General features: G+C 43.8%; 3 protein-coding genes across 3 annotated transcripts; 2 read left to right on the top strand and 1 right to left on the bottom strand.

The window, feature by feature from the left end:
- Window positions 1-2,332: 2,332 nt before the first annotated feature.
- LOC115193423 (complement C1q-like protein 2) lies at window positions 2,333-3,368 on the bottom strand. Its single transcript, XM_029752120.1, has one exon. The coding sequence runs from the start codon at window positions 3,293-3,295 to the stop codon at window positions 2,468-2,470; it is 828 nt and encodes a 275-aa protein (XP_029607980.1). The 5' UTR covers window positions 3,296-3,368; the 3' UTR covers window positions 2,333-2,467.
- An 18,008-nt stretch (window positions 3,369-21,376) lies between these two features.
- Window positions 21,377-55,573, top strand: chrnb1l (cholinergic receptor, nicotinic, beta 1 (muscle) like). The gene is made up of 12 exons (XM_029754859.1): window positions 21,377-21,486; window positions 34,246-34,262; window positions 37,088-37,221; window positions 38,553-38,597; window positions 39,128-39,237; window positions 44,965-45,073; window positions 45,227-45,374; window positions 45,548-45,736; window positions 46,183-46,406; window positions 46,607-46,782; window positions 54,675-54,813; window positions 55,151-55,573. The coding sequence occupies exons 1-12, from the start codon at window positions 21,377-21,379 to the stop codon at window positions 55,298-55,300; spliced, it is 1,551 nt and encodes a 516-aa protein (XP_029610719.1). The 3' UTR covers window positions 55,301-55,573.
- An 11,348-nt stretch (window positions 55,574-66,921) lies between these two features.
- On the top strand, window positions 66,922-71,879 carry LOC115194352 (claudin-7-A-like). Its single transcript, XM_029753983.1, has 4 exons — window positions 66,922-67,548; window positions 68,843-69,007; window positions 70,148-70,232; window positions 70,979-71,879. Exons 1-4 carry the CDS (start codon window positions 67,326-67,328, stop codon window positions 71,151-71,153), a joined length of 648 nt encoding a protein of 215 aa, XP_029609843.1. The 5' UTR covers window positions 66,922-67,325; the 3' UTR covers window positions 71,154-71,879.
- The last annotated feature ends 210 nt before the right edge of the window (window positions 71,880-72,089 follow it).

Here is a 72,089-nt window from a genome sequence, read left to right as displayed (position 1 = left end):
ATATGAGTTCTGTTATAGTCACAGACACCATTCAAACAGTTTTAGAAACTTTAGAGTGTTTTCTATCCAAATCTACTAATGATATGCATATTTTCGTTTCTGGGGAAGAGTAGTAACCAGTTTAAATCGGGTACGTTTTTTATCCGGCCGTGCAAATACTGCCCCCTAGCCCCAACAGGTTTTAACTGACTTGCCTAGTAGCAACACCAGCACAGCTAAAGCCCCCCTCATTCTGAAACAGCAGGCATTTTCAAAGTATTTAGTCTATGAGGCTAAGTCCCCCACTTTATATACACATCAGAGGTGGCTGGTGGGAAGAGATATCGGAGGACAGGCTCATTGCAATGGCTGGAATGCAATGGTATCAAACAAATTTCAGGCATTTCAATGAGTCTGTCCTCTAATATCTCCTCCAACCAGTCAAAACCTGATACGCATTGGTTGCGGATGACTCATACATGGAAACTTTAACAGGCGTCCTCAGTACATTTAGAGAGCATAGCCAAGGACTGTGTTTGATGTAACAGAACACAAGTCAAGATTACTCCATGTCACGTCATTCACTGGCACAGTGGACTAATACATAGGAAATTGAACAGATGTCCCCAGTTGAGCATTTACACAATATAGCCAAGTCCCTGTGTAATGTAACAGAACCCAGGTAAAGATTACCACATGTCACGCCATTAACATTTCAGGTTGTTTAAAGCCATGGGAAAGTCAGTGGGAACTGCTACAATAGATTAGGATAATAGATTAGGGCAATTCTTATTTTCTCTCTTTTGCATGTGATGCATTATTGCTCCGTCCCAGGAACAGAAATGGTTGGTTTTCAGACCAATGGTCAACTCCCATGATGTGTCTTGCCCCACGTTTGAAACCCTGATGATTCATATTATTACAAATTTTGTTATTATATCGTTTTTTCCCTCATCAATCTACACACAATACCTCATAATGACAAAGCAAAAGCGTTTCTATTTTTTTATTTCGCAAATGTATTAAAAATAAAAAACTGAAATATCACATTTACATACACTGCCGTTCAAAGGTTTGGGGTCACTTAGAAATGTCCTTGTTTTTGAAAGAAAGCCATTTTTTGTCGATTAAAATAACATCAAATTGATCAGAAATACAGTGTAGACATTGTTAATGGTGTAAATGACTATTGTAGCTGAAAACGGCAGATTTGTAATGGAACATCTACATAGGCGTACAGAGGCCCAGTGTCAGCAACCATCACTCCTGTGTTTGGCATGTTGTGTTAGCTAATCCAAGTTTATCATGTTAATTGATCATTAGAAAACCCTTTTGCAATTATGTTAGCACAGCTGAAAACTGTTGTTCTGATTAAAGAAGCAGTACAACTGGCCTTCTTTAGACTAGTGGAGTATCTGGAACATCAGCATTTGTGGGTTCGATTACAGGCTCAAAATGGCCAGAAACAAAGAACTTTCTTCTGAAAGTCCTCAACTGGCAGCTTCATTAAATAGTACCCGCAAAACACCAGTCTCAATGTCAACAGTGAAGAGGCGGCTCCGGGATGCTGGCATTCTAGACAGAGTTGCAAAGAAAAAGCCATATCTCAGACTGGCCAATAAAAAGAAAGGATTAAGATGGGGAAAAGAACACAGACACTGGACAGAGGAACTCTGCCTATAAGGCCAGCATCCCGGAGTCGCCTCTTCACAGTTGACAGTATTGGGTACTCATCATTGCATTCATGAGAGAAGATTCAAGACTTTGTTAAACATGTTCAGTCAATGAATGGTGGGTACGAAGACCAAAACATTTCAACATTTTGAGAGGATACCTCCTCCACTGTTTCTCCAACCAAAGGTGTTACTGTTACCATTTCACATCAATAATGTCCTGGATGTAAATTTGCCCGGGGCATCAGTGTTTCAATGGTGGGTCAAGACAAATAATGAAAACCAACCGCTTCTGTTCCCGAAACAGAGCACCAATTCATCACACCCAAAAGTGAGAAAATGTGCAACTATTGAAAATAAGGTTGCATGATGATACATAAAGGTTCATCTTAAAAGCATTTGTAAGTGCATTTATAAATGGTTAAAAAATGGAGGTAAATATTGGCTCTCTATTTGGGAAACTGACCAGTTATTGCACTATTTTGACCAATGCGATATAACACTTTATTAATGGTTAATAATACATGTACAAATAATTAAATAGTCGTTAATAACGTAATTATAACCCCTTTGCAAATGGAACCTTTTTGTAAAGTTTTACCCTTTAAGTTTGGAGGATTATGAGTGGTGCACACTTCATGTCTGTTTATTTGAAGGAGAGAGAGAGAGAAACAGAGAGATATAGAGAGCGATTTAACAAGCCTTTATTGTACAATTCAGGAATCCACAGAGTTTAAATTCAATGTGACAGCCACAGAATCAAGAGAAAGACTACATTTCATCTGATTGCATGTCAGCTTTTCGTGCTGTTCCTCTCACATAGGGAAGAGCAGAAAGACACTGAAGATACTGTGTTTATCGTGATCATCATAGAGCCTAAAGCCTGCATCAAGTTCCATATTGATCACATCCCTTTCCTCCAGCTCTAGAATCACTGCATTGGATACATACTGATAATCTGCTAAATTCTTCTGACCTGCCCACATTATATGGTACTTGCCATTTTTTTTCATGGATACACCCACCCTTTTTGAGATGCGGTTGTCCATACCAGTGAATCTGATGTAGTAGACACCTCTCACTGGTGCTGTGAAGGCCCCTGTAACTGGGCTGTAGGCATTACCAATGTTAGTGATGACATTGTTGTACACTAGTGTGACAACAGTATTGAAAGGTCCCACTGGACGGCCTAAAGCAGCAGAGAAGGCTACCTTTGGTCTGTCTGTGTTCTCTCTCTTCAGCTCATCCACCTCCTGCTCAATGGAACTCAGTCTGGCCTCCAGTTTGAACAGCTCTGCATCTTGGTCTTGGTTCTTCGCCTCGACGCGTGCCAGTCGAGTCCACAACTTTGCATTCTCTCTCTTCAGCTCCTCCACCTTCCCCTTCCTGGCATTCAGTCCCTCCCCCATGGTGGACAGCTCTGCTGCTTGTGACACGTTCTCTCTCTTCAGTTCTTCAACTGTGTTCTTGTGGAACTCCACTCTCGGTTCCACCATCATGTCTCTCAGAGCTCTCAGCTCAGCCCAGTTATCAGGTTGGGTGGTCTCTGTAGTGTCATTCTCTCTGACCTCTCCACTCTCTTGCTGAGCCCATGTTCCAGACAGACAGAACAGCAACACCAGCACAGCTACAGCCCCCCTCATTCTGAAACAGCAGGCCTTTTCAGAGTATTTAGTCAATGAAGCTCAGTCCCCCACTTTATATACACATCAGAGGTGGCTGGTGGGAGGATATTTATTGGAGGACAGGCTCATTATAATGGCTGGAATGGAATTAATAGACTGGACTCAAACACATGGAAACCATTTGTTTGATGTGTTTGATTCCTGTCCATTTATTCAATGTCAAGCATTTCAATGAGCCTATCCTATGATATCTCCTCCCACCAGCCACAACTGATAAACATTGGCCTTGGTGGACTAATACATAGGCACTTTAACAGGTGTCCTCAGCACATTTAGAGAACATAGCCAAGGACAGGTAAACATTAATGAAATCTGGGGTTGTTTAAGGCTACAGTACTTCTTCCTCCTCCTCCTTTTATTCCTTCTCCTCCTCCTTCTCCTCCTCTTCTTCCTTCTCCTCCTGCTCCTCACCCTTCTCCTCCTCTTCTTCCTTCTTCTCCTGCTCCACCTCCTTCTTCTTCTCCTGCTCCTCCTCCTCCTTCTCCTGCTCCTCCTCCTTCTCCTCCTCTTCTTCCTTCTTCTCCTGCTACTCTCTCCTTTTTCTTCTTCACCTGCTTCACCTCGTCCTGCTCCTCCTCCTCCTCCTCCTCCTCCTGCTCCTCCTCCTTGTGTGTGTGTCTGGGGCCTGTGCGTGCCTGCATGCTTTCGTACGTACACGTGTGTGTGTGCTCGTCAATATGTGTGTACTGGCTGGCCCTGCTTGTGTGAGATACTTCTTGCTCCAGTAAGAGGGTGGCAGCTCTTGACTAAAAACGCCTCTTGCCAGTCTAACAAACCAGGGATCCAATCGTCACACACACCTCCTTAGCCGTGTTTTTGGAGAGCCCACGTCAATCGTTTGAGCACACACGCACACGGATAGACACACGGAAACACAAACGCTTCCTTAGCCGTGTCTTTTGAGAGCCCACGCCAATCGTCTGAAAATCAACAAATGTTCCTTTTTCCATCAGAGCGTAGGAGAAAACACTTCCTCTCTTCTAGGCTTATCTGAGTCCCATTATCTCCAAACAGAGACACATAGACGCTCCCGGCCGCTCCGCTATCCCAATAGCTTTTCTACTGGCACCTGATTGAATTTTCCTTCCTGAGACGACTACTTTTGAGAATGAGAGGGCTAATGCACTGAGACTCAGTCATGCAAAAAATATACTTTTGTATGAAGTATCCACTTGTGCACACAGTACACGCACAGAACGAGAGATGAAGATTGATACGTTAGGCTTTACTGCAATCTCAGTGACAGTGTGACCAGCAAACGGTGTGGGCCCAATTCGAGCTATAATATTGGCCCCACATAGGCTGCCAAAATTGGACCGATGCGCCTTTGCATATTGGCTCCATGTTGGCCCCAAGGGCAGCCCTCACTTCCCTTGAAATAAGCCCACCGTTTTGGATTGGCGGCCCGTTACATTGTATCAGAAAGACAACAAAGTTGTTTCTATCATATACTGTGTATATACACTGAGTGTACAAAACATTAAGAACACCTGCTCTTTCTATGGTATAGACTGACCAAGTGAATCCAGGTGAAAGCTATGATCTCCCTTATTGATCTCCCTTATGTTCCATTGTGAAAACATGTTACTATTGATGTTCCCAAATAGATTTCACTTGGTTTCCCAAATTAAGCACTGGGTAGCTGCAGGAACCGGGTTGGAGAGCCCATGGTATAAAGAGTTTGGGCGGAATATCACCTGTGGTGCAGTGAAATCACCGGAGTAGCCTACCCAACATGAGTGAATAACATATAAGTGGGAAAGTGTTCTCCATTCACTATTCCAGTGCATATGGATGACATGTATTTTTCCCCCTGCCCCCATTCCTGCCCATTTGATAATGGGCCATTCTAAATCAAAACTAATTTTACATATTAGTAAAGACAAGATTAAATTGAGAATAGTCTGATGGGTGAAAATATGATCACTTGATGAGAGAACAGCTGTACAGCCTGAGGCAAGGAACAGAGCGCAAGATTTCTATTGCGACTTTCTCAAATCATCAATAGCAGCCCAAATATATTTTGCTTTCTAATGCATTCTAAGGTTTGTATCATTGCCAAAGTTGCCAAATAACTCTAAATCTAGCATATAGGACCTGTTTCAAATGATCACTTTTATGCTCAACATAGGCACTTCATATGCGAGCACGAGCTCCTGAATGGGAAAAATATCCATTCTATTCTTTTAACTATAAAATCATATAATATAAATAATGGCATTGGACTGATAAGCATATCTTGTCTGCTAAATTAATAAGCTCACAGCCTGTGGCATGGCGCATAGCCAGATAACATACAGTAGGTCAACTCATATTGTCACGGTTGTCGTAAGGATTTGACCAAAACGCAGCTGGAATATGTATACTCATCTTCTTTTTATTTTGAAGAAGGAGAAACAAATAAATACATATACAAAAAAGAACAGTCCTGTCAGGTGCACAAACACTAAACAAGGAACAACTACCAACAAAATCCCACAGAAAAACACCCCTCTTAAATAGGACCTTCAATTAGAAGCAACTAGGAGCAGCTGCTTCCAATTGAAGGTCAACCCCATAAACTAAACATAGAACAAGACATACTAGATAAACATAGAAATATACTAACATAGAACATAGCCCAACAAACCCCGAAACACTCTAAACAAACACCCCTCTCAAAACAGAACATAGCCCAACAAACCCCGAAACACTCTAAACAAACACCCCTCTTAAAACAGAACATAGCCCAACAAACCCCGAAACACTCTAAACAAACACCCCTCTTAAAACAGAACATAGCCCAACAAACCCCGAAACACTCTAAACAAACACACCCCTGCCACGTCCTGACCAAACTACAAAAACAAATAACCCCTTTACTGGTCAGGACGTGACACATATTCTGTTCTTCTGAAATACATTTTCTTCATATCATGTTTCTTTAGACCTGCCTAAAATAAATAATAGATTTATTGTGATGGTTTATATTAAATTGATTTATTAGACTTGTTTAAATGTAGATGTTCCAAAGGCACACATCAGAGGCTTGTATGAGTGGAGCCTGGAGATGCTAAACATGTTAATTAATGGTCAATTACCATGAGACGGGCAGTCTTTTGCATGACAATAACCAGCTGACAAGATGTCATGACCGCCACAGCCCTAGCGCAGGCGCACCGGTGTGTGTCAAGAACTGCAACGCGGCTGTGTTTTTCATGATCAACAGTTTGTGTCAAGCTGCCGAGTTTTTCAGCACCACCCAAAAGACATCCAGCCAACTTGACACAACTGTGGGAAGCATTGGAGTCAACATGGGCCAGCGTCCCTGTGGTATGCTTCCGACACTTTGTAGAGTCCATGCCCCGATGAATTGAGGCTGGTCTGAGGGCAAAAGGGGGTGCAACTCAACAGTAGGAAGGTGTTCCTAATGCTTTGTACACTAAGCATATATTTCTCTCAAGACTGCAGGTAACAAATGTAGCTGAGTTCAAACTAACATGCCTTCAGTGTTTCTAGTGGCATTCCTCCCTCTCACCCTTGTATCATGCATGCCTCCTGCCAAAGATATCTCATGCAGTGTGACTTAGGAATTCAAATGGTGAAGTTATCAGCTAGCTATGAGTTGATATGAGAATTGGGCCATTTTGACCCAATCACCTAAGATAGGTGTGCAGTCAATATAATATACTGTAGGCATAAGCTTAAAAGGGGTTTGTTACTTTGCAATCTTTGGGAAAGATTAGTATTGGTGAGTCTAACAAGAAATCTCAAACCTGACCCTAACCTGTGTCCTGTGTAATTGCTCTGTTTCAAGCCATTTGTGGGTTTCAGTACCGTAATGTTTGCACCTTCCTACCACCAGGGTGCAGGGTACTGTATTTACCAGTGAGAACCAAGAGGGGCCTAGCTTTGTTCCTGCTCCAGAAGACTACTGAGTGGGAAGGACTGCATTCTGGTCTACTAGGCCCTCTGCACCTCCATCTCCCCTGAAGTACTAGCACCATGTCCTATTCCCAATTCAGTAGTTGCCTTCAGGTTTGTCCTACATGACTGGGAAATGCCCAGAAGTAATGAATACGCCAGGGACGTATTCATTACGGAAACAGTTTACCATTTAAGAACCAAACAGAAGCATACAGAAAAAAACAAGTTTCTATTGGAAAATTCAGTTGGGTCCCTCCCTGTTTCGTTCCGCTTGCTTCCGTTTAACAAATGTTTTGCAACACAATCGGTGTAATGAATACGCCCCTGGTTTGCATCCCAATATTGTGTTCATTGTTTCACAGCCCATTAAGTAATGGGTTGAAATTACAGAGAGAGCCCAGGGCAGCTGAGTCAAAGTAGAAACCAGATTTGGGGTAAGTAACTTCTGATCTGATGTTCAAGGGTTCTTGTCAGTTGTAAGAAATAATAGCGGATACATTACGTGAAAATAGACAAAAAATAAATGACAAAATAATGACCAAATAGCAAAGTTGGGTCGGTGCTTGAAAAACGTCTGCCATCCAGTACGGCACCATCTTTGGCAGTACAGACATACTTTTGTAAGGACCCAGGTGAGGAGGGACACAATTTTGTTGGCCGTCAGGTTATGTAGCATCAGTGATACACTCCATGACCAAAAGTATCTGGACACCTGTTCGTTGAAATCTCTTTCCAAAATCATGGGCATTAATATGAGGTTGATCCCCCTTTTGTTGCTATAACAGTCTCCACTCTTCTGGGAAGGCTTTCCACTAGATGTTGGAACATTGCTGCAGGGACTTGCTTCCGTTAAGCCACAAGAGCATTAGTGAGGATGGGCACTGATGTTTGGCGATTAGCCCTGGCTTGCTGTCTGCATTCCAATTCATCCCAAAGGTGTTCAATTGGGTTGAGGTCAGGGCTCTGTGCAGGCCAGTCATGTTCTTCCACACTGATCTCGACAAACCATTTCTGTATGGACCTCACCTTGTGCACCGGGGCATTGTCATGCTGAAACAGGAAAAGGCCTTCCCCAAACTGTTGCCACAAAGCTGAAAGCCCAGAATCGTCTAGAATGTCATTGTATGCTTTAGCGTTAAGATTTTCCTTCACTAAAACTAAGGGGCCTAGCCCGAACCATGAAAAACAGCCCAGAGACCATTATTTCTCCTCCACCTAACTTTACAGTTGGCACTATGCGTTTGGGCAGGTAATGTTCTGCTGGCTTCTGCCAAACCCAGATTAGTCAGTCAGACTGTCAGATGGCGGAGAGCTTTTCACCATTCCAGCCGTCGCTTGGCGTTGCGCATCATGAACTTAGGCTTGTGTGCAGCTGCTCAGCCATGGAAACCCATTTCATGAAGTTCCCGACGAACAGTTCTTGTGCCAAAGTTGCTTCCATAGGCAGTTTGGAACTCGGTTGTGAGTGTTGCTACCGAGGACAGACAATTTTTTCAGCACTCGGCGGTCCCGTTTTGTGAGCTTGTGTGGCCTACTACGTCGCGGCTGAGCCGTTGTTTCCACTTCACAATAACAGCACTTACAGTTGACCGGGGCAGCTCTAGCAGGGCAGAAATTTGAAAAACTGACTTGTTGGAAAGGTGGCATGTTGAAAGTCACTGAGCTCTTCGGTTAGGCCATTCTACTGCAAATGTTTTTCTGTGGAGATTGCATGACTGTGTGCTCGATTTTATACATCAGTCGGGTGTGGCTGAAATAGCTGAATCCACTAATTTGAAGGGTTGTCCACATACTTTTGTATATATTGATTCCTTTCTAATGACTATGCTATCTAACTAGCTATGGCTCCTTACAGAATCAAGTTATCTAGCTAGCTAGCTTAAAAATTGCTTGCAAAATACCTTTACTTCATCGATAGCTAGTATCAGACTACAACAGAGTTACAAACTCTTAATAACAATGACTTGGACAATAGCTTCCAAGAACCTATTACAACAGAGAAAAAAGCTTGCTACCTAGCCAGAAAAGAAAGACATTTAAACATGACAGCTAACAGCCAGGCTTCTTTGGTGGTCATTGCGCAATCAGTCAGTGGTAACCTGGTAACGCACGTCATGATTGACAGGTGGTTGCGCCCAACAACACAGCCAATGTGAGCTGTCACTAACCAACCAACGTAGAGTATGCTGGTCTATGAAAACCTAATTTGATAGGTTAGAAGAAACAGGTCCCTCCTCCCAAAGCTCCTTCTCACCATCTCTCTCCTTTCTTGCAAATCGCACATCTACAAAAAATGTTGGCGCAGTAGGGCGCTAAAGCACTGCCAAAAGTCTGAACGAGCGAAATTGACATGTACAGATGCAAGTTTGCGAAAGCAATTACAACTACAAATTATTCTTTCATGTTCATAATTCATCAGTCACACCCTTGCAAATTGTGTTTAAAACTATTCTACACGCTCAAATCATTGTCAAAGATTTAACTTCAGAATTCCATTGATGTCTCTGTGATGGGTGAGAAGAGCGACTATTGGGTGTACCGATTCTTCCCATCATGGATTTAACAATGGTGGAAACCACATCCAGCAAATGCTTGCACCAATTAAATCAAATTTCAATTTCATTTTATATTTTTTTAATTATATTTTAACTTTTTTAAAACCTTTTCAATTTCAAATTTCTCATTTTCTCATTTTGATTGTGATGGTAAAGATGAAAATGACAAATTGAACCCCTAACCACATATCTCAGATTTTTTCGTGGTGAAAATAGTGACCTCATAGGCACCATTTTCACAACAAAATGCACTCTTTTGACCATTTTCTTATCTGAGCCTTAGGGTCAGTTTATACCTGGGCGACTCGGAAGAGTTAAGTACCGTTGCTTTTATGTGAATACATTTTGGAGCATGTCGGGAGTGAGTTGGTCGAAATTCTCTCGGAGAGTCTGATCTTCTCGTCGGTTCGACCTCCTATGACAATAGCAAATCACAAGCCAATCACCACAGAGCCCAAGGGTGTTCCCAAATCATAGCACATCTCAGTATGGATTGAGCCCAGTGCAAACAATGAATGTATCATCTCATCAGCTGGTAACTTTTTTCCTGCTTTGACAGGTAACTTTGCTGCAACATAGCCTGCATAGCCTATAAACACAATGAGACTGATGGAACACATCAAAACGTTTAGCTTAAAATGTTGACAAACTATTATTTTTTCACATTTTATGGCAATACGCGCAAATGTTATTGTTATTTTGTTTATGAAAAGAGAGATCCAAAGATGCAATAACTAGCATGAGTTGCTAATATGTATGAAATGTATGCATTCACTACTGTAAGTCGCTCTGGATAAGAGCGTCTGCGAAATGACTAAAATGTAAAATGTAAAATGTAATATGACATAGGATTGTGCCTTTGACTGCTGAAAGAAAGTTTATTTGAAAACCAAGAGAACAGAAGAGAAATGCTTGTTTCAAATGGCATATGAGCAAGTGTTTATAAAATAATTCCCTCAACATTTCCATAGCATTTCCATAGCTATAGGTTACTTTGAAGCAAGGTAAGACATGGCTCATTATAATAAGTAAAACGTCCAGGTTACAAACATGTGCACAAGAGGTACTGTCCTTTCTCTCTGCTCTTGTGACCATTTGCTCTGAATGAGTAGCCTATGTTGACAGAATCAAGTGTTAACAAGCATTAAGCCCAATCAAAGCTCTAAAGTTTTAAATTGTTCTGTGACTTTTTTCCCCGCACTATCAGGACCACATTGGACTGATGTGAATTGCTTGTTGGGCCATGTGGTGGAGGCTTTACAATGAGTTGGTTCTGGCAGTGCTGGAACCGAATCTGACGGCTGTTTGCTGTGTATAATTTGAGCTTTAACCACAGTCTCTCTGAATCTGTTGGTGAAGACTCACTTCTGGCAACATGTTTTGTCCCCTAGTATCCCCTAAGGTGAATTCTGTCATAAATTACTGAAGATCAGCCACCCAGGGATTGATACTATGAGGACTAAATGGATAGCTTAATGTTTTAACCCTCTTCAAAGCCATTTACACACACAGTCTAACTCACACAATCAATAACGAGGAGAGACAAGGTCAATCACCAACTAGGATATTAACTTTATTAAAAACTTAACGATAAGGGAGCTGGTCACACCACCCACAAAGTGAATGGAGTGAGAGCCCACTGAGTGGAGTGAGCCTCTGAGTCATATAATATCTCAAGATAGGTGCAACCTCAGAGATGACATACAATGATTCATGACACTAACCCCACACATCCTGTGCCAGCACTTGGCCTCCAGTACAAAGAACTTGTTGTTTTGTTCAGTACTAAGAACATAAAAGGACATCTTTTGTTACTTAGTTATTGTTCATATTAGATACACATTCACCTATGGAAACAATGTTCCCTTCTGACCTCCTTTGCCCTTTTCTCTTTCTGATATTCTACACAGCAACAGGGACATGTGATAGACAAGCCTGGCTTCTCCCATCTCTGGGCCAAAGGTGACTCAGGCCCATATGAGGGAGGAAGTGCAGCCACCAACACCAGTCTGAAGAGAGACATATCAACAGTAATTAAAACATGTAAGCATATTCTGCAAATGAGACACCTTAACTGTGGCAATGTTACTGAGCTAATTCTGATTTCCCCCCCACAACAGTCACGCAAGCAATCGCACACAGAGAAACCCAGGCACCTACATCTTTATTAACCTCCACACTAGATCATCTCATGGAGGATTGGACGTATGAGGCCATGAGAGAGAAAAGGGAGGAGAGAAAATCATTGTTAAAATAAGAGCAAATAAGCCTCTGACACATTAGGCCTGGTTTGCATGTGTCGATGGTGGCTGGGCGACACAGGTGAGGGGAGTGAGTATTAGAGCAATTCGATGAGACAGCAGTATCCCCGCTCCTCGGCGTTCTTAATTGGCTTTAGTGCGTGTTTTGGCGCCGTCTGTGGCCGGTCTTAGTTTAATTAGTCTCCCTGATTACTCATCTACATCTCCCTGGAAAAGTGATACTATGAGAGGGGGGCCAAGAGGAGGAGGCGGGGAGCGAGGGAGGAGAGAGGAGCAATGGATAAGTGGTCAGGAGGTTAGAGAGGAAGTTTGGCGTCGTGAATGTGTGAAGAGGTGTGTTTATCCTCCAATCAGATTTGGAGTTTGGAGGGCCGTGTTCTTCCGCCACCCCTCAGTATTTGGCTGACATCCTCACACACACACACACACACACACACACACACACACACACACACACACACACACACACACACACACACACACACACACACACATACACACACACACACACACACACACACACACACACACGCAGCTTTGTTTTTAGGACTTTTTGAAAAGTAAAAATGTATTCCCATTAAAAATCCTATTTTCCCTAACCCTGAACCTAACCCTAACACTAACCTTAACCCCAAACCCGTAACCCTAAGTCCTAAACCCTAACCTTAACCTTAACCCCAAACCCTGAACCTAACCCTTAAGCCTAAAATAGCAATTTAACAAATTCAGGACTTGTTCTTGTTTTCCTACCTTGTCAGGACATTCTGGTCCTGATAAGGTAGGACAACATGTACACACACACAAACCCCACATGAGAAAATACTACTGTTTAGAATACTACACTACTTACTATAGAATGATGTAGTAAACTGTAGTATACTGTAGAATACTATACTACACATTGCAGTATCCCTCAATCATGTGTAGTATTATCATAGAATTGTGTAGTATACTTTAGAAAACCACAGTAAATACTACAGTAACGTCTGCAAAAACACTACAGTGCGCAAATACACCACAGTAATTACTATAGTATATACTACAGTATTTAATGTGCATATACCCTGCCCATTTCCCTCCCCATATTGAAATTTGTGCCACCCCTAAGTGAGAAACCTACATGCCAAGTATAGACCATATATTGTGATCTCTACAGGTTACTACTATCTGTTCAGACTGCAGTTCTACCTACCTACCTACCTACCTACCTACCTACTTACTTACTTACTTACCTACAGTTTAAGTCGGAAGTTTACATACATCTAAGCCAAATACATTTAAACTCAGTTTTTCACAATTCCTGACATTTAATGCTAGTAAAAATTCCCTGTCTTAGGTCAGTTAGGATCACCACTTTATTTTAACAATGTGAAATATCAGAATAATAGTAGAGAGAATGATTTATTTCATCTTTTATATCTTTCATCACATTCCCAGTGGGTCAGAAGTTTACATACACTCAATTAGCATTTGGTAGCATTGCCTTTAAATTGTTTAACTTGGGTCAAACGTTTCGGGTAGTCTTCCACAAGCTTCCCACAATAAGTTGGGTGAATTTTGGCCCATTCCTCCTGACAGAGCTGGTGTAACTGAGTCAGGTTTGTAGGCCTCCTTGCTCGCACACGCTTTTTCAGATCTGCCCACAAATGTTCTATGGGATTGAGATCAGGGCTTTGTGATGGCCACTCCAATACCTTGACTTTGTTGTCCTTAAGCCGTTTTGCCACAACTTTGGAAGTATGCTTGGGGTCATTGTCCATTTGGAAGACCCATTTGCGACCAAGCTTTAACTTCCTGACTGATGTCTTGAGCTGTTGCTTCAATACATCCACATAATTTCCTGCCTCATGATGCCATCTATTTTGTGAAGTGCACCAGTCCCTCCTGCAGCAAAGCACCCCCAAAACATGATGCTGCCACCTCCGTGCTTCACAGTTGGGATGGTGTTCTTCGGCTTGCAAGCATCCCCCTTTTTCCTCCAAACATAACGATGGTCATTATAGCCAAGCAGTTATTTTTTTGTTTCATCAGACCAGAGGACATTTCTCCAAACAATACGATCTTTGTCCCCATGTGCAGTTGCAAACCGTAGTCTGTTTTTTATGTGGTTTTGGAGCAGAGATTTCTTCCTTGCTGAGCGGCCTTTCAGGCTATGTCGACATAGGACTCGTTTTACTGTGGATATAGATACTTTTGTACCTGTTTTCTCCAGCATCTTCACAAGGTTTTTGCTGTTGTTCTGGGATTGATTTGCACTTTTCGCACCAAGGTACGTTCATCTCTAGGAGATAGAACATGTCTCCTTCCTGAGCAGTATGATGGCTGCGTGGTCCCATGGTGTTTATACTTGCGTACTATTGTTTGTACAGATGAATGTGGTACCTTCAGGTGTTTGGAAATTGCTCCCAAGGATGAACCAGACTTGTGAAGGTCTACAATTTTTTTTCTGAGGTCTTGGCTGATTTCTTTAGATTTTCCCATGATGTCAAGCAAAGAGGCACTGAGTTTGAAGGTAGGCCTTGAAATACATCCACAGGTACACCTCCAATTGACTCAAATGATGTCAATTAGCCTATCAAATGCTTCTAAAGCCATGACATAATTTTCTGGAATTTTCCAAGCTGTTTAAAGGCACCGTCAACTTAGTGTATGTAAACTTCTGACCCACTGGAATTGTGATACAGTGAATTATAAGTGAAATAATCTGTCTGTAAACAATTGTTGGAAAAATTACTTGTGTCATGCACAAAGTAGATGTCCTAACCGACTTGCCAAAACTATAGTTTGTTAACAAGAAATTTGTGGAGTGGTTGAAAAACGAGTTTTAATGACTCCAACCTAAGTGTATGTAAACGTCCGACTTCAACTGTACCTACCTACCTACAGGTCATGGGAAATTGCTCTTTGAGTATTTTGTCCAGTTGGTATCCTCAAAGAGAAAGCCCCCACTGGTATGTCAAAGATAATAAAACAAAAACACTATAGTAAATACTACAACCAGCAAAAACACTACAGTAATTACTATAGTATATACTACAGTTTTTTACTACAGTATTTATCTGTAAATACTACAGTATACTACAGTCATGTCGGCAAAAACAGTGCAGTGAATACTACAGTAAAGTCTGCAAGAATGCTATAATATTTATACCATATTATAAACTCTGTGGTTCGAGCCCTGAATGCTGATTGGTTGACAGACGTGGTATATCAGACCGTATACCACATGTCTTTTTACTGCTCTAATTACGTTGGTAACCAGTTCATAATAGCAAAAAATACACCTCGGGGGTTTGTGATATATGGCCAATATACCACGGCTACGGGCTGTGTCCAGGCACTCTGTGTTGCGTCGTGCATAAGAACAGCCCTTCTCCGTGGTATATTGGTCATATACCACACCCCACGTGCCTTATTGCTCAAGTATACTATAGTATTTTTTCATGTGGGACACCCACACACACCCAATGCACCCTCCTCCTACCAACACACACATTCTCTAGTCCCTCCCCATTATTTCAGTCTATTATCATACCCCTAAAGCAGGTAGTTCATCCCAGAACCATGCCTCAGCATCCCTCTCTCTCCGTGTAAAACAGCACTGATGTTATTTACTGACCCTCTACTGGAAGGAGAGGAGCTGTTGTTTGCTGCAGAGGTCAGGGGCGCTTCACTCGCCCCGCATGCCCCGAAGACATGAACACACACACACACATACATACATAAACTCTCTCACACACACATGCACACACACACACCCCGCTACATAAGCCAGGTTCTGCCCGGAATACCAAGTAGAGAGACTACAGAGAGGGATAGAAGACCTGCCTGCTTACCTTTGTGATGCTGTATGACCACACTGTAGCCAGGCTGAAGACACAGTACCATGCTTACCCCTGGTGGTAGCTATTGAGAACTGCAACACTAACAGGTTCCAGTCTCCATAGGCCTACAGCAAGAGAGGTGTGTTTCCGAAAGAATAGATGTTAGGAAGTGCTTAATTTGTAAATCGGGAGGTGCCGGAAGAAAAAGTAAGCGCGGGGAGGGGGGTGACCTGGGGGGCTCTGAGGCTTGAAAAATATAACTTTATAATAAAGCATTGGATGCATATCATAGCATTTGCATAGTGGAATAGAGCAGTAGAGTAGAGGCACATGCAGATCCCAGCTAGCACAGTGGATCTGGGCAGATTCCGGTTGAGAGTCGGGGGACTCGGCTGAGAGTCAGACTCGGCCGACGTGATGTGGCCCGAGTCTGGCCCACCTTCGGCAGTATTACATATGGCTAGGATTCGGGGATTGAGCTCGGGCCAGTTCCGGTGTGAGTTATCTGGCCCAAATGTATTACTAGGGGCTCGGGCCAGTTCCGGTGTGAGTTATCTGGCCCAAATGTATTACTTGGGACTCGGGCCGAATGAGGCTACTCTCTGGCAGATGATTACACAGGTTTCTTTACATAATTAACATTTCATTGTTTATTTATTTTTACAAATATTTTCTCATTGTTTCTGTGATCAAAAAATAAAATTAACATTTCAATTCAATTATTTAAGAGTCTTTCCTGTTTAAGTAGTATTTTAGTATTTTGATACTTAAAAAACTTTGTGGATGGGGCCTCCTGAGTGGCACAGTGGCCTATGACACTGCATTTCAGTGCAAGCTGCATTGCTACAGACACTGGTTCGATACCCTTCTGTGTCGCAGCCAGCATACATTTATTTAAATTTGCATCGGGCCACTTCTGGGGGATTCTTGTTAGATGCCGGCAAAGTCGGCTGAGTTCCGGTTGACGGAAACAGCCCAATGTACTTGAGCTGATTCTGGGCAGTCATTCATTTTGATTCCGGGCCGAGTCCAACACCCGATTCCTGGCCGATTCAATCAGTTCCGCCCCCCCGGAAGAGGGCCTCTTCTGGGCCGATTCCTCATTGCTAGCTTGGAAGATTTTGGGGAATTTTCACAAGGGGAATTTCTTGGTATCCATGTGGTCAGATTTTTTTTGTTGCCTTTTCCAAAGGCATTTCATGCAATTCTACATCCTTTGCATGACTAGAGACTTTTGCAGAATCTCTTTTAGTACCGTACAAATGATGAAATTACAGGCTACATACAGTGGGGGAAAAAGTATTTGATCCCCTGCTGATTTTGGACGTTTGCCCACTTACAAAGAAATGATCAGTCTATAATTTTAATCGTAGGTTTATTTGAACAGTGAGACAGAATAACAACAAAAAAATCCAGAAAAACGCATGTCAAAAATGTTATAAAATGATTTGCATTTTAATGAGGGAAATAAGTATTTGACCCCTCCGCAAAACATGACTTAGTACATGGTGGCAAAACCCTTGTTGGCAATCACAGAGGTCAGACGTTTCTTGTAGTTGGCCACCAGGTTTGCACACATCTCAGGAGGGATTTTGTCCCACTCCTCTTTGTAGATCTTCTCCAAGTCATTAAGGTTTCAAGGCTGATGTTTGGCAACTCGAACCTTCAGCTCCCTCCACAGATTTTCTTTGGTATTAAGGTCTGGAGACTGGCTAGGCCACTCCAGGACCTTAATGTGCTTCTTCTTGAGCCACTCCTTTGTTGCCTTGGCCGTGTGTTTTGGGTCATTGTCATGCTGGAATACCTATCCACGACCCATTTTCAATGCCCTGGCTGAGGGAAGGAGGTTCTCACCCAAGATTTGACAGTACATGGCCCCTGTCAAATGATGCGGTGAAGTTGTCCTGTCCCCTTAGCAGAAAAACACCCCCAAAGCATAATGTTTCCATCTCCATGTTTGACGGTGGAGATGGTGTTCTTGGGGTCATAGGCAGCATTCCTCCTCCTCCAAACACGCCGAGTTGAGTTGATGCCAAAGAGCTCCATTTTGGTCTCATCTGACCACAACACTTTCACCCAGTTGTCCTCTGAATCATTCAGATGTTCATTGGCAAACTTCAGACGGGCATGTATATGTATATGTATTCTTGAGTAGGGGGACCTTGCGGGCGCTGCAGGATTTCAGTCCTTCACGGCGTAGTGTGTTACCAATTGTTTTCTTGGTGACTATGGTCCCAGCTGCCTTGAGATCATTTACAAGATCTTCCCGTGTAGTTCTGGGCTGATTCCTCACCGTTCTCATGATCATTGCAACCCCACGAGGTGAGATCTTGCATGGAGCCCCAGGCCGAGGGATATTGACAGTTCTTTTGTGTTTCTTCCATTTGCAAATAATCGCACCAAATGTTGTCACCTTCTCACCAAGCTGCTTGGCGATGGTCTTGTAGCCCATTCCAGCCTTGTGTAGGTCTACAATCTTGTCCCTGACATCCTTGGAGAGCTCTTTGGTCTTGGCCATGGTGGAGGGTTTGGAATCTGATTGATTGATTGCTTCTGTGGACAGGTGTCTTTTATACAGGTAACAAGCTGAGATTAGGAGCACTCCCTTTAAGAGTGTGCTCCTAATCGCAGCTCGTTACCTGTATAAAAGACACCTGGGAGCCAGAAGTCTTTCTGATTGAGAGGGGGTCAAATACTTATTTCCCTCATTAAAATGCAAATCAATTTATAACATTTTTGACATGAGTTTTTCTCTATATTTTTGTTGTTATTCTGTCTCTCACTGTTCAAATAAACCTACCATTAAAATTATAGACTGATCCTTTCTTTATCAGTGGGCAAACGTACAAAATCAGCAGGGGATCAAATACTTTTTTCCCCCACTGTAGCACTGACAAACTGCTAATCTGAGATCAATAAAAACAACTTCTTCTTGAATCACTCAGTAGCATAGGCCTAGGTGTGTGGAGACTTATATTGTACAATATGATGAGCAACTTCTTGTCCTAAAATGGTTTCCAGTTTCACTGACTCACCCAATGATGCGCAGCTCACTCACTGGCGATGATCGATGCACTCCTGCCAAAAGGATATCTCTTGACTTGTTATGCTTTGTGAAACAATGCTGATTGCCCAATAGGCCTATTTGGAAGTTTATAAAATATTTTGGTAGCCTACAGACAGATTAGTCTTCTCTTTTCAACAGGAGTCATTTGCTTTCCAACCTGTATTTTCCTGCGATTGTATTTGAAATATTGCGAAAGGCCTGTTTTGGCTGCATGCTTTTTGTTCACTGACAGAATGGCTGTTTGTTTCAGACTGTAGGCTATGCCTTGTAATTGGGCTACACAGAATCCATAGCTAGACAATTTTTTTCAAATAAGATATTGATCCTCTGTGGCTAAATTATAGGCTTACTCCTGGTGAATTATTACATTTATTTATGAACAGAAATAAGTAATTCTTAAACTTTGTCAAATGCATTTCTATTTATCAGGAGTGCTACAGCACCTCCAGCCCCCTTCCTGTGGCAATGATTTTACAAGGAAATAAAATATGAAGTGCACCACTAGAGAAATGAGTGTTGCAGGCTCATGTCTATCAGAGCGGAGAAAGGGAGAAAGATCATAGAATCTCATTCTAGTTCCGTGAGAGATACAGGCATGGTTCTCTCTTTCACCACAGCAATGGCCATCTAGTCCTTTCAGATACTGAACAAAAACATAAACACAACATGTAAAGTGTTGGTTCCATGTTTCATGAGCTGAAATAGAAGATCCCAGAAATGTTCCATACAGACAAAAAGCTTATTTCTCTACAATGTTGAGCATAAATTTGTTTACATCCCTGTTAGTGAACATTTCTCCTTTCCAAAGATAATCCATCCACCTGACAGATGTAGCATATCAAGAAGCTGTTTAAACAGCATGATCATTACACAGGTGCACCTTATACTGGAGACAATAAAAGACCACTCTAAAATGTGCAGTTTTGTCACACAACACAATGCCACAGGGAGTGAGGGAGCGTGCAATTGGCCTGAACACTGCAAGAATGTCCACCAGAGCTGTTGCCAGAGAATTTTATGTTAATATCTCAACGTCGTTTTAGAGAATTTGGCAGTACGTCCCAAGACCAGGACCTCCACATCCGGTTTCAACTATACCGGGCAGATGGCAGTCATGTGGGAGAGCGGTTTGCTGATGCCAGCATTGTGAACAGAGTGCCCCATGGTGGGGTTATGGTATGGGCAGGCAGGCATAAGCTACGGACAACGAACACAATTGCATTTTATTGATGGCAATTTGAATGCACAGAGATACCGTTACGAGATCCTGAGGCCCATTGTCCTGCCATTCATCCACCGCAATCACCTCATGTTTCAGTATTATAATGCACAGCCCCATGTCGTAAGGATCTGTACACAATTCCTGGAGTCTAAAAATGTCTCGCATAATCACCAAACATGTCACCCATTGAGCTTTTTTGGGGATGCTCTGGATCGATGAGTACGACAGCATGTTCCAGTTCCTGCCAATGTCCAGCAACTTTGCACAGCCAATGAAGAGGACTGGGACAACATTCAACAGGCCACAATCAACAGCCTGATCGACTCTATGCGAAGGAGATGTGTTATGCTGCATGAGGCAAATAGTGGTTACACCAGATAATGACTGGTTTTCTGATCCACACCCCTACCTTTTTTAAGGTGTCTGTGACCAACAGATGCATATCTGTATTCCCAATCCTGTTAAATCCATAGATTAGGGCCTAATTTATTTATTTAAATCCAAGATGGCGTAGCAGCAAGACGTGTTTGTTTTTGTCCCATGTAAATATTTGTTTTTGTTTTTCTGCTCTTTTGCACACCAGTATTCTACTTGCACATCCTCATCTATACATCTATCACTCCAGTGTTAATTGCTAAATTGTAATTACTTTGCCACTATGGCCTATTTATTGCCTTACCTCCTTACTTCATTTGCACACACTGTATACAGATTTTCTATTGTGTTATTGATTGTACATTTGTTTATCCCATGTGTAACTCTGTGTTGTTGTTTTTGTCGCACTGCTTTGCTTTATCTTGGCCAGGTCGCAGTTGTAAACTGGCCTACCTTGTTAAATAAAGGTGAAATATTGACTGATTTCCTTATATGAACTGTAACTCAGTAAAATCTTTGAAATTGTTGCATGTTGTGTTTATATTTTTGATCAGTACCATAGGTGTTAGCATTTTATTCAGGAAGTGGGCATTAGTGTGTTTAACCCCTTCCCTCCCTTTCCTGTGTATGTCTATAGGTACCAGTCAGAGGGCATGTGTACTGACCTGAGGAAGTTCATTGACAGGCCCAGCCACTACCTCACTCTGCCTCCAGAGCTCAAGACTGCCATCGCCTACATTGCTGAGCAGCTACAGGCTGAAAAGGACTTTGCTGCTGTGAGTATATGACACAAATGAGACCAATGGGCTGGGCTGGGTAGTACGTAGCCATGGTAGTCGATCACATGTTCCCGTGGATCTTCGTGGTCTTCACCATTGTGGGAACCCTGGGTATCTTCGCCGACGCCAGCTTCAACCATACCCCCAGCGACCCCTTCAAGTACTCCTAACGTGGGACTGACACACACACACATGCACACACATATTACACATTTACCAGTAAATCTATATATTTACTGTAACACATACATGAAAACACACACTCAAAAGACACCCAACTTACTTCATCAAATCCACTGAAGCTTACCTTGACAGTTGCCTCCAGCCTCCAAAGCACAGACATGTGTAGCTAGATCCTCATCCACACACTTTTCCTACCTCCAGCGATGCCTTGGATAACAGCTTCTGTACAGTATATGAGTAGCTACATGTATGTACTGTGAATGTGTCTCTTTTCTGTATCTGCTGTGCTGAAGTGTGACATTCCCAGGTTTTCCAGGACATCCCGGTTGGAAGACTCCTGGAATCAGGATGAAAGCAGGAATTCCGGCAATCATCCAACCGACAGAATCTCTTGAAAACCTGAGAATTTTGGGAAGGTTTACTGGAATTTGGCAACCCTAGACAAGACTGTAGTTGTAGTGTTACTACTGTATGTATTTATTGACATGTATTTGTTTGGTGTGAGAAGATAAAGACCATGAACATCACATAATATAAATTAAGTGCATGCATTTCATTACCAGTGTGAGAATTTGTGTTTAGAAAGCTATCGCGTGCTACCGATATATATGTACCTCAGGTAATCTGTTGTGTATTTTAGTCTGTGAGGGCTATTCTTGTATTCAGGAGTGGAATAGCATGTCCATACACACAAACACACACAAACACACGCACACTCTTTTCACCAGCTGTACCAACAACCTGAGGAATTTCCATTACTGTAGAAACCTGTGCCACACACAAACACACACACACATAGACACAAATACACACACACAAGCCTCCCTCCATCATTCTCTCTCTCCCTTTCTTTCTCGCTCTCTCACTATCTCACATACACACACCTGTCCGTTAAGCTTGTTGTGCTTTCATTTTTTAAATAAAGATCTAAGAACTAAATTCAAAGGCTCCATCTGTTGTCAGAATGTGATCCGTGTGCCGTGCGTAATAATAGAGAACACACACATAGGCCTCGTCACCTGCTGGACCAGCTCTATAAATAACATCGCACACTGGACACTGATCATCTGGGACCACTGCACACTACTGTACAGGCCTGGGCTTCCCTAAGGTGTGTGTGTGTGTGTGTGTGTGTGTGTGTGTGTGTGTGTGTGTGTGTGTGTGTGTGTGTGTGTGTGTGTGTGTGTGTGTGTCTGTGTGTGTGTGTGTGTGTGTGTGTCTGTGTGTGTGTGTGTGTGTGTGTGTCTGTGTGTGTGTGTGTCTGTGTGTGTGTGTGTGTGTGTGTGTGTGTGTGTGTGTTCTTCCAGTGTCTGTCTGCCAGCTGAAAATCATTGCCAGTGTGTGCTCTTCCAGTGTCTGCCTGCCAGCTGAAAGTCATTGCCAGTTTGTGTTCTTCCAGTCTCTGCCTGCCAGTTGTAAATCATTGCCAGTGTGTGTTCTTCCAGTGTCTGCCTGCCAGCTGAAAATCATTGCCAGTGTGTGTGTGCGTGCATGTAGGCTACCTTCCCCTCCCCCTCCGAAGCATGGCTGCAGCCGACTGACGTTATTACTCACATGATTTTTTATTAGAGAAGGATGGATTCACTTTTATATGCTAGTTAGGGATACTATAGTTATCACATTTCACATTGTATTTATTAACTACTATCTGCACTGCATGATTGGTTAAGTAATTTAATGTGGGCTATATGTAAAAACAAATGTATTTCAGAGAGGAAGGATATAAACCGGTTGGAACCGGTCAATAACTTTATTTTGCTGGTCGGAACAATGGAACGGAACGCAAAGAAATGGTTTTGTTCAGAACGAAACAATTGGAAAATTATTCTGGTTCTAACCCCTGCCTAAAACAGATTCTGGACATCAGAACAGTGATCACTAACCTCGATTTACATTTCTACTTCAACGAGTCGGTTCCTCTGGACGTTCTGCTTACTCCGGCCAGGCTCTAATCCCTAGGACTCGAAAGAGGATGCGGCGGTGAAAGAAAGGCAGGTGAGACGGTATCCTGATGAGACTACATCGGCGTGAAAATAGACAGCCATTAACCTTTATTCTATTGCAGTCACTGGAGAACAAACCGGATTAGCTCCGTTCGAGACTGTCCTACCAATTGGACCTGAAAAACTGTAATATTTCATGTTGCTCAGAGTCATAGCTGAACGAGGACATGGATAATATATTGTACATCCCTCTGCTTTTTCTATGCATCGTGAAGACCGGACGGCAGACTTGGGTAAGACGAAGGGAGGAGGGGTGTGTCTCTATGTTAACAACAGCTGGTCCACAATCTCTAATGTTATTTTAAGGAAGTCTCAAGTATGCATTCCGCATACAAGGCCCTCCTTCACCCTCCCTTTGACAAATCAGACGATAACTCTATCCTCCTGCTTCCTGCTTACAAGCAAAAACTCAAACAGGAAGTACCACTAACGCGCTCAATACAGAAGTGGTCCAATGAAGTGGATGCTAAGCTAGCACAGCTAGTACAGACTGGAATATGTTCTGGGATCCATCCGATAACATAGAGGAGTTTAAGACATCAGTCACCGGTTTCAAGTGTATGTACAATGCCGTCCCCACAGTGCATTCAGAAAGTATTCAAACTTCTTGAATTTTTCCACATTTTGTTACGTTATAGCCTTATTCTAAAATTGACTCAATAGTTTTTTTTCTTCATCAATCTACACACAATACCCTCTAATGACAAAGCAAAAACAGGTTTTTAGATTTTTTTGCAAATGTATTGATAGTACAAGACTGAAATATCACATTTACATAAGTATTCAGACCCTTTACTCAGTACTTTGTTGAAGCACCTTTGGCAGCAATTAGAGCCTCAATTCTTCTTGGGTATGACTCTACAAGCTTGACACACCTGTATTTGGGGAGTTTCTCCCATTCTTCTCTGCAGATTTTCTCAAGCTCTGTCAGGTTGAATCGGAAGCGTTGCTGCACAGCTACAGCACCAGTCAACAGTTTGGACACACTTACTCATTAAAGGATTTTTCTTTACTTTTACAATTTTCTACATCGTAGAATAATAGTTAAGACATCAAAACTATGAAATAACACATATGGAATCATGTAATAACCAAAAAAGTGTTAAACAAATATCTGAGATTCTTCAAAGTAGCCACCCTTTGCCTTGATGACAGCTTTGCACACTCTTGGCATTCTCTCAACCAGCTTGATGACGAATGCTTTTCCAACAGTTTTGAAGGAGTTCCCACATATGCTGAGCACTTGTTGGCTGCTTTTCCTTTACTCTGCGGTCCAACTCATCCCAAACCATCTCATTTGGGTTGAGGTCGGGTGATTGTGGTGGGCAGGTCATCTGATGCAGCACTCCATCACTCTCCTTCTTGGTCAAATAGCCCTTACACAGCCTGGAGGTGTGTTTTGTGTCATTGGCCTGTAGAAAACAAATAGATAGTCCCACTAAGCGCAAACCAGAAGGGATGGCGTATCACTGCAGAATGCTGTGGTAGCCATGCTGGTTAAGTGTGCCTTGAATTCTAAATACATTTCCACCGGTCTAATGTCCATTGCTCGTGTTTCTTTGCCCAAGGAAGTCTCTTCTTCTTATTGGTGTCCTTTAGTAGTGGTTTCTTTGCAGCAATTCAACCATGAAAGCCTGATTCACAGAGTCTCCTATAAACAGTTGATTTTGAGATGTGTCTGTTACTAGAACTCTAATGGCTGGTAACTCTAATGAACTTATCCTCTGCAGCAGAGGTAACTCTGGGTCTTTCTTTCCTGTGGCGGTCCTCATGAGAGCCAGTTTCATCATAGCGATTTATGGTTTTGCGACTGCACTTGATTATTTCGGACTTTCGTGTCGCACCTGCTTGGTTGAAATACGATTTTCATGTGTTTGTATGGTGGGGTGCTGTCCTCAGTTAATCGCATGGTTTGCTTTCACCGTAAAGCCTTTTTGAAATCTGACACGGTGGCTGGGTTAACAAGAAGTTAAGCTTTATTTTGGTGTATTGCACTAGCGATTTTATGAAAGTTAAATATTTCTAATAATTTAATTTGAATTTCACGCTCTGCAATTTCACCGGATGTTGTCGCTAGCAGAACATCTAGCCGTAACAGGTTAACCCAATCGAGATGGTTTGGGATGAGTTGGACCGCGGAGTGTAGGAAAAGCAGCCAACAAGTGCTCAGCATATGTGGGAACTCCTTCAAAACTGTTGGAAAAGCATTCGTCATGAAGCTGGTTGAGAGAATGCCAAGAGTGTGCAAAGCTGTCATCAAGGCAAAGGGTGGCTACTTTGAAGAATCTAAAATATAACATATATTTTGATTTGTTTAACACTTTTTTGGTTACTACATTATTACATATGTGTTATTTCATAGTTTTGATATCTTCACTATTATTCTACATTGTAGAAAATATTAAAAATAAAGAAAACCCTTGAATGAGTAGGTGTGTCCAAACTTTTGACTGGTACTGTTCTTACAGGAATTTGTCATTTTTTCAAACAAGCATCTTTATTTAATATCAATTAATTATTGCAATAATGAAGCCGTCAACCCCAAACCCCACACAACCCCAGCTTATCCTTAACAGACAATTTAAAGTTCTTATATAGCTGACACTAAAAATGCTTAGTCATGGCTGGTTCCACCCCTCCCATGCAAATCGGGGGACACCACAAGCCATTCTAGGTTCATCCTGGGGGACTCCAGTGCTAGCCTCCCTACACTGGCTTCCTGTTAAGGCAAGGGCTGATTTCAAGGTTTTACTGCTAACCTACAAAGCATTACATGGGCTTGCTCCTACCTATCTTTCCGATTTGGTCTTGCCGTACATACCTACACGTACGCTACGGTCACAAGATGCAGGCCTCCTAATTGTCCCTAGAATTTCTAAGCAAACGGCTGGAGGTAGGGCTTTCTCCTATAGAGCTCCGTTTTTATGGAATGGTCTGCCTACCCATGTGAGAGATGCAGACTCAGTCTCAACCTTTAAGTCTTTACTGAAGACTTATCTCTTCAGTAGGTCCTATGATTAAGTATAGTCTGGCCCAGGAGTGTGAAGGTGAACGAAAAGGCTGGAGCAACGAACCGCCCTTGCTGTCTCTGCCTTGCCGGTTCCCCTCTTTCCACTGGGATTCTCTACCTCTAACCCTATTACAGGGGCTGAGTCACTGGCTTACTGGTGTTCTTCCATGCCGTCCATGGGAGGGGTGCATCACTTGAGTGGGTTGAGTCACTGACGTGGTCTTCCTGTCTGGGTTGGCGCCCCCCCCCCCCCTTGGGTTGTGCCATGGCGGAGATCTTTGTGGGCTATACTCGGCCTTGTCTTAGGACGGTAAGTTGGTGGTTGTAGACATCCCTCTAGTGGTGTGGGGGCTGTGCTTTGGCAAAGTGGGTGGGGTTATATCCTGCCTGTTTGGCCCTGTCCGGGGGTATCATCGGATGGGGCCACAGTGTCTTCTGATCCCTCCTGTCTCAGCCTCCAGTATTTATGCTGCAGTAGTTTATGTGTCGGGGGGCTAGGGTCAGTCTGTTACATCTGGAGTATTTCTCTTGTCTTATCCGGTGTCCTGTGTGAATTTATATATGCTCTCTCTAATTCTCTCTTTCTCTCTTTCTTTCTTTCTCTCGGAGGACCTGAGCCCTAGGACCATGCCTCAGGACTACCTGGCATGATGACTCCTTGCTGTCCCCAGTCCACCTGGCCATGCTGCTGCTCCAGTTTTAACTGTTCTGCCTGCGGCTATGGAACCCTGACCTGTTCAACCGGACGTGCTTGTTGCACCCTCGACAACTACTATGATTATTATTATTTGACCATGCTGGTCATTTATGAACATTTTAACATCTTGACCATGTTCTGTTATAATATCCACCCGGCACAGCCAGAAGAGGACTGGCCACCCCTCATAGCCTGGTTCCTCTCTAGGTTTCTTCCTAGGTTTTTTGCCTTTCTAGGGAGTTTTTCCTAGGGAGTTTTTCCTAGCCACCGTGCTTCTTTCACATGCATTGCTTGCTCTTTGGGGTTTTAGGCTGGGTTTCTGTACAGCACTTTGAGATTTCAGCTGATGTGCGAAGGGCTATATAAATAAATTTGATTTGATTTGATTTGATCTGCACCCGGTGTTGTTTTAACCCCACACCGACTTAGTTTCCCAGATGCCAGGATGATTTTGAGTCAATGAGGGATTATGTTCTACTCTTCCAGGCTGTCTCTATCTCGGTTACACCCACCACATCTTGTCTATGGAATGCAGTCTTTAGATTTTATCACCAAGTCAACTGTCAGCTCAAGCCCCAGAGGCCCAACTCTTCCCACAGACACATGAGAGAGTACTCATCAAACCTTATTTGGCACATAAACAGTATTATAACATTGGGGTCTCACACACTGACACCCCAACACTCATACACACACACAAACACACACTACATACGCCCACACACACACATAACACGCGCACACATGCATACTGATGCCACTCAGACACACTCACACAGAGACACACACACTTTCACACTCACCATATTTAGAGAAAGTACTGTATATGAATGAGAATCATTGGAGAAACCACCCCAGCATACACAAGTAAAGGAGTGGACGTGAGCACTGTCTTCTTTATGTCCTGCAATAGGCAGTTTGTTTACGTTTTCAGTTCCTCATTCACCTCTGTGGTCAATGTCACCTGACTGAACTAGGTGAAATGTGTCATTGTCAACACACACAGCTGGGTATCCATCCATACAGGGATGAAACGGCACCCTATTCCGTATGGGCTCTAGTCAAAATAGGGTGCCATTTTGGGAATCACTCAGGGTGTCCGACGCAGTGGCATTATGGGACAGTGGGACACTGACTGACTGACTGACTGCTTGAGACACACACACACCCACTTTGTTTATATTGACAGTAGTGCAGTAGTATGAATGTACTACTGTTTATATTGACAGTAGTACAGTAGTATAAATGTATGGATAAACCACTTCTCAAATCTTTTTGGCTCTATAACAAAGAACAAACAGCAAAAACATTTACATGATCAAATACAAATCTTAGAATCAACTATTAAAGACTACCGGAACCCATTGGATTCTCCAATTACATTGAATGAACTACAGGACAAAATACAAACCCTCCAACCCAAAAAGGCCTGTGGGGTTGATGGTATCCTAAATGAAATGATAAAATATACAGACCACAAATTCCAATTGGTTGTACTTAAACTCTTTAACATCATTCTCAGCTCTGGCATCTTCCCCAATATTTGGAACCAAGGACTGATCAACCCAATCCACAAAAGTGGAGACAAATTTGACCCCAATAACTACCGGGAGATATGCGTCAGCAGCAATGTCATGTCCTGACCAGTAAAGGGGTTATTTGTTCTTATTAGTTTGGTCAGGATGTGGCAGGGGGTATTTGTTTTATGTGGTTCAGGGTGTGTTTGAGTATGTGTTCATGTAGAGGGGTATTTGATTTATTAGTCTGGGGTTTTTTGGTTAGTTATATGTTGTTAGTTCTATGTCTGTGCTAGGGTATTGTATTTCTATGTTTAGATATGGGGATTGGGGCCTTCAATTGGAGGCAGCTGTCTATCGTTGCCTCTGATTGAAGGTCCTATATTTAGGAGTGTGTTTGTTTTGGGAATTGTGGGAGATTGTTTCTTGTTTTGCTGTATGCCTGACGAGACTGTCTAGTTCGTTTGTTTTTTGTATATGTTGTTTGTGTTTTTCCTTCTTCACAAATAAAAAGAAGATGAGTATACATTTTCCCGCTGCGTTTTGGTCTACACCCTACGACACTTGTGACAGAACCTCCCACCTCCAACGGACCAAGCCGCAGAGAAAGGAGCAGCAGGTGGACTATCGGGAGTTTTGGACATGGGAGGAAATTCTGGACGGGGCTGGACCATGGCACCAGGCTGGGGAATACCATCGCCCACCGGAGGAGATAGAGGCAGCCAAGGCAGAGCGGCGCCAGTATGAGGCTATATATGCGCCGATAAGGAAGCAGGAGAGGCAGAGGTCACACGGGTAGTTTGGCTAGGGCAGGCAGTAGACCTGAGCCAACTATCCGTGATTATTATGGGGAACAGAGGATCAGAGGAGCACCATACTATGCGGAAGTGCGCACGATCTCGCCTATGTGCATGAACAGTCCGGTGAAAATGATTCCAGCCCCTTGCAAGTGCCATGCTCAAGTGAGCACTCAGGCCGTAGGGGTTGTATGCTCCAGACCGCCAGTAATGCTTCACGGCCCAGTGTATCCTGTTCTCGCTCCTCGCACTAGCCCTGAGGTGCGTGTCTCCAATCTGATACCTCCAGTACCAGCACCACGCACCAGGCTTCCAATGCATCAGCCCAGTCCAGTACGTCCTGTTCCCGCTCCTCGCACTAGCCTTGAGGTGCGTGTCTCCAGTCTGATACCTCCAGTACCAGCACCACGCACCAGGCTTCCAGTGCGTCAGCCCAGTCCAGTACATCGTTTTCCTGCTCCTCGCACTAGCCTTGAGGTGCGTGTCTCCAGTCTGATACCTCCAGTACCAGCACCACGCACCAGGCTTCCAGTGCATCAGCCCAGTCCAGTACATCCTGTTCCCGCTCCTCGCACTAGCCTTGAGGTGCGTGTCTCCAGTCTGATACCTCCAGTACCAGCCCCACGCATCAGGCTTCCAGTGCGTCAGCCCAGTCCCGAGCTTCCGACGACAGTACCTCGTCCAGAGTGTCCGGCAACAGTGCCTCGTCCAGAACTTCCGGCAACAGAGCCTCATCGAGAACTTCCGGCAACAGTGCCTCGTCCAGAGTGTCCGGCAACAGTGCCTCGTCCAGAGTGTCCGGCAACAGTGCCTCGTCCAGAGTGTCCGCCAACAGTGCCTCGTCCAGAGTGTCCAGCAACAGTGCCTCGTCCAGAACTTCCGGTCACAGTGCCTCGTCCAGAACTTCCGGCAACAGTGCCTCGTCCAGAACTTCCGGCAACAGTGCCTTGTCCAGAACTTCCGGCCACAGTGCCTCGTCCAGAGTGTCTGGTAACAGTGCCTCGTCCAGAGTGTCCGGTAACAGTGCCTCGTCCAGAGTGTCCGGTAACAGTGCCTCGTCCAGAGTGTCCGGTAACAGTGCCTCGTCCAGAGTGTTCGGCAACAGTGCCTCATCCAGACTGTCCGGAACCAAGAGAGAAGGCCCACTGTCCGGAACCAAGAGAGACGGCCCACTGTCCGGAACCAAGAGAGACGGCCCACTGTCCGGAACCAAGAGAGACGGCCCACTGTCCGGAGTTCCCAGAGTCGTCCTACAGTCCGGAGCTCCCAGAGTCGTCCTACAGTCCGGAGCTCCCAGAGTCGTCCTACAGTCCGGAGCTCCCAGAGTCATCCTACAGTCCGGAGCTCCCAGAGTCGCCCTACAGTCCGGAGCTTCCAGAGTCCAGTCCAGGGTCTAGAGCGAATGTCCTCAGGCAGAGGTATTCAGTGGGGGTGGATTGGTCAGGTAGGGGACTAAGGCCTGAGCCTGAGCCACCTCCACTGTAGGAGGGTTGGAGAGGGGGGGGTGTAGCACGGCAGCCATCGGTGACGGCAGCCACCCTCCCTTCCCTCCCTTTAGTAAGGGGTTTATTTTTGTAGGGTTTTTTTGTCAGTTGCATCTGGGGTATGCACCTTTGGGGGGGGGGGTACTGTCACGTCCTGACCAGTAAAGGGGTTATTTGTTCTTATTAGTTTGGTCAGGATGTGGCAGGGGGTATTTGTTTTATGTGGTGTGTTTGAGTATGTGTTCATGTAGAGGGGTATTTGATTTATTAGTCCAGGGTTTTTTGGTTAGTTCTATGTTGTTAGTTCTATGTCTGTGCTAGGGTATTGTATTTCTATGTTTAGGTATGGGGATTGGGGCCTTCAATTTGAGGCAGCTGTCTATCGTTGCCTCTGATTGAAGGTCCTATATTTAGGAGTGTGTTTGTTTTGGGAATTGTGAGAGATTGTTTCTTGTTTTGCTGTATGCCTGATGAGACTGCCTAGTTCGTTTGTTTTTGTATACGTTGTTTGTGTTTTTCCTTCTTCACAAATAAAAAGAAGATGAGTGTACATTTTCCCGCTGCGTTTTGGTCTACACCCTATGACACTTGTGACAAGCAACCTTGGGAGAATCCTCTGCGTTATCATTAACAGCAGACTTGTACATTTCCTCAGCGAAAACAATGTCCTGAGCAAATGTCAAATTGGCTTTTTACCAAATTACCATACGACAGACCTCGTATTCACCCTTCACACCCTAATTGACAAACAAACTAACTAAAACAAAGGCAAAGTCTCCTCATGCTTTCCTGATCATTTTTTATTTGTATTTTTTTACTGTGTTTGGCATGAGGATGATGGAAAGTGGTGTTGGGGGAAAAACATACAACATTAAAAAATACATGTACACAAACAAGTGTGCGGTTAAAATTGGCAAAAAATACACACATTTCTTTCCACAGGGCCGGGGGTGAGACAAGGATGCACCTTAAGCCCCACCCTCTTCAACATATATATATCAATTAATTGGCAAGGGCGCTAGAAGAGTCTGCAGCACCCGGCCTCACCCTACTAGAATCCGAAGTCAAATGTCCACTGTTTGCTGATGACCTGGTGCTTCTGTCCCCAACCAAGGATGGCCAACAGCAGCACCTAGATCTTCTGCACAGATTCTGTCAGACCTGGGCTCTGACAGAGAATTTCAGTAAGACAAAAATAATGGTGTTCCAAAAAAGGTCCAGTTGCCAGGACCACAAAATACAAATTCCATTTAGACACCATTGCCATAGAGCACACAAAAAACAATACATACCTCGGCCTAAACAGCGCCACAAGTAACTTCCACAAAGCTGTGAACGATCTGCGAGACAAGGCAAGAAGGGCCTTCTATGCCATCAATAAGAACATAAAATTCAACATACCAATTGGGATCTGGCTAAAAAATACTTGAATCAGTTATACAACCTATTGCCCTTTATGGTTGTGAGGTCTGCGGTCCACTCACCAACCAAGAATTGACAAACTGGGACAAACATCAAATTAAGACTCTGCATGCAGAATTCTGCAAAAATATCCTCAGTGTACAACGTAAAACACCAAATAATTACCTGCTAATTAACAAAATCCAGAAAAGAGCCATTCAATTGTACAACCACCTAAAAGGAAGCGATTCCCAAAACTTTCATAACAAAACCATCACCTACAAAAAAATGCACCTGGGGAAGTATCCCCTACGCATGCTGGTCCTGGGGCTCTGTTCACAAACACAAACAAACCGCACAGATCCCCAGGACAGCAACACAATTAGACACAACCAAATCACGAGAAAACAAAATTACTTGACACATTGGAAAGAATTTACAAAAAAACAGAGCAAACTAGAATGCTAGTTGGCCCTTAACAGACAGCACACAGTGGTAGAATACCTGACCACTGTGACTGACCCAAAGACAGGCTTTGTGCACATTGCCCAATAAATGAGGTGGAAACTGAACCTCCTGATAAATGTATGACAAATCCAGTTTTTATAAACTCCCATATCTATTGGGTGAAATACCACAGTGTGCAATCACAGCAGCAAGATGTGTGACCTGTTGCCACAAGAAAAGGGCAACGAGTGAAGAACAAACACCATAAATACAACCTATATTTATGTTTATTTATTTTCCCTTTTGTACTTTAACTATTTGCACATCATTACAACACATTACAACATATATAGACATAATATGACATTTGAAATATCTTAATTTTTGGGGCAATTTTGTGAGTGTAATGTTGACTGTACATTTTTTATTAGCTATTACACTTGCTTTGGCTATGTAAACATGTGTTTCTCAAGCCAATAATGCCCCTTAAATTGAAATTAAATTGAGCAGGACAGGGATGGAGGAAGAGAGTGAATGAGAGAGGGGGGGGGCATGAGGGGGGGTGGCAGAAAGAGAGTAGGGGTGAAAGCGAGAATAAAGAAAAAGGGAGGAAGCCATCATAAAAAATGGTGGACCAGGTATTTTCCCTGACTGTTAGACCTGACCAGGAGAAACTCTGCGCTCTACTAGTTATAGACCAAGGCCCATAGTTTCTCCTGGTCAGTTAATGTCATCCAGTCCCTATTTAATTATGACATATCTAGCCCTTGAGACGGCCTTCTAGCCGGATTACCTGTGTTGATAGTGATGTGATGTTTGAGTGTGTTGACCAGGTGTTGGACTCTAGACAGGGCTGGCTGTGGTGTTTTATGGTTGGTTTATGTCTAAGCTGGAGTTCCCCCCCAGTCTTTCCAATGCTCCACATACACTGGGCAGAGCTTGGAATGCCATTCCACCAAAGGACAGAGACACAGAGAGAGAAAGAGTGAGAGAGGGCAACATACAGTCTAACTAAAAAGACACAGATGGCCAGACAGAGATAAATTGATGGAGTGAAATAGAGAGAGACATTAGAGGGTAGCACGCAATTTGGCGACCTGGCAGGAAGTCAAAACAGGGAAATAGCAGCATGTACAATGAGGTTTCCACCAAAAGCACAGTGTGACCTGATGTGGGGGTCATGACAATAGGTATATTTTTGGGAATAACAAAGGGGATCATCTGAACGTCACCCCTTTGTTCTCCCCAAAAATATACCTATTGTCATGACCAAACCCCCCCACCCCCCCACCCACCCCCCGGCCAAAACCTAACTAACAGGTGTCTGACTACGGAGGCTTTCATAGTCCATAACAAATTCCTTCCTCCTGTCACTCCCAGCACCACCGGCCAATCAGGTGAGAGCGTCCCCAGGCAGACGACTCCCACCCAAAAAGAGAAGAGAGAGAGAGAGAGAGAGAGAGAGAGAGAGAGAAAAAAACTGTTCACTCGCACAACAGGCTCCGCCTGTAAGGTTGGCATAGCTAAACGGTGGTGTAGCGGCTGTGTTGGCCTGTTTAATGCTCTGGACCTGGATGTGTGTGTGGGGGTGTGTGTGGGGGTGTGTGTTAACGATTAGCGACTTGGTTGGACTATCCAGGTTCCTGCTAAAGGTGGTTAGAGTGCCCACCCATTGGGAGAGTGGGTACGGTTGGTGGGTAAGGTTGGTACGCCCCTGCAGTACAGTTTGGTTGGTTTGTTAGTTGCCAGGTGAAGGGGCAAGACGGTGTGGGCCCTTGTGGTCTGAGGTGTTTTGAGGATGACTATGAGGATGAAGATGGGAGAGAGGATGGACCTTTTCCTGTGGGTGGTGTCTGCTTGCCTCTGCCTCACTCTCACTGGTAAGGAAAGTTTGTGTGTGTGTCAGTGGAGGCTGCTGAGGGGAGGACGGCCCATAATAATGGCTGTGTGTGTATGTGTGTGTGTGCGTGTGTGTGTGTGTGTGTGTGTGTGTGTGTGTGTGTGTGTGTGTGTGTGTGTGTGTGTGTGTGTGTGTGTGTGTGTGTGTGTGTGTGTGTGTGTGTGCAATGCATGGCATGGGCACATATTTGTTTGCATCTGAGGTTGTGTTGAGGTTGTGTGTTAAGCGACTGAAGAAACCCATGCCATGTGTAAATGATAAATGACATCTCTTTAAAAAGACTGGTAAAAATGTCATTACAGTTTGTCATTGTCATGACTTTATTAGCAACCTAATAACAGTACCACTCTAGCCTCTGTGCACTTTGGTTTTGAGTGACAGACAGAATAAAAAAAACATACACCCAACCAAGAGCCGTGCCTTTGACTTTGACCTCGCCACCCAGTGGGGGTGTCGCTAGCAAACATCCCCCCATGCTAGCTGATGACCTCTAGGCCATTGACTCCCCTCTCAAACATCCCCCCATGCTAGCTGATGATCTCTAGGCCATTGTCTCCCCTCCCAAACATCCCCCCATGCTAGCTGGTGACCTCTAGGCCATTGACTCCCCTCTCAAACATCCCCCCATGCTAGCTGATGACCTCTAGGCCATTGTCTCCCCTCCCAAACATCCCCCCATGCTAGCTGGTGACCTCTAGGCCATTGACTCCCCTCTCAAACATCCCCCCATGCTAGCTGATGACCTCTAGGCCATTGTCTCCCCTCCCAAACATCCCCCCATGCTAGCTGATGACCTCTAGGCCATTGTCTCCCCTCCCAAACATCCCCCCATGCTAGCTGGTATCCTCTAGGCCAATGTCTCACCTCTCAAACATCCCCCCATGCTAGCTGATGATCTCTAGGCCATTGTCTCCCCTCCCAAACATCCCCCCATGCTAGCTGGTATCCTCTAGGCCAATGTCTCACCTCTCAAACATCCCCCCATGCTAGCTGATGATCTCTAGGCCATTGTCTCCCCTCCCAAACATCCCCCCATGCTAGCTGATGACCTCTAGGCCATTGTCTCCCCTCCCAAACATCCCCCCATGCTAGCTGGTATCCTCTAGGCCAATGTCTCACCTCTCAAACATCCCCCCATGCTAGCTGGTGACCTCTAGGCCATTGTCTCCCCTGGGTGCCTACTGTGGTGGTGTAGTGTCATTGTATGTGTCCCCCCTCTCTCTCTCTCTCTGGAGAGGGAAACCAGGCAGGAGAGGTATGAAGGGATCAGGGATTTTGTGATTTCCTCCAAAGAGAGAGAGGGAGAAGTGGGAGGAGAGAAGGGGGGAAGAGAGAGAGGGAGGGAGGGAAAGGGAGCTAGAGAAAGTGAAAGAGAGAGGGAAGGAGAAGGAGAAGGAAAGGGAGATAAAGAGAGAAGGAAATGGAGTGATGGAAAGTCAAAGAGGGAGAGCGAGACATGGGGAGAGAGAGAGAGAGAGAGAGAGAGAGAGAGAGGCAGCCAGACTGTGATAGAGTGACCGTGATAGAGGATAGGGAATGAGGGAGTTAATGACCTGTCGAAAAGAGAGAGAAGGGTCGAGAGATATAAAGAGACAGAGGGGCAATTGAAATAGAGAGATAGACATATGGAAAGAGAGTTTGAGAGGGATGTACATAGTTTGGTAGATTTGTAGAATATTACTGTTCAATCAAAGCAAAAATATAAGTCAGGGCCCATATTTATTGAGCATCTTAGAGTACGAGCGCTGATGAATACGATTACATGGACAGGAAGGAGCCGATCCTAGATGTTTTCTAAGAAGCTTGATAATTACAGCCCCAGAAGTCCACATTGAAAGAATGAAAGATCAAAGTAAAGTGTTCCTTCATCAGAGATCAAATGGAACGTTTAACGAAGCTCTTTAACACTCCATTGTGTGATCATTCTGTTTAGAATCTATTTTGATCTCATATTTTGCCACTGTTCCAGATATTTCTTTGAACTTGTGGTGCAATAGTGGATATCGATTGCAGTACAGATCACCTTTGCTACCCATTTTACACCACCTGCTCCTTGTTGTATCAGCCCCTCAGCCTCTCTCTCTCTCCTCTTTTTCCCTCTTGTTCCCTTCGCATTCCATATCTTTCTCTCTGTCCCTCTCTCGCTCTCTCTCTATTTCCATCTCTCTCTTGCTCTCTCGTTCTCGGTATCTCTCATCTTTTGCTCTCTCTCCCTCTCTCCCTCTCTCTATTTTTCTCTCCCTCTCTCTCTCTCTCTCTCCACCTCTCTCCCTCCCCCTCCTCCCTCAATCTCTCTCTCCATCTTTCTCTATCTCTCTCCAGGTGCGTCAGAGACAGAGAGGCTACTTCACCAGAAGATCTTCCAGAACTACAACCTGAAGGTCCGGCCAGCTAAACAATGGGAGGAGAAAGTCCAGGTTCGAGTCGGGATGACCCTCTCCCAGCTTGTCAGCCTGGTACGACACACACACGCACACGGAACACACATATAAACATACACACACACGCACACGATAACACAAATAAACATGCAGACACACACACATAATCACTCAAACAATTCATACATAGACACAAAGAAACAAATACAAACTTGCTCTTGAGGGCACACACACACAGACACACTTGGCACTACCAACTATTCTGCCAGCCAGCCCTCTCTCAGGAACATAGAGCCTCCAATCATGCATAGCCAATTATGCTTTCCTAGGACAGGATTGAGTATAGCGGGCTGCCATGCGCAACAAGACTCACCCCCAGCTTAATGTCTCTATCTCTCTGGGCAGAATAAATCTCAGCCCCAGCTTAATGTCTCTGTCTCTCTGGGCAGAATGAAACTCACCCCCAGCTTAATGTCTCTGTCTCTCTGGGCAGAATGAAACTCTCCCCCAGCTTAATGTCTCTATCTCTCTGGGCAGAATGAAACTCACCCCCAGCTTAATGTCTCTGTCTCTCTGGGCAGAATGAAACTCACCCCCAGCTTAATGTCTCTGTCTCTCTGGGCAGAATGAAACTCACCCCCAGCTTAATGTCTCTGTCTCTCTGGGCAGAATGAAACTCACCCCCAGCTTAATGTCTCTGTCTCTCTGGGCAGAATGAAACTCACCCCCAGCTTAATGTCTCTATCTCTCTGGGCAGAATGAAACTCACCCCCAGCTTAATGTCTCTGTCTCTCTGGGCAAAATGAAACTCACCCCCAGCTTAATGTCTCTATTTCTCTGGGCAGAATGAAACTCACCCCCAGCTTAATGTCTCTGTCTCTGGGCAGAATGAAACTCACCCCCAGCTTAATGTCTCTATTTCTCTGGGCAGAATGAAACTCACCCCCAGCTTAATGTCTCTGTCTCTGGCAGAATGAGACTCACCCCCAGCGTAATGTCTCTAACTCTCTGGGCAGAATGAAACTCACCCTCACCTTAATGTCTCTGTCTCTGGGCAGAATGAGACTCACCCCCAGCGTAATGTCTCTAACTCTCTGGGCAGAATGAAACTCTCCCCCAGCTTAATGTCTCGATCTCTCTGGGCAGAATGAAACTCACCCCCAGCTTAATGTCTCTGTCTCTGGGCAGAATGAGACTCACCCCCAGCGTAATGTCTCTAACTCTCTGGGCAGAATGAAACTCTCCCCCAGCTTAATGTCTCGATCTCTCTGGGCAGAATGAAACTCACCCCCAGCTTAATGTCTCTGTCTCTGGGCAGAATGAGACTCACCCCCAGCGTAATGTCTCTAACTCTCTGGGCAGAATGAAACTCTCCCCCAGCTTAATGTCTCGATCTCTCTGGGCAGAATGAGAAGAACGAGGAGATGACAACCAATGTGTTCATGAATATGGTGAGCGTCAAGCATTTATCTTCATCATCTCTCCGCTAATCCTCCCTCGTTGCCTCCCTCTCTTCTCATCTCCACGTTCCACCTCTCTTTCAAAAATGGGACTTGTCACTTTTTATAATGGTAAATTATTTCTTTCTTTATCCCTCACACATGCAGCCTTGCTCTTTTGCTCTCTCACTCTGTCTCTCTCTTTCTTTCTTTTCATTTTTCGCCCGTCTCTTCTTCCCTCGCTCCCTCGGTCTGCGGTGCTAATTGGTATTGGAGCGGGCCTGAGTGTGTGTGACAGTGCAGTGTGTGTGTCAATGAGACTGCCGCGGCCACGTTATAAATGACAGCAACACCAGACAAAAGCAATAATGATTTCACCTCTGTTCCCATTCTGTCCTTTCTTTTTATCTCCTCCTCACATTGGGACTGTGTCTCTTTTGCTGCTCCTCTCTCTCTATCTCTCTCTCTCTCTCTCTCTCTCTCTCTATCCCTCCCTCTCTTTAACGCACCCTCTCTCCCTCCCTCTCTCCCTCTCTCTCTAGGCATGGACCGACTACAGGTTATCATGGAATCCAGAGGATTACGATAATATAGATGTCCTCAGGATTCCTCCCAACAAGGTGTGGCGGCCAGACATCTACCTCATCAACAAGTGAGACTCCTGTCCTGCTCCAAAATAGAATAGCATAGAACACCATGTACCATGACCAAGAGTTTAGAATAGCATAGAACACCATCCATGTTCCATGACCAAGAGTTTAGAATAGCATAGAACACCATCCATGTTCCATGACCAAGAGTTTAGAATAGCAGAAACACCATCCAGGTTCCATCACCAAGAGTTTGGAATAGCAAAGAACACCATCCATGTTCCATCCAACCAGCTCTCACAGTCTCACTTCAGAATTAGACGTTCATCCATGTGTCTCAAATGTCAAATTTCTAAGTTGAGTGTTTAAAGTTAAGTTTAGGAATTAACTCAACATTTTTAAGGTTATGGTTAATGTCACATCCTGACCCTTGTAAGAGGTAATTTTCTATAGTAGAGTGGTCAGGGCGTGACAGGGGGTGTTTTGGGTGGTTTTTCTATGTTGTCTATTTCTATGTTTTAGTTCTAGTTTGTCTATTTCTATGTTGGGGTTGTTTGGGTTGATCTCCAATTGGAGGCAGCTGATCCTCGTTACCTCTAATTGGAGGTCATATTTATGTTGATGTTTGTCCCACCTGTTTTTGTGGGTGATTATCTTTTGAGTAGTGTGTTTTCCTCTCTGCGTCACGGTTTGTTGTTTTTTGTGTTTCAAGTATTTAGTGTATTGCATTTAGTTTCACGGAATAAATAAATATGTGGAACTACGAACACGCTGCATTTTGGTCCAATCCTTTGAACAGCCGTGACAGTTAAGTTTAGGCATTAACTCCGAAACCTTAAGGTTAGGCATTAACTCCGAATGGTTAAGGTAAGGGTTTGGGATAGGCTTAAAACCAAAATCTCCAAAACTTTTTATCACTGGATTTGAACTTGCAACATTTGGACTCAGATGTTTACAACCATCTGCCATCCCTGTCCACAATACCTTAACAAAACCAAAACCTACTTGAAGGTAACAGTTGCCCCTAGTGGCCTGTTTCCATGTCATCTCCCAACGTCCTCAGACATGGACAGACGTTGAATACTAAGTTGTATCACCCGCAGAAAACATCATCCATGTTCCATCACCAAGAGGTTAGAATAGCAGAGAACACCATTCATGTTCCATCACCAAGTTTAGAATTGCAGAAACACCATCCATGTTCCATCACCAAGAGTTTGGAAAAGCAGAGAACAGCCATCCATGTTCCATCACCAAGAGTTTTTCCTGACCATGTGACACTGAACAGGAAAAACTCTGCACTCCTTAGATGTGCCTGGGGCCTTGTATTTTTCTTTTGACCCTGTCCCGCCCCCCACATTGCTTTTCCCCAGAGCTGAAAAACATCCTGCAAATGTGTTTCTTTACCTAGACTTTACGCACAATTGTTTGTGGTCACCCTCCCTTCACATTTCTTACTGTCAATCGTGAATGATAATTCGTTAAGTTTTACAGGTGAAACGTTCCTGTTATTTATCTGCACATCAACCATTTGATCTAAATCAGTTTCATGGGATATGCATTTACCTCTTCTTGAGTTATGTACGCTACAGTGTTGTTTAGAGAAGCCTACAGTGTTTTGAATTAGCTACAGTTGAAGTCGTAAGTTTACATACGCCTTAGCCAAATACATTTAAACTCAGTTTTTCACAATTCCTGACATTTAATCCTAGGAAAATTTCCCTGTCTTAGGTTAGTTAGGATCACCACTTTATTTTAAGAATGTGAAATGTCAGAATAATAGTAGAAAGAAGGATTTATTTCAGCTTTTATTTCTTTCATCACATTCCCAGTGAGTCAGAAATTTACATACACTCAATTAGTATTTGGTAGCATTGCCTTTAAATTGTTTTACTTGGATCAAACGTTTCGGGTAGCCTTCCATAAGATTCCGATAATAAGTTGGATGAATTTTGACCCATTCCTCCTGTCAGGCCTCCTTTGCTCGCACACACTTTTTCAGTTCTGCCCACAAATGTTCTATAGAATTGAGGTCAGGGCTTTGTGATTGCCACTCCAATACCTTGACTTTGTTGTCCTTAAGCCATTTTTTCCACAACTTTGGAAATATGCTTGGGGTCATTGTCCATTTGGAAGACCCATTTGCGACCAAGCTTTAACTTCTTCACTGATGTCTTGAGATGTTGCTTCAATATATCCAAATCATTTTCCTGCCTCATGATGCCATCTATTTTGTGAAGTGCACCAGTCCCTCCTGCAGCAAAGCACCCCCATGACATCATTTTCTGGAATTTTCCAAGCTGTTTAAAGGCACAGTCAACTTAGTGTATGTAAACTTCTGACCCACTGGAATTGTGATACAGTGAATTATAAGTGACATAATCTGTCTTTAAACAATTGTTGGAAAAATTACTTCTGTCATGCACAAAGTAGATGTCTTAACCAACTTGCCAAAACTATAGTTTGTTAACAAGATATTTGTGGAGTGGTTGATAAACAAGTTTTAATGACTCCAACCTAAGTGTGTGTAAACTTCCGACTTCAACTGTAAATGCAGGCATGGGTTTCTGTCCATGCTTCTCAGAGTCTGTAACGGCTCCTCTACTTAAGTGCCAATAAAACCTGCAACTGGCAGATGCCGTCAGGGAGATCACTGTACGGCCCCAGCCAGTCGCTCTTGAGCCAGAACACCAGCCCCACCAATAAGCTGTTGGCACACTCAAACCGCAGGAGGCTGACGCCAATGTATGCTGGGACCACTAGGCCCAAGAGCTCACAGGCGATGCACATGACCAGGTAAGATGCCCACGTTTTGCTGAAGCCAAAAGTCAGACTGACGTAAAGGACTAAAGGATGCATTCTCCTCGTCCTCGTTGGCCCCTAGCTGCCCTAACTTGGGCATACCTGAAGCTCAAGTTGCTCTGCAGCGTTGGGTTGACATCGTCCCACTGCTTTGTCAGCCTGTTGGCCTCCTCCAGCCATGAGGACAGCTGTTTGTAGTGGGTCAGCAGCACACAGAAGATGCCTATGCAGATCCCCACTGAGATGCCCCACTATCACAGACTACTGCACCACGCACACTGAAGGGTTCTTAACTTCCCTCGTATTCGACCTCTATGAGATTGCTGACAGCTGAGCAGCAGGGGTGCAGGCCGGGCAGCACCCACACCAGCAGCGTCAGGGCGCAGTTCCACAGGGCTCTGCAGGTGTCGGTGTGGCACCCGGCGTAGCATGGCTCGGAGGCATAGTCCAGCAGCCCCAGGGCTAGCATGGGCAGAGGCAGCTCGTTGAACACGTCCGAGGCATGCTCCAAGTGGAAGCACTTGGACACTGGGGAGCAGGCAGGTCCGAGGAACCACACAGCCGCCATGGCGCATGGCAACGCCATGTTGACCAGGAAGACGGAGAGGCCACAGCCGCCCATGAAGGAGGTGTGAAGCCGGCACAGGCAGATGGGCAGGATCAGACAGTCCAGGCCAACCTTTAACAGCGAGATGAACAGAATCAGGCTGGTGTTGTCCTCGCGGCCTTCCTCTTCCCAGGATTCAAAGATGGGAGGCTTTTGCCGTTGAGACTGAGCCCAGATCCAGAAGTCATCTATTGGGTCTGTGACATTCTGATCGATGTCACCAGAAAAAGCTGTTGAAGAGTGAGTGGAACAATTAGTAGTAATCTACAAACAGCTTCTACCAAGCAATGAGACAGTTTTCTAGTGTTATCAGTACTACCTGGTCTCTCGTGACTCGTCTACAACAACAACCCTTTATGAAATTTGAAAATAAGAAACTTCAACTTTCCCTTTAATGGATGTAGCATGCCTCAACACTCATTGTTTGGATTCCACCAACCTCAAGTATTAAGAAATACAGTACCCAATGAATGCATTTAGATGGTGTCAGGTTGAGTCAAAGGCTAACATTTCCAGGTTTGGCAATCCATTGACTATATTTTCAGCTATAGAATACGAGTTTGTCCAAGTGCAGGAGGAAATGCATGCCTTCTTTTGAAACAATGCAATTGCCTAATCCAGATATTGTCCACATACAGTAACAGGAATCTTCAATTATAAAAAGCTTCAAAATATGATGTTAAAACTATCATGCTGATCTTGTGGACTGCTAGTCCATGCATCCATATCTCCATCTATGAATTTGAGCATGATTGAATTCCTTCAGCCCCATCTCTCAGCTCAATTGCAAACCAAGTGACAGGGTTGCCTTTTACTAAATTAGAAAATTTGAATTAAGAGTTGTTTTCCAATGACACAAAAAAACGATCAATCCACGTAACACTGTGGTCATTTAAACACATTGCTTGTAGGCTCTACCTCTCAATTGTTGTGGGTAATGCTGGTGTAAAGGGATTTTTCAGGTGAACCAAAAGGAGAGCAGTCGATGATAACATCAATCAAAAATCTATCCGATTTAATACAAAAATTCTGTGAGAACACCTCCAGAGCAGAAGCAAAAATATTGTCTAACGGGCCTCTTGGAAACAGGCCCTTTATATTCTAATCAGACAGCACCAAATGTTCTCTAAACCTCAGCCGAGAGGCTTGTATGAAGTCAAAACAAAAGACAGTGACTTTGCCAGCTGCTACAGAATCACACAGTGTTCATAATGTCATTAATAGAATACTAAACAATTTGTCATTGAAACTTCAGTAGCTCTGACGTCAATCACTATCAAACGATTTGAGAACAATCCATAACAAGTCTAGTGATCTTTAACCTTTACACAAATGAGTGTCACAAATAGAACACTGGAAATCGTGTATTACACAAAACATAAATATGCTAAGCAGTGTGTTAATTACACTTAACTGAATATGGTGAAAAAATGGTTGGGGCCCTCCCAGAGCTTTTCTTGAAGTAACCTACTGTGTTTTGAAGTAACCTACTGTGTTGTTTTGAACTACTTCACACCCCTTGACCTTTCCACATTTTGTTGTGTTACAAAGTGGGATTAAAATTGATTTAATTGTCATTTTTTTGCCAACGATCTACAAAAAATACTCCGTAATGTCAAAGTGTAAGAAAAATTCTAACAAAATAGCTTGATTGCATAAGTATTCAACACCCTGAGTCAATACATGTTAGAATCACCTTTGGCAGCAATTACAGCTGTGAGTCTCTCTGGGTAAGTCTCTGAGATCTTTGCACACCTAAATTGTACAATATTTGCATATTATTCATTAAAATATTCTTCAAGGTCTGTCAAGTTGGTTTTTGATCATTACTAGACAGACATTTTCAAGTCTTGCCATACATTTTCAAGCCAATTTAAGTAAAAAAATGTAACTAGGTAACTCAGGAACCTTCAGTGTCTGTTGGAAAGCAGACTGAACCAGGTTTCCCTCTAGGATACTGCCTGTGCTTAGCTCTTATACTAAAAAAACTCCTTTGAAACTCATTATGTGACTTGTTAAGCAAAGTTTTACTCATGAAAATACAGCATTTCGGCTTGCCATTCAAAAGGGTTGAATACTTATTGACTCAAGACATTTCAGCTTTTCATTTTTTATTAATTTACAATGCATTCAAAACTATTCAGACCCCTTCACTGTTTCCACATTTTGTTGTGTTACAGCCTTATTCTAAAATATATATATATATATTTTTTCAATCTACACATAACACCCCACAATGACAAAGCAACGATGCAGGGCTCCCTTGAAAAGGAGACCTTGGTCTCAATGGGAATCCCCTGTCTAAATTAAGGTTAGATCAATAAAATGTGCATCACATGACTCCTGATTGTCCTTTATGTGAACCTCCTTATCCACACAGTAATGATGGTCAGTTTGACGTGGCTCTGTATGTCAACGTGCTGGTCTACAGTGATGGGACAGTCAACTGGCTGCCTCCTGCTATCTACCGCAGCAGCTGCCCTATAGAGGTACATTATCAATACATTATTATATTATTATTAACCAATAGAGGTAATGAACCAGGGCCCGTATTCATAAAACTTCTCAAAGTAGGACTGCTGATCTCGGATCAGGTCCCTAGATCAGCACTCCCACTCTGTAATAACCTTCTTTGTCTATAGGTGGCGTACTTTCCGTTTGACTGGCAGAACTGCACCATGGTGTTCCGCTCCTACACCTACGACTCATCAGAGGTGGACCTGCAGTATGCCCTGGATGAGAAAGGAGAGGAGATACATGAGATTATCATAGATGAGAACGCCTTCACTGGTTAGAGTCCTCTCTCTTCTCTTCTCTCTTCTGGCCTCTCTTTTCTTACCTCCTCTTCTTTACTCTTCTCCAATCTTCTCTTTTCTCCCCTCATACACCTCTCCACTCGTCCCGCTGCCTTCCCCCTTTTCCCATCTCCCCTCTGCCCTTCATCTCCCTTTCCCTTTCCACAGAGAACGGGGAGTGGGCGATCTGTCATAAGCCCAGCAGAAAGAACGTGAACCCCGAGGACCTGTATGAAGACATCACCTTCTATCTCATCATCGAGAGGAAGCCTCTCTTCTACGTCGTTAACATCATTGTGCCCTGCATCCTCACCATGGTCCTGGCCATCTTTGTCTTCTATCTACCACCTGGCGCATGTCAGTCCCATGCCACACTATGCCACATATGCACATTATGTCTCATTGGCATGTGTAACTTGCATAGAACTCGATAGAGGGCACACTCAGCACAAAGATAGGATGTGTGCCCTCTTTCCATCTCTATGATAAATTGAGATGGGTAACTTGCCATTGTTGATTACACAACAAGGAAGTATCAGTAAGAATATATGTTGCGCTCTGGGTACGATGTTTATGTAGTCTGTTTATACTTTTTGGGGGTTTATTTCAATATTTTTAGACCAGGGGTCTCAAACTGGCAGCCTGATGAACCAACTTAATGTGGTCCACAGTTGTAAAAGAAGCAATATTTGTCATTAGGTGGTTCATAATGTTTAAGCACAGGCGGCGTTATCACTTGCCAGACAACTACAGTAGATCCATAGCCGCCATGTTTTAGCCCTGTGTTTCCCTCTCTCTCCCAGGTGAGAAGATGACCCTGTCTATCTCTGTCCTCATCGCTCTCACTGTGTTCATGCTGCTGCTGGCTGACAAGGTTCCCGAGACCTCCCTGGCCATCCCTCTTATTGTTAACTATGTCATGTTCACCATGATCCTGGTCACCTTCTCAGTCATCCTCAGTGTGGTGGTCCTCAACTTGCACCATCGGACCCCCTACACACACATTATGCCCCCTTGGGTGCGCAAGGTGAGCTGTAGCCTACATGGAGGCGCTATGGACGGTGGAGTCTGTATGAGACATAGACTCTAGGATCCTCAGCATTCTTCTTCTTCATTATCTTTGCAATACATCTCTATGCAATTTCTTGCTTCTGCACTGGTTCAATGCCAAGGGGCCATATATTTGCTACTTCCTGCTAAAACCTTGACCTTTGACCCCTCATCCAGGTGTTCATCCACTTCCTGCCGAAGTACCTGGGCATGCAGAGGCCCCACCCAGAGGAGCCTTTGGAGGAGGAGCCTAGTGATGACACGCCCCTCCAGAGCATCGACGGACGCAGGCCGGGGGGAGAGTACTTCTTCAGGAAGATCAACCCTGAACTGGTCCTACCCTGGAGAGGCAGGTAAGGTATCAACTAACACACACAGACCAGTGATCCACCAGTAGATAATTGCTTTTGGTTTGAGACAGTCGTCTTGGCTACAACGATTTGGTGGTAAAGAGATTTGTATTCGACTGAATACAAGCTAGCCAAAGCATGAATCTTCTTTTCAGCACTATCCTGAGGCATAAGTATAAATGCCTTTTTCTCCTGTGCCAGCTTCATTATAGTTAGGTACATTGTGTGCCCAGGCTTGGCAGTAGTATCATCTTCTTTAGGCCAATAGATGTCTATACGTGCTATATCATCACAATCTGCTATAGTCTGGGAACCTAGTTCCTATTCCTCCCACCTCTATACCCTCTAATATACTCTACTATACACCATCCCAATAGTCTAGCACAGTAGGTAATGTTCATCCTATACTCATAGCCTCTACTATACTCAACTATACTCTCCAAAGCCTCAACTGTGCTCTACTTTCCTCCACATAGCCTCTACTACACTATACACTATTCTACTATACTCCACTATACTATCCTCCCCATGGCCTCTACTTTACTCTCCATGGCCTCTACTATACTATTCTATACTCTACAGTGGGGGGGAAAAAAGTATTTGATCCCCTGCTGATTTTGTACATTTGCCCACTGACAAAGAAAGGATCAGTCTATAATTTTAATGGTAGGTTTATTTGAATAGTGACAGACAGAATAACAACAAAAATATCCAGAAAAACGCATGTCAAAAATGTTATAAATTGATTTGCATTTTAATGAGGGAAATAAGTATTTGACCCCCACTCAATCAGAAAGATTTCTGGCTCCCAGGTGTCTTTTATACAGGTAACGAGCTGAGATTAGGAGCACACTCTTAAAGCGAGTGCTCCTAACCGCAGCTTGTTACCTGTATAAAAGATACCTGTCCACAGGAGCAATCAATCAATCAGATTCCAAACTCTCCACCATGGCCAAGACCAAAGAGCTCTCCAAGGATGTCAGGGACAAGATTGTAGACCTACACAAGGCTGGAATGGGCTACAAGACCATCGTCAAGCAGCTTGGTGAGAAGGTGACAACAGTTGGTGCGATTATTCGCAAATGGAAGAAACACAAAAGAACTGTCAATATCCCTCGGCCTGGGGCTCCATGCAAGATCTCACCTCGTGGAGTTGCAATGATCATGAGAATGGTGAGGAATCAGTCCAGAACTACACGGGAGGATCTTGTCAATGATCTCAAGGCAGCTGGGACCATAGGCACCAAGAAAACAATTGGTAACACACTACGCCGTGAAGGACTGAAATCCTGCAGCGCCCGCAAGGTCCCCCTGCTCAAGAATACATATACAGGCCTGTCTGAAGTCTGCCAATGAACATCTGAATGACTGAGAGGACAACTGGTGAAAGTGTTGTGGTCAGATGAGACCAAAATGGAGCTCTTATACATCAACTCAACTCGGCGTGTTTGGAGGAGGAGGAATGCTGCCTATGACCCCAAGAACACCATCTCCACCGTCAAATATGGAGGTGGAAACATTATGCTTTGGGGGTGTTTTTCTGCTAAGGGGACTCGACAACTTCACCGCATCAAACGGACGATGGACGGGGCCATGAACCGTCAAAATCTTGGGTGAGAACCTCCTTCCCTCAGCCAGGGCATTGAAAATGGGTCGTGGATGGGTATTCCAGCATGACAATGACCCAAAACACATGGCCAAGGCAACAAAGGAGTGGCTCAAGAAGAAGCACATTAAGGTCCTGGAGTGGCCTAGCCAGTCTCCAAACCTTAATCCCGTAGAAAATCTGTGGAGGGAGCTGAAGGTTCGAGTTGCCAAACGTCAGCCTCGAAACCTTAATGACTTGGAGAAGATCTTCAAAGAGGAGTGGGACAAAATCCCTCCTGAGATGTGTGCAAACCTGGTGGCTAACTACAAGAAACGTCTGACCTCTGTGATTGCCAACAAGGGTTTTTCCACCAAGTACTAAGTAATGTTTTGCAGAGGGGTCAAATACTTATTTCCCTCATTAAAATGCAAATCATTTAATAACATTTTTGACATGCCTTTTTCTGGATTTTTTTGTTGTTATTCTGTCTCACTGTTCAAATAAACCTACGATTAAAATTATAGACTGATAATTTCTTTGTAAGTGGGCAAACGTGCAAAATAAGCAGGGGATCAAATACTTTTTCCCCCACTGTACATGCCCTATACTATACTATACTCTCCATGTCCTCTACTCTACTCTACTATAATCTCCATGGCCTCTACATTACTCTCCATGGCCTCTACTATACTCTACTATACTCTCCATGGCATCTACTATACTATTGTATACTCTACATGCCCTATACTATACTCGCCATTGTCTCAACTATACTCTACTATAATCTCCATGGCCTCTACTATACTCTACTATACTATACTCTTCATGTCCTATACTATACCATACTATACTCTCTACTATACTCTACTATACTCTCCATGGCCTCTACTATACTCTGCTATTCTCTTCATAGCCTCTACTATACTCTACTCTACTGTACCATATTATACTATACTATCCATGCACTATACTATACTATACTATACTATACTCTCCATGGCCTCTACTATACTCTCCATGATCTCTACTATACTCTATATACACTCTACTATACTATACTATACTCTACTATATTCACCATGGCCTCTACTATACTCTGCTATTCTCTTCATAGCCTCTACTATACTCTACTCTACTGTACCATATTATACTATACTATCCATGCACTATACTATACTATACTATACTATACTATACTATACTCTCCATGGCCTCTACTATACTCTCCATGATCTCTACTATACTCTATATACACTCTACTATACTAAACTATACTATACTATACTATACTATACTCTACTATATTCACCATGGCCTCTACTATACTCTTCATAGCCTCTACTATACAATATTCTCCATGGGCTCTATTATGCTCTCCATTGATAGCCTCCTCTAAAAAGAGTAGTTCCGACTATACTTTCCACTATACTGTCCACATCCCACTCAGTGATGATAAATATCTGACAGATTCATTTGGCCCCTCAGTAGTCTGTGAGTGCCACCCTAGTCTCACCACCCAGAGTGGGGCTCGCAAACACCCAGAGACCCATGGATCTCCAGGGCTGGTGGGCACTACTCATCCCAGGCCAAAGGCATCATATTCAGGCCTGCTAAGCCTCAGACCCCCATCCACAGTCGCCAGGGCATAAGCCTCTGTTTGGTTTGGGCATTAGGGGTAATCCCAAAAGAGCAGGATGGGGCGGACGGTTTGAGGGAGGGGAGAGAAGGGTGGCTGGTAGATGAGTGTGGAGTATAGGGAGAGCTGTTGAGTGATCAAAGTAGAGGAGGATTTTGTGGGTTTTGATGTGGAGCAAGGGATGGAGGGATGGAGAGGTTACTCTATCTAGAAGATGGCTCTGCTTCAAGGCGATTGGGGACGATGGCGCCAGTGTCAACTCAACTGTTCCCTCGGAGTGTGTAGTGATTCAACGCTCTCTCTCTGCTGTCACAGAACTAGTTAGAGACCAGGTGGTGCCCTTCACACTGAGTTTACGTGTGTGTGTGTGTGTGTGTGTGTGTGTGTGTGTGTGTGTGTGTGTGTGTGTGTGTGTGTGTGTGTGTGTGTGTGTATGTGTGTGCATGTGTGTGTGTGTGTGTGTGTGTGTGTGTGTGTGTGTGTGTGTGTGTGTGTGTGTGTTTTCACAGCTCAGGGTCTAGCTATGCTCCGTCCTGCCTGTTGCGTGCCAGCAACATTCCAGGGCTTCTATTCATTACCACAGACAGATGGAGCCGGTGTCACACACACTCTCTCCCACACACACGCAAACACACAAACAAACGCGATGACACATAGTCTCTGTAGTGCCAGAAGGTTATGATGTCCTGGTGCCAGTCTGGCCTCCCTGAAGAGGTGATAACTGATACTGAATGGCCCTGGTCCTGGCTAATGAACAAACACATCTCTCGGTGGCTGTGTGACTATAAAACAGTCCCAAAGAAAGAACGTCATGTGAACTAGACACAGTGGAGGCTGGTGTAGAGTGGACGGCTCATAATAATTGGTGGACTAGAGTGAATGAGCTCGTCCCCCGCAAAGTTCCACCAGCCACAACTGGCATGACATACGCCTTAAGGTTGCAAAATAAATTCCCTGGTTTTACCGATGCCATGGTTGGAAGATTCCCGGAATAAAAACAGAATTTCTGGAAAACCAAGGAATTTATTGAAAGTTCCAGGAACTTGTGCCTCAAGTTATACAGATAATTATCTTAGACAAACTGTACATGAATGTTGTGGTACCTACATATTCAGAGACCATCACTGGTCTGAGGCTGTAAGACAGTGATACTGAATTAGTGATATATCGATAGACTAGCCTGTTATGTGAGTGTTAGAGGTATCTTGGAGTGACAGGAGTGAGAGGGGGGAGACCTAAGAGAGGGGACCGTGAGAGGTGAGAGGGGACAGAAGACTGGAGGTGAGGGGCGGCAGAGGACAGGGGTGCGTGGCAGTCACCCGTTAACACCCTGTTTGTGGAGCAGGTTGACCCAACATTGTGATGTTACTACTATAGGGTGGCAGGTCTGTAGGGTGCTATGTATGTCTGTGCATGACATACGCTATTTAAAGGACACATATTTGGGTGTATATTATATTTTTTCTGCTGTGTTGATGCCTGGGCCACAGTGTTGGGCCTTGTATCGGATGTGTGAAGGATCAGGTCACTGTTATAATCCTTACAGGAAACGTACGTCCTTGACCGAGATGCATTATCTTTCAATATCATTCAAAATATTGCTCAGAATGATTACTTTATCCCATCCCAGGTAGGTAAGGGAGAAGGTAAGGGAGAAGGTCTCCGGAAGGTAAGGGAGAAGGTCTCCGGAAATGGTCTGGAGAAGAGAGAAGGGGATAGGGTCAAGCGGGCAGGTTGTTGGGCGGCCGGCCGTCACAAGTCGCAAGATTTCATCTGGAGAGAGAGGGGAGAAAGAGGTCAAAGCATAGGGCAGGGCAATGTGAGCAGGACCAGCGGTGTCGTTTGACTTAACAAACGAGGATCGGATGTCGTCAACCTTCTTTTCAAAATGGTTGACGAAGTCATCCGCAGAGAGGGAGGAGGGGGGAGGGGGAGGAGGATTCAGGAGGGAGGAGAAGGTGGCAAAGAGCTTCCTAGGGTTAGAGGCAGATGCTTAGAATTTAGAGTGGTAGAAAGTGGCTTTAGCAGCAGAGACAGAGGAAGAAAATGTAGAGAGGAGGGAGTGAAAAGATGCCAGGTCCGCAGGGAGGCTAGTTTTCCTCCATTTCCGCTCGGCTGCCCGGAGCCCTGTTCTGTGAGCTCGCAATGAGTCGTCAAGCCACGGAGCAGGAGGGGAGGACCGAGCCGGTCGGGAGGATAGGGGACATAGAGAGTCAAAGGATGCAGAAAGGAAGGAGAGGAGGGTTGAGGAGGCAGAATCAGGAGATTGGTTGGAGAAGGATTGAGCAGAGGGAAGAGATGATAGGATGGAAGAGGAGAGAGTAGCGGGAGAGAGAGAGCGAAGGTTGCGACGGCGCAATACCATCTGAGTAGGGGCAGAGTGAGTAGTGTTGGAGGAGAGTGAGAGGGAAAAGGATACAAGGTAGTGGTCGGAGACTTGGAGGGGAGTTGCAGTGAGATTAGTAGAAGAACAGCATCTAGTAAAGATGAGGTCAAGCATATTGCCTGCCTTGTGAGTAGGGGGGATGGTGAGAGGGTGAGGTTAAAAGAGGAGAGGAGTGGAAAGAAGGAGGCAGAGAGAAATGAGTCAAAGGTAGACGTAGGGAGGTTAAAGTCACCCAGAACTGTGAGGGGTGAGCCATCCTCAGGAAAGGAACTTATCAAGGTGTCAAGCTCATTGATGAACTGTCCAAGGGAACCTGGAGGGCGATAAATGATAAGGATGTTAAGCTTGACAGATGGGTCAGGGGAGAAAGAGAGAATGTCCACTTGGGAGAGATGAGGATTCCAGTGCCACCACCCCGCTGACCAGATGCTCTCGGGGTATGCGAGAACACGTGGTCAGACGAGGAGAGAGCAGTAGGAGTAGCAGTGTTTTCTATGGTAAATCATGTTTCCGTCAGCACCAAGAAGTCGAGGGACTGGAGGGTAGCATAGGCTGAGATGAACTCTGCCTTGTTGGCCGCAGACCGGCAGTTCCAGAGGCTGCCAGAGACCTGGAACTCTGCGTGGGTCGTGCGTGCTGGGACCACCAGGTTAGAGTGGCAGCAGCCACGCGGTGTGAAGCGTTTGTATGGCCTGTGCAGAGAGGAGAGAACAGGGATAGACAGACACATAGTTGACAGGCTACAGAAGAGGCTACGCTAATGCAAAGGAGATTGGAATGAAAATTAACTAACAACTGGGGAAGCGAGGGAGCAGGGCCTCCCTCACTAACCTTTCACTGAAACACTCAGATATAACTCTTCCAACTTCCACTTTAGAAATTATAATTTATGTAAACTACAGTGGTTCAATGTTTCAGGAATAGACTCAAACTTAGTTTATTCAGCTAGATAACTTGGTACAGTGTTCTTCCGTGAAACCCACCCAGTGCACCGTATCCTATGACGCCGTAGCTAACTAGCATCCAATAACACACGGTTAGCACCAGTACTTGGTTACAACAAACTACCAATGGATCATACGTGTCCGTGTCTAGTTCCTTTCATAACGCAGAAGTAATTAAAGTGGACTACACATCTCGAATGTTCAGAAAGTTAAGCTTACGTTGCAAAAATCTTATTAACTAAAATGATACAGTACTGCTAGCTGGTAACATTGGCCAGCTAGTAGTGGCTGCGTTGTTGGCTTTGTTTGAAAATGTATCTGGCTAGCTAACCTCGATAGTTTCTCTGTACTACACCTCTATCCTTGATACAACGACAAAGACAACTATGATACAAAGACAACTATGTAGCTAGCTATTGTATTCTACAGTACTGCTAGTTGGTAAAGTTGGCTAGCTAGCAGTGGCTGTGGTGTTAACTTTGTTGACTTTGTTTGGAGTGTAGAGTTTAGAGTTTATAAAAAATAATTATTACTTAAATGCTATAACAGTAAATAATATCCATCTTAGAAGTACCGTAGTTTCCCATGGTACAGACAGTGGTAGTCAGTGTTAGTCAGTCGTAGCCAGTGGTAGTCAGCTGTTGTCAGTGGTAGTCAGTCATAGCCAGTGGTAGCCAGTGGTAGTCAGTGCTTCTGTCGAGCCCCCACATAAAGATATATCCTAGCGTAAGGTAGTGTTCAGGGTGGATTCTCTGACAACAATACTGCTATGGAACAGCTGTGTGAGGGAGGAATACCTTTAGGGGTCAGAGTTCCGTGTAGCTCAGTTGGTAGAGCATGGTGCCAGTGTTGTGGGTTCAATTCCCACGGGGGACCAGTACTGAAAAAGTATTAAAATGTATGCACTCACTACTGTAGGTCGCTCTGGATGAGAGCGTATGCTAAATGACATAAATGTAAATGTCATACCAACACCACAATACGTTGTCCAAACATTACCTCTGTGACAGGAGTGTCACTGTCACTCAGAGACCTGGAGGAGGGGACACAAGGACACATGCCACAACAGACACACTGGTATGTGTAGAGAAGACTAATGACGTTTATTTGACACATAGGTAATGTCCTCTGGAAACCTCAATGGTAAAAGACAGACAGAAATATGACACTTCTGACTTCCCCATGATTAACTACATTTGTTGTTAGCATTTAATTGTTTGTGTGTGTTTGCGTTTCTTCTCAAATTCATACACCGTTGTGCTCTCTCTCTCTTCCTCCTCCCCCCTCTCTCTCTCTCTCCTCCTTTCTACACCCCCCCCCCCCCCCCCCCCCCCCTCTCAGGAGTGAGAGTACAGTACAGCTCCAGAGGTTCTTTGACAGTGACAACTACTGTCTGATCCTCCCCCCGGACCTCAAGTCAGCCATCGCTGCCGTCACATACATGGCTGAGCAGCTGAAGAAGCAGGATGGCACCGACTCGGTGAGCTACACACACACGCACATACACACATACACACAGACAAGCATGCACACACACACAGAGGCACACACACACACAGACACAAACTTCCCCACGCTCATTAAATTAATCTCCATTCTCTCATCCCAGAGCACAGTCAGTGTTCCCAGCATGCCCTGGTGATGTCCACGTGTCACTGCAGACATACTGTGCTTCCTTCTTCATTACTTACATGCTTTCGTGTCTCTATGTCTCTTTGTGTGTGCATGCGTGCATGTGTGTGCGCACATCCCTCTGTCCGTGTGTGTGTGTGTGTGTGTGCGTGCGTGTGTGTGCCTGTGTGTGTTCCTCCCTATAGGAGACAGGAGACTGGCAGTACATAGCCATCGTGGTGGACAGGCTGTTCCTGTGGCTGTTTGTCATCATCACTACTCTGGGGACTCTGGCCATGTTCATGGACGCCAGACTCAACTACACCCCAGACGAACCTTTCCCCCTGAGGCCGTAGTCCATTCACACACCTCAGCACAGCCACTCTGGTGCTCACAAGGGATTACAAGAACTACACTTCCCATAATTCCATACCTGAGTACCAACTTCTTTGATATGACAAGGACCAGAGGTTTCCCCAGGTAAAACTCAGTGTTCTATGTATAATGTATAATGTATTGTTAGGGATGACACAGTACCATATACTTTTATATGAATAGTCCCCTTATCTGATCCTACTCCTTTATGAAAGCAATACAATCTAATATAGACGGTTTATAGATTAGCATCTATTTAAATAGGACAGATATATTATTTATATATAGTACCAGTCAAAAGTTTGGACGCACCTAGTCATTCAGGGTTTTAATTTATTTGTACTATTTTCTACATTGTAGAATAATTGTGAAGACATCAAAACTATGAAGTAACACATATGGAATCATGTAGTAACCAAAAAAAGTGTTAAACATATATTTTATATTTTTCAAAGTAGCCACCCTTTGCCTCTTGGCATTCTCTCAACCAGCTTCATGAGGTAGCCACCTGGAATGCATTTTAATTAACAGATGTGCCTTGTTAAAAGTTCATTTGTGGAATTTCTTTCCTTCTTAATGCGTCAATTGTGTTGTGACAAGGTAGGGGTGGTAGGCAGAAGATATCCCTATTTAGTAAAAGACCAAGCCCATATTATGGCAAGAACAGCTCAAATAAGCAAAGAGAAGCAACAGTCCATCATTACTTTAAGACATGAAGGTCAGTCAATGTGGAACATTTCAAGATCTTTGAATGTTTCTTCAAGTGCAGTCGCAAAAACCATCAAGTGCTATGATGAAACTGTCTCTCATGAGGACCGCCAAGTAACAGACACATCTCAACATCAACTGTTCAGAGGAGACTGCGAGAATCAGGCCTATGTGGTCAAATTGCTGCAAAGAAACCACTATTAAAGGACACACAAGAAAAAGAGACTTGTTTGGGCCAAGAAACACGGTTAATTGACATTAGACTGGTGGAAATCTGTCCTTTGGTCTGATGACCCCAAATTTGAGATTTTTGGTTGCAACCGCTGTGAAATTGTGAGATGCAGAGAAGGTGAACGGATGATCTCTGCACATGTGGTTCCCACCATGAAGCATGAAGGAGGAGGTGTGATGGTGCTTTGCTGGTGACACTGTCTATGATTTATTTAGAATTCAAGGCAGACTTAACCAGCATGGCTACCACAGCATTCTGCAGCGATACGCCATCGCATCTGGTTTGCGCTTAGTGGGACTATCATTTGTTTTTCAACAGGACAATGACCCAAAACACACTTCCAGGCTGTGTAAGGGCTATTTGACCAAGAAGGAGAGTGATGGAGTGTTGCATCAGATGACCTGGCCTCCACAATCACCCGACCTCAACCCAATTGAGACGGTTTGGCATGAGTTGGACCGCAGAGGTAAGGAGTGCTCAGCATATGTGGGAACTCCTTCAAGACTGTTGGAAAAGCATTCCTCATGAAGCTGGTTGAGAGAATGCCAAGAGAGTGCAAAGCTGTCATTAAGGCAAAGGGTGGCTACTTTGAAGAATATAAAATATGTTTTGATTTGTTAAACAATTTTTTGGTTACTACATGATTCCACATGTGTTATTTCATAGTTTTGATGTCTTCACTACTATTCTACAATGTAGAAAATAGTAAGAATTAAAGAAAAACCCTTGAATGAGTAGGTGTGTCCAACCTTTTGACTGGTACTGTACGTTATCAATTGTAATGTATCCTGGTCTTCCAATGTGTTTGAATTTGAAAGGCAATACACTGCTTGTAGTATTAAATAACTGATTTAATGTACCAACCATTGTCATAGGATTATTCTCTGTTGACTATACCCAATGTGACTATTAAAACCTACCCAAACCAGAAATCGTGGATAGATGGCAGCATTCGCGTGAAAGTGAAAGCACGAACCAACGCATTTTCACATGGCAAGGTGACTGGGAATATGTGTCAGGGCTGTGCGCTGCTGGTGGAGAAGTCAGGTGCAAGAGAGCAGGGAGTATTGAACAAGCGCACACTTTATTATGGCAGTAGAGAAAATAACAGAAGAACGCAGCTTCTTGAAAACCTCCAGCCCACAAGGCAAAAGTGTAAGCCGCGATAAATGTTCAATACAAGACACTATAATACAAAATAAACAAACTGTGTGCAAAAACACGGAAACATGAAAACCCAGTTGGGCGCATAACGATAACCACTTAACACGAAACAATTACTCACAAAGACATGGAGGGGAACAGAGGACTAAATACATGCAGTGTGATTATGGAATGAAAACCAGGTGTGTATGGAACAAGACAAAACATATGGACATATGAGAAATGGAGCGGCGATGGCTAGAAAGCCGGTGACATCGATCGCCGAACGCCACCCGAACAAGGAGAGGAGCCGACTTCGGCGGAAGTCGTGACAATGTGGCCGAATACAAACAGTGTAGTTATACCCTCCATAATGCAATCAAACAGGCAAAACGTCAGTGCAGAGTCAAAGTGGAGTCGCAATTCAACGGCTCAGACACAAGATGTATGTGGCAGGGTCTATAGACAGTCACGGACTACAAAGGGAAAACCAGCCACGTCACGGACACCAACGTCTTGCTTCCAGACAAGCTAAACACCTTCTTCACCTCCTTTGAGGATAACACGCGGCCCACTACCAAGGACTGTGGGCTCTCCTTCTCTGTGGCTGACGTGAGTAAGACATTTAAGCATGTTAACCCTCGCAAGGCTGCCGGTCCAGACGTCATCCCTGGGCGCGTCCTCAGAGCATGCGCAGACCAGCTGGCTGGAGTGTTTACAGACATATTCAATCTCTCCCTATCCCAGTCTGCTGTCAATACCTGCTTCAAGATGTCCAGCATTTTTCCTGTACCCAAGAAAGCAAAGATAACTGAACTAAATTACTATCACTCCGTAGCACTCACTTCTGTCATCATGAAGTGATTTGAGAGGCTAGTTATAAGGATCACATCACCTCTACCTTACCTGACTCCCTAGACCCACTTCAATTTGCTTACCGCCCCAATAGATCCACAACCGATGCAAACACCATTGCACCGCACACTGCCCTGTCTCATCTGGATAAGAGGAATACCTATGTAAAAATGCTGTTCATTGATTATAGCTTAGCATTCAACACCATAGTACCCTCCAAGCTCATCATTAAGCTCGGGGCCCTGGGTCTGAACCCCGCTCTGTGCAACTTGGTCCTGGACTTCCTGATGGGCCGTCCCCAGGTGGTTAAGGTAGGAAACAACACCTCCACTTCGCTGATCCTCAACACAAGGGCCCCACAAGGGTGTGTGCTCAGCCCCCTCCTGTACTCCCTGTTCACCCATGATTGCGTGGCCAAACACGCCTCCAACTCAATCATCAAGTTTGCAGACAACACAACAGTAGTAGGCCTGACTACCAACAATGACGAGACAGCCTACAGGGAGGAGGTGAGGGCCCTAGGAGAGTGGTGCCAGGAAAATAGCCTCTCACTCAATGTCGACAAAACAAAGGAGGTGATCGTGAACTTTAGGAAACCGTAGAGTGAGCACGCCCCTATCCACATCGACGGGACCGCAGTGGAGAAGGTGGAAAGCTTCAAGTTCCTCGGTGTGCGCATCACTGACGATCTGAATTGGTCCAACCACACACACAGTGTAGTGAAGAAGGTGCAACAGCGCTGAAGAAATTTGGCTTGGCTCCTAAAACTCTCACAAACTTTTACAGATGCACAATTGAGAGCATCCTGTTGGGCTATATCACCGCCTGGTACGGCAACTGCACCACCCACAACCGCAGGGCTCTCCAGAGGGTGGTGCAGTTTGCCCAAGGGGGCAAACTGGGGGCAAACTACCTGCCCTCCAGGACACCTACAGCACCCGATGTCACAGGAAGGCCAAAAAGGTAATCAAGAACCACCTGAGCCACGGCCTGTTCACCCCTCTATCATCCAGAAAGTGAGGTCAGTACAGGTGCATCAAAGCTGGGACCGATAAACTGAAAAACATCTATCTTAAAGCCATCTGACAGTTAAATATCCATCACTAGCCCGTTTACACCCGGTTACTCAACCCTGCACCTTAGAGGCTGCTGCCCTATATACATAGACTTGGAATGACTGATCACTTTAATAATGGAACACTAGTCACTTTAATAATGGAACACTAGTCACTTTATTAATGGAACACTAGTCACTTTAATAATGTTTAAAAAATGTTTACATACTGCTTTACTCATCTCATATGTACAGTATATACTGTATTCTATTCTACTGTATTTAAGTCAATGCCACTCTGACATTGCTCAATCTAATATTTATATTTTTCTTAATTCCATTATTTTACTTTTAGATTTGTGTGTATTGTTGTGAATCGTTTTTAGATACTACTGCACTGTTAGATATTACTGTCCTGTTGGAGCTAGGAACACAAGCATTTCTCTATACCCGCAATAACATCCGCTAAATATGTGTATGTGACCAATACAATGTGATTTGATTTGATTAGAGAGGTTAGCTTGGGTGCCAGTTCCTGCTCTCTTGCTAGCTCTTTATGGAAGTGTTGTGCCATGTTTGGGAGTTGGCAAGAGCACAAACAAATCTGGGACTAGGCTATAGTAGTTTCTCTAGTCTGGATGTAAACTAACCATGCTTGTATTGGCAGATTGACTCCATTGTTGGCCTCATTAATTTCCTTAAGAACATCTGTTATTATCTTCCCATGATTAAACTCTACATCCTCTTCTACCAAGCTATACTAATGGCCCATTCTAACACATAGGCTGCGTCTGTAATGGCACCCTTATCACTACAGAGCCCATAGTGCTCTGGTCAAACATGCATTATATAGGATGCATCCCTAGAGTGATTTATAGAGGTAGAAATTAAAAATTAAAGGATATTTTGGGAGGGTGAAAGAATGGTGCTGAACCTCTCACCACCTGCAGTTTGTCATTTTGACAGAGGGGGGCAGCAGACTGCAGTGTGTACTCCCCTTCTACTGTCATCAGCTCCACCACAATCAGAAGTATGGGAGTATGTGATGGCATTACTGTCACTTTCACTTTGCTTTTCAGCTATTTCAAAAGACCTGAGTACATTCATAAGACATCACAGAGTTGTTCTTTATTCCTTTTATCCTGTGGAGAATCTGAATTAACAATATGTTTGTTTTGTTTCCACAATGATCGGGGTTAAAGATGCTTGCCGTAAAGACACTGTAAGTTAATGTATTATTTAGGAAAAACTTATAGCTGTAGTTCACTCTTCAACTATTTTTATAGGATTTTGTAGTTTTTACTTTCATGTGACATCTTCCTCCTACTATTAATCATTTAAAAAAAGTTGCCCATGTTGAAAGTGAACTGGTACTAAACAACATACTCAAACTGTTACCTAACCTTGTCTTTGCATGCTCCCCCTTCTCTCCTCATCCCTAACCCCACCCCTTGATTACTTTCAAGTGCACGGCTACCTAGCAACCCCTGGACTACACTATGTGCTTTGTAACCCTGGGAGCAGCAGCAGGTGAATGAATGGACTTGTAAACAGGCTGTTGACGTATCGATACACCATTCTAAGGGGCATTGTTTTGGTCTCAAGAGTTGTTCCTATGAGAACTCACATACCGGTGGCCTATAATTGGCCTCACGTTCAGTTTACTTTCCTGTCCAAATATATTTACTGTACATTAATTGAAGGTCCTGTCTTCTCATTGCCAGGTCTCCTTTGAAAGAGAGGTATTTTGATCTCAATGTGACAACCTGGTAAAATGAAGGTAAAATAAAAATAAACCAATTGAGGTATAAGAGTATTATGACATTTGAACATACTGTACTTTTCTGTGTAGACAGTCATCAAAACATGTTCTCTCTCCCGTACAGATGATATGGTCAATGGGTCATAGAGTTGAGTACACACATACAGTACTAAAGTGAAATAACATTACCTCTCTCATTACATCATGAGAAAAATGAACAAGACAATGTCCCTAGGACTATCCTGCTGTCTCAGGAAATTAGAGAGAAAGCGAGGGAGAGCAATGTAGAGAGAAATGAGGGAGAGTGGATGAGGACAGAAGAAAGGAGGAGGAGGACATTAGCCCATTGTGGACTGTTGGCTTTTCAGGGAAAGCTTTAGGACCCAGCATGTTTTATTGTTAACGGTTCAGTAGCTTCCAAGGGAGCGTACAGGACTTTAATCACTGCTTTTCAGTCTCTCCAACACCCGAGGAGGGTTGGGGGCCCGCAGGAGAAAAGCAAAGAGGTGTAAGCCTTGCCCTTCTTAAGGGCTGATTTAGCTGGTTTTGCTCTCCCATCGAGCATTGTGCAACAGCAAAAAAAATTACAAGACAAATGTGTGTTTACCAGGGGGGAAAAGGTGGTAAAAGAGAACGGGAAGGAGAGGGAGAGAACCGTTGATTTTGTGTGTCCTGAGTCACCAGGACACACAAAATCATTGGTTCTCTCCCTCTCTGGCCCCTAGTTCCAATATGGGCCAATAGGACGGTAGATAAATCACATACTGTAACTAGGAGCAACAGCACTATAGTGATCAGTGCTGAGAGAGCTATTGGGGTTCCATGAAGAGAAGTTACTTACTATCTCTTCCTCCAAGTCAAGCTATACGACTAGAGGACATTCCTTAAATTACAAGGACCTTCTTCCCAGCAACAATGGGCCCTTTGTTGGCCCCCTGAGCCCAGCATCGAGGCCCCGGGCTTAGCTAGGAAGCGGCTGAACACTAGCTTAGTTTATACCTGACACTAATATGCGTCCGTTGACCTGATCTTGTCCACATTCTGATTGTGCCCATATTTTCAGAAATATGTCTACACATGGTATTAAAATGTGTCTCATGTCTGTCCACTGTGTCCGCATTATGACCAGATTTCCTGCTCCCTCCCTGCATGCAAATTATTTGATTTTACGGGTTAATGGTGATTTAAATGGTTTCACTGTCCATATCCGTCTACATTTGTAAGTAATCCAGGCACAATGCGTGCCTGACTACCGCAGGAGGTGGTCAGGAAGATCTGATCACAATCAGATCCCAATGCATCTTTTAATTGTCTATCAGGACAAAGGATGCATGTTAGAACCAGTTATAAAAGGGGCTATTGACTGAATGGCAGGGAGATGGAGGCTGCTGGTGGAGGAGGGGAGGGAGGGAGGGAGGAGATTGAAGGGATGGAGGATTGGGGCAGGATCGCCCATGCCTTTGGGACATCCTACTGTCTACTGTGTTCTGTGAAAAACAACCATTTGATTGAACTCCAAGAAAACACCATCAAACTCTATGTATTATATACCTTTAATCCACTGGTGGCTTGCGAAAATCCCAGTATTCTGGCACTGCAGAGATCGTTTCCTCCCAGAGTGTCTATGATTATAGCTTCCTCCCAGTGTCTGGCTATGGATCGTGATTTCCTAGCTATGTGAAGTAACACACACTGTGGCGCCAGTCATGTTGCTCTCGGGACAATGGGTAGAAATCAGAAGGCAATGAGTGCCAATCACAACCAGGAAGTGAGCTGAAGTGCTCATTGTGTGTGATTAATTGACCCAGCCAGCGTGACGGATTAAATACTGTAGGTGGATCATTATACGTGGACAAGTAGGGTAAGAGAGCACTGTCTATGAATTTGAGAATGGTTTCATTTGTCCAGCCCCATCCCTCATCTGTTTACCAAAACAACTGCGGAGTGTCGCTTCATTATTTTTTGAACTACAGATTTCAGCTTTAAAGCGGAGTAAGGACAATGTACATCAGTGGCAGCTGGTGTCAGTATGCTGTGATTGCTGGTGTGAGGGATGGAGATGGTTGGTGTACAGTCGAGCTTACAGTCGAGCTTACCACGCCAGTCAGGTATTTACGAGGCTAACAGTCTACTGTGAGAAGAGAAAGGGAGAGTGAGTTATGTATCTGTAGCCTACCTTACTGTACAGAAGTAGGTCAGTGGCACTGCAGCAGTTAGGCTCCAACACACATGTGAACACACACACACACACACACACAACTCTAGGTCTTAGTGAGTACAAATAATATTATTCCCCCAAGGATTTTATTCTAGATTGTTAATGAGATATTCTATTGAGGTATATCCTGTTTTTAATTACATAACTTCACAAATAAGTTTAACCTACTGACTTGCTAAACTGTGGACCTGCACAATGCAATCTGACTGTTGAATATTTCGGTATCACTTAAAACACTTAAAGCATCCAGGTATAATGTTATAAGCATGCATAAGCCTTTATAATGTTATTAACAAGACTTATCAAGTTGTCTCTCTGTATAAAAATACATAAATGTAAAACATAGGAGAGCTGTGGTGATTTTAGCATGTAAATCTTGGTGGTGGGGGGGGATGCATGCCAGCAAAGCCACTACACAACACAACACTAAACAATACAATACATGAATTGTGCTATAATCTTGACAAACGGTGCCCACATACTCTTAGGGCCTACATAAAGCTGTCCCAACAGCAGAGTCCCAACAGCAGTCCCAACACCTTACCACTGTTACACCTGGCTATCAGCGGAGCCTTGTCTGGCAGCGAAACAGTTCATTCAGCCTCTTTTACGGCTTTTTAAAAAAAACATAGCTGATGTGGCTGACTTGCTGAAACAAATGTGGTTCCTACTGACAATTAAGATGTACAAACTATGGCATAAGGGGACAACAAGCGGATAAGTGGCAATCCGTAATTTTGATTAAGACATTAATGAGCGAGCTATTGACGGACATAGTCAATATAACTATTTGTTCAGCACTTTCGAAATGTACAGAATTCAGAACATGAGCCGTTCTTACAGTGTTCTCCCTGTACACCAAGTCAGAACCGTACGATAAATAAAGGGGGCATATAATCAGACAACGAAAGCTCTTACAACATTTGATGATTACATTTCTCAAAATCAAGGTATAGGCTACATGTGCACCACCAAGTCAGAAGAATAGGCGAAATTAACCTCTATGGGATCGGTGTCCTTAAACCAGGACAGTTGTTGCTCAATATGCGATAATGTGACTAGAATGACGTTGTAAACAACAGCCAACTTTCTGGGACATAGACATGTCTTATATTGTCAAAAAGCATAAATGACTGATAATCTAACTGCAGTGTCCAATCTACAGTAGCTATTACAGCGAAAAAATACCATGCTATTGTTTGAGGATAGTGCACAACATCAAAACACTTTTATCATGGCAACTGGTTTGATACATTCACTTCGGAAGGTAAATAATATACTTACATTCAGTAATCTTGCTCTGATTTGTCATCCTGAGGGTCCCAGAGATAAAAATGTAGCAGAGTTTTGTTTGATAAAATCTGTTTTTATATTCAAATGTACGAACTGGGTTCTAAAGTTTGACCCCACTGCTGTCTCTGGCTCCACACCCACCGCGCCTGGCCATCTAGATGAGTGAAGGTTAGTGTCTTTTCTGTAGGGAAGCTAATGATCCATCATGTATGACATTCCTGGGAGTGTGTAGACTTTATTTTTTTATTGCCATAGCATTTTTGTATGTTCTCTATAGTTATGCACTTGAAAATGTATAAATTGACCAATTCAGCACATTTGGGCAAACTCCTGGAAGACTTGATACAAAATATTGTGTAATGATGTAATTCTTCAATGGATCAGTCTGACACTTTGCACACAAACTGCTGCCATCTTGTGGACAACATCTAAATTACACCTAGAATCCTACATCACCGTCTGGCCTTTCTCTTGCATTTCAAAGAGAGAAAACACGTATTTTTTTGCTTGTATTATCTTTTACCAGATCGAATGTGTTATATTCTCCTACATTAATTTCAATTTTTCACAAACGTCAAAGTGTTTCCTTTCAAATGGTATCAACAATATTCATATCCCTTCTTCAGGTCCTGAGCTACAGTTCAATTTGGGTATGTCATTTTAGGCGGAAATTGGAAAAAAAGGGTCCGATCCTTAAGAGGTTTTAAGAGGTGGAAATAAACCAAATTATTAGGGTGCGGTACATGGGCTACTAACAGCTTACTACACAACATACACTTTGTATTACTTTCTTAGCTACAGCATACATATCTCCCTGGCATATAACATAATTTATTCAGCAGCAAAGAAAATATTTTTGGACTCACCTTGTTGTGCTGTGCTCACTTGAACAGGAAGGTGGCCCGGCGATGCTTCGTGGGGAAATTTGGTCATCAAACTTTGTCATCAAAGTCTGGCATTCTCTGGATTTATGGTGCTTTCAAGACAACTGGGAACTCTAAAAAAAATCATGATGATGTCAATGATCTTCAGGTCGTAGCTCTAGGCTCGAGTTCTGAATTTACAATTCCGAGTTGGATAAAAGTTCTAAATTTATTTTCCCAGTCGTAGCTCGTTTTTCCTGAGTTCCCAGTTGTCTTGAACTCACTAGTCAGATTTTTCAGTTCTGGGTTAACAGTTGTTTTGAGCATGGCATAAATCATGCTTCATTGACAGCATGGCCAATGTTAAATGTTTATCATTTTAAACTAAGAAAAGAGACCCTCAATCTTAGACTAGGGAGCACACAGCCGCTCCACTGAATAGCAGGCTAATGATTGCTTTGCAATGCTTGCAGTTAGCCACTGATTCCTTCCAAACCACTCATTGTTGAATTTGCTATTTCCAACTTGTTGTGTAATGTTTATATCCAATGGCCGATGTGCACCGATACATTTTATCTATAATTTATCTTAAATGTTTCTCTTTATATGACAAGGATTAAAAAGGATTTGCCAGTAGATTGTCAACTTGATTTATGATGATGACTGCAAGCTAAGATTTTGAAAGTATGATGTTGACATGATCAGTCCAATCAAAGCTACTGTAGATATGTCATTTTATCTGTGGCCAATGACCTTGAGCCTTCTTGGATGGGCACTTCTAAGGGGCTACAATTTTCTAGTTCTACCCTTGGTGGTGATGTAGTGTCCCCATGAGTGACAGAACACTGAGCCAATCAGGGCATAATGCTCCGTATTTTCTGCTGGCTTGCCCCACCACCACAGAAAGCACTGAGCTAGGCTGAAACACCTGCATTTGGAGCTGCCTTACTCAAGAAAACAAAAAAGAGACCATGTTTGTATGCTGCTTTATTAACTCAATGATATATATATATATATATATATATATATATATATGTATTACATTGTTTGTAAACTGATATGTGACACATATAAATGCCAAAATAACATGCAAAAACAGGAAAGCCCCCCAAAAATATGGGGTAAAAATTTAATGACGGGTCTCCTCTGAAGGAAAGGCATCCCTCACTGGAAAACAAGTTCTAAGAAAAAGTTCATTATTGTCATTTGGCCAGTTCTTGAAGGTAAAATATGAACCTGATGTGTCTCTAGACAGTTCCAGGAGCAAATGTACAAACAGTTTAATCTTTTCAAAAATGTGGGGGTGATTTTTTTCAACGGATAAGGCCTGGGAACACCTGTCAGCTAAGCAACGCTGGCATTCTGAAACTGAACAAATAGTTACCGTCAGCCAGGTAGGAACTGTACCGTTGTTTTACAGTACCGTCTTGCCCGAAAAACAACTGTAGCTTCCCTGGAATGAAGAAGTAGCATGGGCAATGGGCGTGACATAACGGTAAGGGCCCTGGGAGGAGGGGATGCGAGAAGAGACCTCTCACGCATCACCGGGCACGATGACTGGACACACACCCCCTCGCGGGCCCTCATGCAAAATTTAAATCCCCCTTCCCGCAAGCTCAGCACTACAGTATTCAAGGTGCGGCTCGAGCTATAACAGGTGGAAAGGAGATCAAGAACGACAACAATATTGTGTTTACTGACGCTATTCTGACGCTTTTAATGAAGATAGGTAGATCTACCTCGCAAATATAGACTGCATTAAGAGAACCGTTGTGTGCCTGTGGACACGCACAAAAGGATTCATAGTTTTTTCGCCAACAGAAACTTATTTATTTAGTCATTTAAAAAAGAATCGCCAAAATAATTTTCTTTTTAAAGATGGCAAACTCGGGAATTCAACTTTTAGGATTCGCCCTGTCACTCGTCGGTGTCATTGCACTTATCGTGGGGACCATTCTTCCACAGTGGAAGATGTCTGCGTACATAGGAGACAACATCATAACGGCGGTTGCCATGTACCAAGGACTATGGATGTCATGCGCTTTTCAGAGCACAGGGCAGCTCCAATGTAAAATCTACGACTCGATCCTACAGCTAGACGGTGAGTATAAAGAAGCTAAATATTTATTTGACCGTTATATTTCTATGACGGTATGCGCGTCCTGTGCGCACCTCACACACTGTGAATTACGCATGCATATAGGCTATAGGCTATCTTATTATCAAAGGAGGAATGTCATGGGTATGGTGACTTGTTTCGGGAAAGTCTCATGTTGTACCAGTAAATGGAATTGATTGACGGGATATACAGGTGAGCAGACACCTGAGCAGACACCTGAGACGGTCGGTTGAGGTCCCCGCCCATTTTCCTATGGAGCAGTTCTTGTTCAATGGAGCACATTGGTGTCACTGATAAAGGCGTCGCCTCGGGACTGTTAGTCGTTTAATTGACCCTCTCATGGTTATCATTTAGTAGCACCTTTTGTATGATTATACAGTGGGATACTGTTAACTCCTTTTCAGGTGCCACACTCACTGACACTTCAATCACTCTGGATATTACTCTTGAAAAATCAATTAGAAACGTCTCTGACATTTACTCTTATCAGAACCCCTTGTACACCTGGAGTTGTCATTCCTGTTAATGTTCCCTGCAACCTCTCCCCACCTCCCAACCCATTTTCCCCTCTCTGCTGTATATTCTCAAACGGCTCTTTAATTATTTGCTATTTTTATCTCTTACTTTTTGGGGGGATATTAGATTAAAACTACATTTATTTATTCATTTTGATCTAACCTTTATTTCACTAGGCAAGTCAGTTAAGAACAAATTCTTATTTACAATGACGGCCTACAAAAAGGCAAGAAGGCCTCCTGCGAGGAAGTGGGCTGGGATCAAAACACACATCACGACAAGAGAGACAACACAACAGCACATAAAGAGAGACCTAAGACAACATAATAGCAAGGCAGCAACACAGCATGGTAGTAACACGACATAACAACAACCTGGTAGCAACACAACATGGTAGTAGCACAAACATGGTACAAACATTGTTGGTTAAGGGCTTGTAAGTGAGCATTTCACAGTAAGGTCTACACCTGCTGTATTCGGCGCATGTGACAAATAAAATTTGATTTGGAAGAGAGAGAGAGGGAGAGGGAGAGAGAGGGGGGGGGGGTAGAGAGAGGGGGGGTAGAGAGACTTGCTGATCTTTTATTTTAAATTTACATTCTGCAATATATCCCACAAGTCTATAAATTAAAGCTATCTATAACTGCCACACCTCTCTCTCCCTCTTTCTCTCACTATCTTGCTACTCCTTTCCCTCCTCTCCCTTTCCTGCTCTCTCTCCTCTCCCTGGTGTGTGTATGTGTGTGCGTGTGTTTCTCAGGCGCTCTCCAGGCCACCCGTGCCCTGATGATTGTTGGCATCATCGTATCCATCGCTGGGCTGGGCGTGGCCACCATGGGCATGAAGTGTACCACCTGCGGAGGAAACAACAAAGTGCGGAAGTCTCGCACCGCCATGACTGGAGGCATCATCCTACTGGTTGGAGGTGTGTGTGTGTGTGTGTGTGTGTGTGTGTGTGTGTGTGTGTGTGTGTGTGTGTGTGTGTGTGTGTGTGTGTGTGTGTGTGTGAGTGAGTGAGTGAGTGAGTGAGTGAGTGAGTGAGTGAGTGAGTGAGTGAGTGAGTGAGTGAGTGAGTGAGTGAGTGAGTGAGTGAGTGAGTGAGTGAGAGAGAGAGAGAGAGAGAGAGCGATCAGAATAATCACCACAAACATTATCTTTTCTTATGGTCCAGAGTTTTCCTTACATGGTCAAATGACTTGGTCATTAAATCTCAGGGCCCTACTTTTTTTTTACATTCTTTCTAAGCTGGTTTGAGATCTGTGCTTATTATGTCACTTGGGCATTCTGGTTCCTAACAGGGGCTATATAGAGAGATCGAGAGAATCATCACAGACATATACTGTATTTTCTTTATGTGTAGGCACTTCTTGTTTAACATTACATGAAAAGATCTGTGTTAGAGGTCACTTAGTTATTCTGGTCCAGCGTTTGAGATCTTAGAGACTACTGTATGTAGGAGGTTTGACCCTCTATCTGGCCACCAGCTGCTCTCCCACTCATCTAAGCCTGACGAAGACCTTCGGGTCGAAACGTTGCACAATAAAAGTCACGCTCATCTACCCAGGTTCCCCTGGAGGTCACATAGGGAGAGAATGGGGCGTTTTTACTGACTCTGTGGCTATTACTCTGACACTATTCCCTATTTAATGCATTACTTTTTACTAGAGCCTACAGGGATCTGGTCAAAAGTAGTGCACTATATAGGGAATAGTGTGCCATTTGGGACACTGGTTGTTACTGTTATATAAGAGGTAATTATTAACTCTCATCAGGCAATGGCAGTAAAATCTAATGGTTAGGGCCTGTTATTCACGAAGGGTCTCAGAATAGAAGTGCTGATCTAGGATCACTTCTTTATTTTAGATTATAATTAATGGACAGGGGGGACTAGATCTTAGCTCATTTGAAGACTCTTATAGGTCAATGGCAGTAAACAGCTAATGACTGGAACTCAATAGCTAGCCTCCCATTGACTTCTTGAGTGTTTGGCTCCCCTCTCTCAAATACCTCTTTATGATGTCTCGATGTACTGATCTGTCTGTATCTGTTTGATCTTCTCCTTCAGCTCTGTGTGCATTAGTGTCCTGCTCATGGTTCGCTCACAATCTCATCCGGGCCTTCTATAACCCATATACTCCTGTCAACACCAAGTAAGTATCCCTACAAAATGAATGTATTGGCTTTTCCCTTCTATTGAGTGGTCTTATTTTTAAAAAGGTCCAATATGCAGAAATCGTGCTGCCATTTCCTGGTTTCAAAAATTCTAATAGTTCACCAAATTTCAGCTTGTGACAAAACAAACAACCCCTAGTGTAGTGCAGGAGTAGGTAGCCATGGTCCTCGTAGAATGCCGCATCCACTTCATGTTTTTTATTTAACTGACCTGGAAGACCAGGTGTGTTGAATTTAGGCAATCACTGAACTGATCAATTAACTCAGTTGGGCAGGTGGGGTGCCTAGTTGGGACAAAGGGTTGCCTAACCCTGGGTTAGAGAATCATTGTACCATCTGAACCACTATGAAATATATTTTCAATAACCAAAAATATTGTATTTTCAGATGTTTGAATCTGGTGTACAAAAACGAAAGTAAATGACACAAAAACGAAACGAGAAAAAAAAGAACGAGAAGCATAGAAATAGCGCACATAGAAGATATCTACCACTTCTTAGACTTGCTTTCAATGCGAATCACAGATCTATAACTACCATTTCTATGTGCAGTAATACCTGTCAAGCAAAGTTGGCTTGGCGCCGTCTTAAGTCTTTGATTATTGACTTAAAATAATGCAAGGCTGGAGAAAAAATGTGCACACCATATGGCTTTCCAGGAGAATAATGTAAGAACACTGTTCTAGAACAACGTCTCACTCTTCTCTCCATCTCCCCAATAACAGGTTTGAGTTTGGGGCAGCCATCTTCATCGCCTGGGGGGGTTCTTTCCTGGACCTGCTGGGGGGAGCCATGCTGGCATCTTCCTGCCCCAGGAGTAAAAAGCCGGTGCCCAAATACCCTGTCATGAGTGGCGTGAGTGCTCGCTCACCATCCAGCAGCACCAAGGAGTACGTGTGAGCTAAATCATGCTGCCAGATTATAATGAGATTCACAGAAATTGTTGTGAGGTTTACAGATATGCCCCGACCCCACCCCACCCCAACAGGACCGTTGTGATGTCTCTCACCAGCTCCCAAAATTCCACAATTGTTTATTAGTGGGCCTCACAAATACACTATAATTGGTTATTAGATCCCACCTTATATTATGTCTTAGGGTGCATGTTCTCGTATTACACAAACACACACACACTTCTCTTATTACAGCCAAGATGCAGCATCATGGCAAACACTCACCTCCTTTTAGGAAACACTGTCTACTTAAATTAACATTTCCATTGTAATTGAAGGTAGTCAATTAAACTTGTTGTGGTGCTAAGGTCCTACTCTTGGCATACTCATGGGACAGCTATGTATGTAAAATAGGAAACGGGACAAGCGCACGACCAATACTTTTACAATGGAGTTTTCTGTAGACATGACCGTCTCCAATTCTGTTCAATGTTCAAGCCAAGTGGAACTTCACACTAGTTGTGAGTGACTGTATACGCTATGGTGAATCACCGGACAATTCACTATTGCACTCCAAAAGGGAGGGGGCTTTTCATACAGGACTGCAATGTACTCTGTCCCTTTATAAAATCTCTCAGAACAGTCATTCTCAACAGGTACATTATTACAAGAAGTGTTTATTTTTATTATTGTAATACATAATATACAGTGCATTCGGAAAGTATTCAGACCTCTTCCCTTTATCCACATGTTGTCACGTTACAGCCTTTATCTAAAATGTGTAAAATATTTTTTTTTCCTCATCAATCTACACGTAATGTCCCATAATGGCAAAGCAAAAACAGGTTTAGAAGTTTTTGCAAATGTATTAAAATAAAAAACAGAACTACCTTATTTACATAACTATTCAGACACTGCTATGAGACTCGAAATTGAGCTCAGG

Source organism: Salmo trutta, chromosome 5, assembly GCF_901001165.1.
Source record: "Salmo trutta chromosome 5, fSalTru1.1, whole genome shotgun sequence".
NCBI classification, from domain to species: Eukaryota; Metazoa; Chordata; class Actinopteri; order Salmoniformes; family Salmonidae; genus Salmo; species Salmo trutta.
Note: the sequence above shows the minus strand (reverse complement) of the source record. Positions and strands in the feature narration are given on the sequence as shown.

What these genes read in the sequence shown, in the direction of transcription:
- chrnb1l (XM_029754859.1), top strand. Translation starts at nt 21,377, where the DNA reads ATGGTAGTCGATCACATGTTCCCGTGGATCTTCGTGGTCTTCACCATT. An exon ending in CCAATGTGTTCATGAATATG is followed by an intron (nt 38,598 to 39,127) that starts GTGAGCGTCAAG and finishes CTCTCTCTCTAG; the next exon opens with GCATGGACCGACTACAGGTT. An exon ending in GACATCTACCTCATCAACAA is followed by an intron (nt 39,238 to 44,964) that starts GTGAGACTCCTG and finishes TTATCCACACAG; the next exon opens with TAATGATGGTCAGTTTGACG.
- LOC115194352 (XM_029753983.1), top strand. Translation starts at nt 67,326, where the DNA reads ATGGCAAACTCGGGAATTCAACTTTTAGGATTCGCCCTGTCACTCGTC. An exon ending in CTCGATCCTACAGCTAGACG is followed by an intron (nt 67,549 to 68,842) that starts GTGAGTATAAAG and finishes TGTGTTTCTCAG; the next exon opens with GCGCTCTCCAGGCCACCCGT. An exon ending in TATACTCCTGTCAACACCAA is followed by an intron (nt 70,233 to 70,978) that starts GTAAGTATCCCT and finishes CCCCAATAACAG; the next exon opens with GTTTGAGTTTGGGGCAGCCA.
- LOC115193423 (XM_029752120.1), bottom strand. Translation starts at nt 3,295, where the DNA reads ATGAGGGGGGCTGTAGCTGTGCTGGTGTTGCTGTTCTGTCTGTCTGGA.